This window comes from Tursiops truncatus, chromosome 11, assembly GCF_011762595.2.
Source record: "Tursiops truncatus isolate mTurTru1 chromosome 11, mTurTru1.mat.Y, whole genome shotgun sequence".
Classification (NCBI taxonomy): Eukaryota; Metazoa; Chordata; class Mammalia; order Artiodactyla; family Delphinidae; genus Tursiops; species Tursiops truncatus.
Window position 1 is genome coordinate 45,799,520 of NC_047044.1, and position 72,089 is coordinate 45,871,608.

At 38.4% G+C, this 72,089-nt stretch overlaps 2 long non-coding RNA genes and 1 other non-coding gene across 3 annotated transcripts in view; 2 read left to right on the forward strand and 1 right to left on the reverse strand.

Moving 5' to 3' along the window:
• The first annotated feature begins 215 nt into the window (after window positions 1-215).
• On the forward strand, window positions 216-37,923 carry LOC141275775 (uncharacterized). The gene is made up of 4 exons (XR_012324067.1): window positions 216-575; window positions 3,761-3,843; window positions 33,672-33,764; window positions 37,730-37,923. It is a non-coding gene; the product is annotated as an uncharacterized lncRNA (long non-coding RNA).
• Window positions 37,924-52,056: 14,133 nt separating this feature from the next.
• Window positions 52,057-52,260, reverse strand: LOC117314346 (small nucleolar RNA SNORA73 family). The gene has a single exon (XR_004529096.1). It is a non-coding gene; the product is annotated as a small nucleolar RNA SNORA73 family (small nucleolar RNA).
• Window positions 52,261-68,043: 15,783 nt separating this feature from the next.
• LOC141275776 (uncharacterized) overlaps window positions 68,044-72,089 on the forward strand; it is a 20,451-nt gene continuing 16,405 nt past the window's right edge. The window contains exons 1-2 of the long non-coding RNA XR_012324068.1: window positions 68,044-68,109; window positions 68,968-69,114. This is a non-coding gene — a long non-coding RNA (uncharacterized lncRNA). The remainder of the gene's footprint in view (window positions 68,110-68,967; window positions 69,115-72,089) is intronic.

A 72,089-nucleotide genomic window follows, 5' to 3' on the forward strand; every position in this document is an offset into this window, starting at 1 on the left:
TCTCAGTATTAGCTTGCTTTGTGAGTAAATATTAAACCTCAAAACTATGCTTTCTTGGCAATCAGTTTATACTGATTTAATATGATGTTAAATTGCTCATAGAAGTTAAATATATCTCGGGAGCCCGAAATTTGATGAAAGTTTCCCAGGACTTTTTACTGCGTGTTCATAAAATTTTACAAGCACTGTGATTTGTGGCTTCTGACAAAGTCTCTGCAAAGGACAATGAATTAATTAGAGAATGAGAAGTCTATTGCTCACAATCCTTTGTAATGCCGTGTTGTCATCCTCAGGAGCTGCAATCCCAGAAAAATCCGAAATTCAAGTGAGCCTAATACAAGCCGAAAATTCAGCTGTCAACCGCAGCACTAGTCGAAGCAAAGGCAAGTCCAGAGTGAGGAGGAAGAATTTTGGTCTGTATGGAAACAATCAGATTCCTTTCTTCCCTTGAGAGTGGATGCGTAATTAAAAATAGGACGTAATTACTGCCCTTCTGTATTTGAAAGAAAACTGAACGAGGAAAAGGCAGCTGGAAGAATTAAACCACAGGTGAAGGCAACTTTGCAACTTGGGAGGTAACTGCCCCATCATTTATACTGCGTTATGAATTAGGTTCCAGACGAGGAGCATATTGGTGCACATAACGTGTAGCAGCTCATTTGTATCATAAGCAGCAGGAGGATATTTTAATCTTTCAGGTCGTCACCATGTTAGTGGAAGGCAAGGATGATTTTAGCAAAAACTTCAACTAAATTGTGAACCCCGGACTGAAATGACGCTTACTCATTAGCTGACCCTCCCTCAATGGAAAACAATTTTTATTTTAGCATATATGTATTTTTTAAAATAATTTACAGTATGCGTGCTTCCACAAAGGACTTGATACAACCTAATTCCACTCTAAAGAGAAAGCAAACTAGGATACAAGGCAAACTAAAGTATGGTGTGTGTGTGTGTGTGTGTGTGTGTGTGTGTGTGTGTGGACAAACTAATAAAACTTTCCAGAAGAATTCTAGATATTTTATATTTTTGGATGAAAGAATAAGAGGGCTAAACAACAATATGGAGGGATTTCCCTGGTGGTCCAGGGGTTAAGACTTCACGCTCCCACTGCAGGAGACACGGGTTCAATCCCTGGTTGGGGAACTAAGATCCCATATGCCACGGGTGTGGCCAAAACTTTTTTTAAAAAAAACCCAGCAATGTGAAAATATTCTCTGAATATAATTCTACAAAAGCAATATTTTTTCCGTCTGTAATAGTTCAGTAATCCAATCACTTTTTGCCCCTAGGAGGGCCTTTCAGGTTTTATTTGATGTTTTTAGTTCAGTTATGCTTTGTGACACTAACTGTTAGTGCGCACAAAAATTGAGTTTTTCTCCTTTCCCAACGCATTGCTGGGGTACATTTCCCAGAGTTCCTATATCTAGATAGGTCTGGGTGACTAGTTTTTAACGACAGTAATGCTTGCCACCTCTTAGCGAAGGCAGTTAAGAGCAGGTGTGCCTTCTCTGAGCATTGTCTTCTTCCCCATCCACTAGCTGAACACTGAAGGCAGTTGCTGGAGGCTTATCCAGCAGTGGTTGTGAAAATGGGGTCCCAGGAGCAGTAGCACGTATGCCACCTGGAAACTTGTTCAAAATGCAGATTCTTGGAACCCACCCAAGACCTACCAAGATCAGCAACTCTGGAGTTGGGGCCCAGCAATCTAGGTATTAACAAGCCCTCTAGGTGATTCTGAATTTGAGAAACACCCTTCAGGACAATAGCAAGGCCAGAGGTTGGAAGAATCATAGGTCCCTGGATGACTGCACAAAACAGAGACTCTTCTCCTGTCACCCTTCTCACTTCACTGGACTGAGACAAAAGACACATATCGTATTACATTAAGCCCCTGAGACCTTCAGGTTACTTTCTACAGCAGTTAGCCCATCTTGACTAATACTGCTTCCTATTCCTTTTTCTATTATTGCTCTTGAGGAATGCAACAACTTCCCACTTTTGTCCTGGCTACCACAAGTTCTGTAGGGAATGATGAAATAGAAATAAACCAACCAGCTGATAAACATTGTTTTCCCTCCGGTTATGCTATTTTCTCCCTCTTTGAATTTTCATGTACTGTTCCCTCTGCCTAGATTGTTACCTACTGCTCACCGAGCGAACTCCAACTCATCCTGCAAGCATCTCCGTATCTATAAAATCTTTTAGGAGCACTTTATAGAGTATGGGGACCACCTTTCTACATAATCTTACAGAATTTCTTGCCCTTCAAAGATCTGAGCTCCCTTAATATGAGAGAAGCCTTCTCAAACACCCAAAGTTTGGCATAAAATTACATAAGATGCTGTTTATATAGTTGACATTTTTGAATTTAAAATTTTATGCCACATTTTTCTCTTTTCTCTCTTTAGGGGAAATTCTTTTCTCCCACCCTAAATATGTACTTCTACTGAATATGTGACTTAGTTCTATCCAATCAGAGTCCTTCCCTGAAATTTTTCTAAGTGGGCTTATCGGAAAATTTTAAATTGTTCTCAACATTGTAAGATTGTGCGACCCTGGAGCTATCTGCTGCCACGTTGACTGTCGTGGAAAAGTCTGTCTGTGAGAAAGAAAGAGGCAAACACTCAGATAACAGTGTCAGTTCTGACAATATCCTACCCCAGGGATCCAGTCATACCTGAAGTTGGATCCACATCTCTGTGGTTTGGATACTTAGGTAATAAATTGTATTCCTTTGCTTTAGATAGTTTGCATTTCTATCTCTGGCTTTCAAAAGCTGCAAGCTGCGATGAATATGGAAATCATTTTGTTCATTCCTGAAAAAGAGATTGCGATAGGCTTTGGGCTGCCAGAGAGAACAGTGACCTAGAATAGTAGGATGAAGTGAAAAAAAAAAAAAAAAGGGTATTTAAGCACAGCACTGAGAGATAATATAGAAAAATGTAAGAAAGTCATCCTGGTTAAGATAGAACAGTGCTTCTCAGATCTAATCCTTTATTTAATAGCTTCATGATTTTTGCCTTTTTGGTATACATCTGTTTAACTTTTTAAGCTTAAGAAAAATGTAGTCTCGTTCTAAGCAATAATGGCAACATAATGATGGGTTGATTTGCTAGTTTTAAATACATGGCTATTAGAATTTTTTAAGCTCATTGTGACCTCCTAAAGTGATTGTTTTTGTTACAAATGGCATGAATGCCACACTGGGAAATGCTGAGATAGAGGATCCAGTCTGCTGCGGGCTGGAGGGGGAGGCATAGGGAGAATAGAGGAGGGAGAAAATCAGCCTCCTCCTCCCATGTCTTGAATTTAGCCAGCTTAGGAGCAGCTTTGCTACCTTTGGTTGATAACCTGAGGGCTACAATGAATGCAGTAGACAGGAAAACCCCCATGATATATGCAGACAGTATGGCTGCCTTATGGCCATATCTGTTGTTAAAACATTGAAAGACTTCTGTGCAAGCTGAAAAACAGCTATTGCTCTGAGCCCACACAGAGCTCCAACACCCTGGTTACCTTGGCCTCACCTCAGGACTGTCTGGATCACCCCATGATCCAGCAAGGAAAGGGGAAATGCCAGTACAGCAGGGAGCCTCTGGGACTTTGCACCTGCCTTATGGCTAGCTTCTATTCTAATTGGTCGGTGCCTTTGCCAGCTGTTGTGAAATAACGTAAAACTCCTGGATATATTCCTTTATTACCGTATGGATCATGATAGGTTGTATTTATCGACTAACTTGTCTGTTCTTCTTCCCAGATTGTCCCTCGTCTAAAGATAAGAATTATATTTGTCATTTTATCCACTGTCTGATATGAATGGAGTCGTCAAGTTGGAAAGAGGTGAGGAGTTGGCTGGGATCTAGAGTTACTTTCTGGCTGTTTAACCACGTATTAACGGTATTATAGGAAGACATTAATAGTTGGGTAGGAGGCAATCAAGTGCTGGATTCTGCAGTTAGTCTGCCTGAGTTCAAATTCTTGTTCTGTCCCTTACAAACGGAGTGCTCTTGGATAAGTTATGTCATCTCTTAGTTTCCTCATCTGATAAGTAGGAATAATAACAGGACCTATCGCATGGTGATGATATGAGGATTATATGACAACACATAAAGCATTTAGACTGGTGCATACAGGCATACAGTAAGCATTCAATATGTAGTAGCTGTAATTATTATTGTTACTTTATGCAATGTGAGAACAACTGCAAATAAAAGTTACTCTATTACTCTAAAACAGTTTTAAATAAACAATTTTACTGTTTTTCCACATGTAAATAGGCCTTCCGCATAAAGACTTCTGTGGTCAGTTTTGGTTTGGAAATGCAGAATTAACCAAGATTAAATAAACTTTGCTGCTGGATACATCAATATGCTAATCTTTTCTGTAAAACTCTAAGAGGGTTTTTTAAAAAAATCAGCTTGAAAAACCCTGATTTTTATCATCAAACTTTTTGTTTTTGAGAATACTTTTATGGAAATGCCACTCTAAGGATTTTGACCTCAATCTTTATGTAAAATACCTGGCCCTCTTGACTGGATCGTAAGGAACCGCAATGTGCTTTTTGAAAGAGGGCTGAGTGGCCTAGACACAAAATAGGCATGTGGCCTCCTTGGCCTTTTTTCCCTAAACTCACCTTGTGCAGGTAAGATGACTTATCTTCTGGTGTGAGAAGAAGCAAGGAAACACCAACCTTAGTTCAAGAATCCAAGTGAAAGGACCTTTCTCCCTTAAGCTTAGAGTGGCTCACCAAGGCCTTCTGCCTCGTGCTTTGTGACTCTACTCTGGTCCTGCTAGTCCTTCCCAGGCCAAAGGTTTCCTCCTACATTGAAGTGAGTCCCAGTCCCATTTTACCTATCAATGGGTTTTGGTTTCAATAGACATTTCAAAGGAAGATTCAGTTTAAAAACACATAGACACAGGAAACATGACCATCTTGGCTCATCTCACCAAAAGCATCACCTAACTAATCTAGGAAGTAATGATGTGCTTGACCTTGACCCAACTCATGAGTACCCCTGCTTATGTCTGGAGTCAGGAGGAGAGAGAAAGGCTCAAGTGTGCCCTGAAACCTAGAGCACAGTCTGGCACAGCTAAATGTCAGTATATGCTTGTTGAATTAATGCAAGGATTAAAAATGAATATTTAGGTATAATATAAGAGATAAATGCCAGATTTTTAGTGGTGCTCATAATATTGCTGACATTCCATAAATTCTATCAATACTAAAATAATGAACTTAAATGTACTTAATCGAATCAAATAATTTTTTGCTTTAACTTATAGGGAATTTTAACCATATTTTTCTTCTCCCTTTCATTGCTCTTCAGCAGTTTCATATAAGGGTTTGGCATTCTCATTTCATATGGGTGTCCTAATTTGGTAATAAGATTTAATTTTGTTGACTTACTAGCATCATCTCTCTCCCTTAAGAAAATTCCTGTCCCCTTTCTCTCATTTGCTTATCCCTGAAGCTAATCTGATGATCATTTTGTCCTCTCATTCAGGGCCTGGGAGTTGTGGATAATACCCACAGTGATTCCTGAAGGCAGGGTACTCAAGTGTGCAGAACAGAGAGCATCTGTCTATTACATTCACATATGAATGAGTGGCAGCTTGGCCTATAAAGTGTTCCTGCAGAAACTCTTGTCAGGGCTGTAAAGTCATCACCCCATTATCTTGATTCTCTTCTGGCATTGGGTGTTATAGTAAGAAGTCTGAGAATTTCCTGATTTTGGCTTCTTTTAATGCAATTTTATTTTTATACTTGGAAGTTTGGGAAATTCTTTCATTTTTATTGAAATTTAAAGATTTTACCAGATTTTGGTTACTTTACTGCTATTGATGTTGATTAGAAAATAGTAAGCCTGTCAATATCCAATTTTAGTTTAGTTTTGCTTTTTTTTAATGCTGAAAATTTTTCTTCAGTTATATCCTTAATTATCTGTCCTGATGGGTTGATTCTACATTCAGAAATACATGTTAATTTTTAGTTAGATTGCTGTTCTACTTTCCACATCTGTCATCTTCTCTTACATTATTGTTTGTCGTTATGTATCCCACATATGTTCCTAGAAACTATCTGTTGTTTCTTGAATGTGATTCTCACAGGAAGGTCTATACTTTTTACTGCCACTGCTGTCAGCAGAATAGTTCTAGAATTCAATCTAGTCTGTCTTCGCCATTCTTCTTTTCATCTTGTTGATAATGGCTAATAGTCCTAACTCAAGCATTTCCTTTGAGACTTCTTCTGCACGTTTCTTTTTCTCTTGTCGTGGGGTATTTTCTTAGTGTGGTTGCGTTACTCATAATTTCCTGTATCCAGGATGCTGGACTTAGGCTGTGGTTCCAGGAGCAACGTAGAAGTGGGTCAAGATTGCCCCGTGGGTTAAAGGTTGGGGAGAAAAAAATCTGAAAAGCAACATTGAGTGACGAAGCCAGGGTCAAGATCCAAGGAGAAAGTCCAAACAAGGCAGCAGTGTGAAGAAAGAGAGGCAAAGACTTGGTGTAAAACCCTGGGATGGAAAGCGAAGTAAGTGGCTTTGGATTGGAGGGCTGAGGGTTGAGTCTTAAATCCCTAAGACTATAGGGAGCTAGTAAATGATGTACTGGGCAATTTAGACAGAAGGGGAAGTTGGGGCAGACAAAAAAAATCCTACCTCATACTTGTTGTGAAGCTCATGTTAGTGAAGACTAGGATGGGGCCATATGGCTTCTGATAGAAATCCTTCTTGAGACAATATTTGTAGGTCAGTTTGGGGGCCAGTATTGCCTCAATTGATCACAAATAGGAATGTGCTCAGTTCCATTTGCTTTGGCAATTGATGAGGTGGCTTCTCTCCTTTGGATGATTCTACAGGTATTTTAATGAAAAAAAGGGAAAGAGTTCTCAGGAGCTTTGATTCACTCGACTATTTTCTGTTAATTCCCAAATTTTATTTAAAGGCATATATCTTTTTTTTTAACATCTTTATTGGAGTATAATTGCTTTACAATGGTGTGTTAGTTTCTGCTTTATAACAAAGTGAATCAGTTATAAATATACATATGTTCCCATATCTCTCCCCTCTTGCATCTCCCTCCCTCCCACCCTCCCACCCACCCTCTAGGTGGTCACAAAGCACCGAGCCGATCTCCCTGTGCTATGCGGCTGCTTCCCACTAGCTATCTATTTTACATTTGATAGTGTATATATGTCCATGCCACTCTCTCACTTCGTCCCAGCTTACCCTTCCCCTCCCCATATCCTCAAGTCCATTCTATAGTAGGTCTGTGCCTTTATTCCCGTCTTACCCCTAGGTTCTTCATGACCTTTTTTTTTTTTTCTTAGATTCCATATATATGTGTTAGCATATGGTATTTGTTTTTCTCTTTCTGACTTACTTCACTCTGTATGACAGACTCTAGGTCCATCCACCTCACTACAAATAACTTAATTTCATTTCTTTTTATGGCCAAGTAATATTCCACTGTATATATGTGCCACATCTTCTTTATCCTTTCATCCGTTGATGGACACTTAGGTTGCTTCCATGTCCTGGCTATTGTAAAATAGAGCTGCAATGAACATTTTGGTACATGACTCTTTGAATTATAAGGAGGCAAGAATATACAGTGGAGAAAAGACAGCCTCTTCAATAAGTGGTGCTGGGAAAACTGGACAGGTACATGTAAAAGTATGAGATTAGAATACTCCCTAACACCATACACAAAAATAAGCTCAAAATGGATTAAAGACCTAAATGTAAGGCCAGAAACTATCAAACTCTTAGAGGAAAACATAGGCAGAACACTCAATGACATAAATCACAGCAAGATCCTTTTTGACCCACTTCCTAGAGAAATGGAAATAAAAAGAAAAATAAACAAATGGGACCTAATGAAACTTAAAAGCTTTTGCACAGCAAAGGAAACCATAAACAAGACCAAAAGACAACCCTCAGAATGGGAGAAAATATTTGCAGATGAATCAACTGATAAAGGATTAATCTCCAAAATTTACAAGCAGCTCATGCTGCTCAATAACAAAAAAACAAACAACCCAATCCAGAAGTGGGCAGAAGACCTAAATAGACATTTCTCCAAAGAAGATATACAGATTGCCAACAAACACATGAAAGAATGCTCAACATCGTTAATCATTAGAGAAATGCAAATCAAAACTACAATGAGATATCATCCCACACCAGTCAGAATGGCCATCATCAAAAAATCTGGAAACAATAAATGCTGGAGAGGGTGTGGAGAAAAGGGAACACTCATGCACTGCTGGTGGGAATGTAAATTGATACAGCCACTGTGGAGAACAGTATGGAGGTTCCTTAAAAAACTACAAATAGGGCTTCCCTGGTGGCGCAGTGGTTGAGAGTCCTCCTGCCGATGCAGGGGACACGGGTTCATGTCCCGGTCCGGGAAGATCCCACATGCCGTGGAGCGGCTGAGCCCGTGAGCCATGGCCACTGAGCGTGCGCATCTGGAGCCTGTGCTCTGCAACGGGAGAGGCCACAGCAGTGAGAGGCCCGCGTACCGCAAAAAAAAAAAAACTACAAATAGAACTACCGTGCGACCCAGCAATCCCACTACTGGGCATATACCCTAAAGGCATATATCTTTGTAAGATACTGAAAAAACATGAATATAAAACGTAAGTCCCAATTGCTGTGTATAATATTCTGCAAACATACTTCCCCCACACCCACTTTCAGAAGAGACTAGAATTAATTTTAGACATCTAGCATTATGGAGGTAGACTGTTTGCATAAGATGGTGAACAGGAGTGTCAGTTGCCCAAGCTTGAGTGATATGGAAATGTGCCCAGAAGAAAGTAGAATGAAATTATTAGATCACTTTGGACTTTCCAAAGCCTTAATGTGATAATCTCTTTGAGAGATGACTGGAAAGTTTTGGTATTAAATTTCTAGCATTGGTGCCACTTAAATGAAGCATATCTTTTCAGAGAATTTTAGGAAAGCTAATGTGTCAGGGTAGAAGTGTTAAGAGTCAAGGAAACTTGCAACAGAATGTGCTTCACTGGGCTAAGATATTGCTGTCTAGCTTCGTCCTGGATCAGTGAAGACAACCTCTGAGACTTGTAGGAAACATAAACAGAACATTGAGCCACAGCACCTCTTGGACTTGAGAAATAAGCCTTCCAGCATCACTGCATATTTTTATTCCACAATGCCTGACTTAAATTCTACTTTACACTGAACTTTAAAGATACATGAACAGAGTGGATATGCAGCATGTGATGGGTAGCGACGGAATACACACAATTACAAGTACCAGGCCAATGGAGATCAGATTAGGACTTCTGTAGCTAGTATACATCACCTGGGCTTTCGAACCGTGGAGGAATGCTTCCTTCATTTCATTCATAAATGTTGACTTCAAAATTTGCTCTTGCTTAGGGACTGTTTTCCTTAGCACTTATTTATTGATCTATTCATCCACCCATCCATCCATCCATTAATCCATCCAGTATCTTTTTTTTTTTTTTTTCGTGGTACGCGGGCCTCTTACTGTTGTGGCCTCTCCTGTTGTGGAGCACAGGCTCCGGACACGCAGGCTCAGCGGCCATGGCTCATGGGCCCAGCCGCTCCGCGGCATGTGGGATTTTCCCAGACCAGGGCACGAACTCGCTTCCCCTGCATCAGCAGGCGGACTCTCAACCACTGCACCACCAGGGAAGCCCCATCCAGTATCTTTTGAGTGCTTAGTATATGCCAGTCCTCAAGTGAGTGGCTGGTAGTACAATGAAGAATAAGAATAAGACAGACTCTGTTTTTGATCCTGTCTTGTGAAATCTAGCTGCCTTTACCTCCCCAGACTCTCAGCCCCTCCTCAACTGAGGAATTTCACTGGATTCTGCCTGGGTTTTCCTTCCCTGCACTGTGGAATGGAAACTTTCCCAAGGTAGGCTAGGAAATCCTAGGGCTCACTTGTTTCCTTTCTCTTGGGATCACTGTCCGTTATTGCTGGATGTCCAGTATCTTAAAAACCATTGTGTCATATATTTTGTCCATTCTGTTTTGGTTGTTTTAGCCAGGAAGGTAAGTCCAAGGCCTGTTTCTTGATCTTGTGTGGAAGCAGATGTGTACTACTGAGTTCTGAGAGTTCTTTAAATACTCTGCACACAATTTTTTTTATGTCAAATATGTGATTTGCAAATATTTTCGCCCAATCTATAGTTTGTCTTTTTTTTTAAACATCTTTATTGGAGTATAGTTGCTTTACAATGGTGTGTTAGTTTCTGCTTTAGAGCAAAGTAAATCAGCTATACATACACATATATCCCCATATCTCCTCCCTCTAGCGTCTGCCTCCCACCCTCCCTATCCCACCCCTCTAGGTGGTCACAAAGCACCAAGCTGATTTCCACGTGCTATGTGGCTGCTTCCCACTAGCTATCTGTTTTACATTTGATAGTGTATATATGTCCATGCCACTCTCTCACTTCGTCCCAGCTTACCCTTCCCCCTCCCCGTGTCCTCAAGTCCATTCTCTATGTCTGTGTCTTTATTCCTGTCCTACCCCTAGGTTCTTCAGAACCTTTTTTTTTTTTAGATTCCGTATATATGTGTTAGCATATGGTATTTATTTTTCTTTTTCTGCCTTACTTCACTCTGTATGACAGACTCTAGGTCCATCCACCTCACTACAAATAACTCAATTTCATTTCTTTTTATGGCTGAGTAATATCCCATTGCATATATGTGCCACATCTTCTTTATCCATTCATCTGTCGATGGACACTTAGGTTGATTCCACGTCCTGGCTATTGTAAATAGAGCTACAATGAACAGTGTGGTACATGACTCTTTTTGAATTATGGTTTTCTCAGGGTATATGCTCAGTAGTGGGATTGCTGTGTCATATGGTAGTTCTATTTTTAGTTTTTTAAGGAATCTCCATACTGTTCTCCATAGTGACTGTATCAATTTACATTGCCACCAACAGTGCAAGAGAGTTCCCTTTTCTTCACACCCTCTCCAGCATTTATTGTTTGTAGATTTTTTGATGATGGCCATTCTGACTGGTGTGAGGTGATACCTCATTCTAGTTTTGATTTGCATTTCTCTAATGATGAATGATGTTGAATATCCTTTCATGTGTTTGCTGGCAATCTGTATATCTTCTTTGGAGAATTGTGTATTTAGGTCTTCTGCCCATTTTTGGATTGGGTTTTTTGATTTTCTGGTATAGAGCTGCATGAGATGCTTGTATATTTTGGAGATTAATCCTTTATCAGTTGATTCATCTGCAAATATTTTCTCCCATTCTGAGGGTTGTCTTTTGGTCTTGTTTATGGTTTCCTTTGCTGTGCAAAAGCTTTTAAGTTTCATTAGGTCCCATTTGTTTATTTTTCTTTTTATTTCCATTTCTCTAGGAGGTAGATCAAAAAGGATCTTGCTGTGATTTATGTCATAGAGTATTCTGCCTATGTTTTCCTCTAAGAGTTTGATAGTGTCTGGCCTTACATTTAGGTCTTTAATCCATTTTGAGCTTATTTTTGTGCATGGTGTTAGGGAGTGTTCTAATTTCATTGTTTTACATGTAGCTGTCCAGCACGACTTATTGAAGAGGCTGTCTCTTCTCCATTGTATATTCTTGCCTCCTTTATCAAAGATAAGGTGATCACGTGTGTGGGGGTTTATCTCTGGGCTTTCTGTCCTGGTCCATTGATCTATATTTCTGTTTTTGTGCCAGTACCATACTGTCTTGATTACTGTAGCTTTGTAACATAGTCTGAAGTCCAGGAGCCTGATTCCTCCAGGTCAGTTTTTCTTTCTCAAGATTGCTTTGGCTATTTGGGGTCTTTTGTGTTTCCATACAAATTGTGAAATTTTTTGTTCTAGTTCTGTAAAAAATGCCATTGGTATTTTGATAGGGATTGCATTGAATCTGTAGATTGCTTTGGGTAGTATAGTCATTTTCCCAATGTTGATTCTTCCAATCCAAGAACATGGTAAATCTCTCCATCCGTTTATATCATCTTTAATTTCTTTCATCAGTGTCTTATAGTTTTCTGCCTACAGGTCTTTTGTCTCCTTAGGTAGGTTTATTCCTAGGTATTTTATTCTTTTTGTTGCAATGGTAAATGAGAGTGTTTCCTTAATTTCTCTTTCAGATTTTTCATCATTAGTGTATAGGAATGCAAGAGATTTCTGTGCATTACTTTTGTATCCTGCAACTTTACCAAATTCATTGATTAGCTCTAGTAGTTTTCTGGTGGCATCTTTAGGATTCTCTATGTATAGTATCATGTCATCTGCAGACAGTGACAGCTTTAGTTCTTCTTTTCCGATTTGGATTCCTTTTATTTCTTTTACTTCTCTGATTGCTATGGCTAAAACTTCCAAAACTATGTTGAATAATAATGGTGAGAGTGGACAACCTTGTCTTCTTCCTGATCTTATAGGAAATGGTTTCAGTTTTTCACCATTGAGAACAGTGTTGGCTGTGGGTTTGTCATATATTGCCTTTATTATGTTGAGGTAAGTTCCCTCTATGCCTACTTTCTGCAGGGTTTTTATCATAAATGGGTGTTGAATTTTGTTGAAAGCTTTCTCTTCATCTATTGAGATGATCATATGGTTTTTCTCCTTCAGTTTGTTAATATGGTGTATCACATTGATTGATTTGCGTATATTGAAGAATCCTTGCATTCCTGGAATAAACCCACTTGATCATGGTGTATGATCCTTTTAATGTGCTGTTGGATTCTGTTTGCTAGTATTTTGTTGAGGATTTTTGCATCTGTGTTCATCAGTGATATTGCCTGTAGTTTTCTTTCTTTGTGACATCTTTGTCTGATTTTGGTATCAGGGTGATGGTGGCCTCGTAGAATGAGTTTGGGAATGTTCCTCCCTCTGCTATATTTTGGAAGAGTTTGAGAAGGATAGGTGTTATCTCTTCTCTAAATGTTTGATAGAATTCACCTGTGAAGCCATCTGGTTCTGGGCTTCTGTTTGTTGGAAGATTTTTAATCACAGTTTCAATTTCAGTGCTTGTGATTGGTCTGTTTATATTTTCTGTTTCTTCCTGGTTCAGTCTTGGAAGGTTGTGCTTTTCTAAAAATTTTTCCATTTCTTCGTGGTTGCCCATTTTATTGGCAGATAGTTGCTTGTAGTAATCTCTCATGATCCTTTGTATTTCTGCAGTGTCAATTGTTACTTCTCCTTTTTCATTTCTAATTCTATTGATTTGAGTCTTGTCCCTTTTTTTCTTGATGAGTCTGACTAATGGTTTATCAATTTTGTTTATCTTCTCAAAGAACCAGCTTTTGGTTGTGTTGATCTTTGCTATTGTTTCTTTCAGTTCTTTTTCATTTATTTCTGTTCTGATCTTTATGATTTCTTTCCTTCTGCTAACTTTGTGGGGTTTTCTTTGTTCTTCTTTCTCTAATTGCTTTAGGTGTAAGGTTAGGTTGTTTATTTCAGATTTTTCTTGTTTCTTGAGGTAGGATTGTATTTCTATAAACTTCCCTCTTAGAACTGCTTTTGCTGCATCCCATAGGTTTTGGGTCATCGTGTTTTCATTGTCATTTCTTTCTAGGTATTTTTTGATTTCCTCTTTGATTTCTTCAGTGATCTCTTGGTTATTTGATAGTGTGTTGTTTAACCTCCATGTGTTTGTATTTTTTACAGATTTTTTTTCCTGTAATTGATATCTAGTTTCACAGCATTGTGGTTGGAAAAGATACTTGATAAGATTTCAATTTTCTTAAATTTACCAAGGCTTGATTTGTGACCCAGGATGTGATCTATCCTGGAGAATGTTCCATGAGCACTTGAGAATAAAGTGTATTCTGTTGTTTTTGGATGGAATGTCCTATAAATATCAGTTAAGTCCATCTTGTGTTTTCTTATTTATTTATTTTCATTCTGGATCATCTGTCCATTGTTGAAAGTGGGGTGTTTAAGTCCCGTACTATGATTGTGTTACTGTCGATTTCCCCTTTTATGGCTGTTAGCATTTGCCTTATGTATTGAGGTGCTCCTATGTTGGGTGCATAAATATTTACAATTGTTCTATCTTCTTCTTGGATTCGTCTCTTGATCATTATGTAGTGTCCTTCTTTGTCTCTTGTAACAGTCTTTATAAAGTCTATTTTGTCTGATATGAGAATTGCTACTCCAGCTGTCTTTTGATTTTCATTTGCATGGAATATCTTTTTCCATCCCCTCACTTTCAGTTTGTATGTGTCCCTAGGTCTGAAGTGAGTCTCTTGTAGACAGCATATATACAGGTCTTGTTTTTGTATCCATTCAGCCTGTCTATGTCTTTTGGTGGGAGCATTTAATCCATTTACATTTAAGGTAATAATCAATATGTATGTTCCTATTCCCATTTTCATAATTGTTTTGGGTTTGTTATTGTTGGTCTTTTCCTTCTCTTGTGTCTCCTGCCTAGAGAGGTTCCTTTAGCATTTGTTGTAAAGCTGGTTTGGTGGTGCTGAATTCTCTTGGCTCTTGCTTGTCTGTAAAGGTTTTAATTTCTCCGTCGAATCTGAATGAGATACTTGCTGGGTAGAGTAATCTAGGTCGTAGGTTTTTCCCTTTCATCACTTTAAATATGTCTTGCCACTCCCTTCTGGCTTGCAGAGTTTCTGCTGAAAGATCAGCTGTTAACCTTATAGGGATTCCCATGCATGTTAGTTGTCATTTTCCCCTTGCTGCTTTTAATATTTATTCTTTGTATTTAATTTTTGATAGCTTGATTGATATGTGTCTTGGCCTGTTTCTCCTTGGACTTATCCTGTATGGGACTATCTGCACTTCCTGGACTTGATTGACTCTTCCCTTTCCCATATTAGGGAAGTTTTCAACTACAATCTCTTCCAATATTTTCTGAGTCCCTTTCTCTTCTTCTTCTGTGATCCCTATAATTCCAATGTTGGTGCGTTTAATGTTGTCCCAGAGGTCTCTGAGACTGTCATTTCTTTTTCTTCTTTTTTCTTTATTCTGCTCTGCAGTAGTTATTTCCCCTATTTTATCTTCCAGGGCACTTTTCCATTCTTCTGGCTCAGTTATTCTGCTATTGATTCCTTCTAGAGAATTTTTAATTTCATTTATTGTGTTGTTCATCATTGTTTGTTTGCTCTTTAGTTCTAGGTCCTTGTTAAACGTTTCTTGTATTTTCTCCATTCTGTTTCCAAGATTTTGGATCACCTTTACCAGCATTACTCTGAATTCTTTTTCAGGTAGACTGTCTATTTCCTCTTCATTTCTTAGGTCTGGTGAGTTTTTGCCTTGCTCCTTCATCTGCTGTGTGTTTCTCTGTCTTCTCATTTTGCTTAACTTACTGTGTTTGGGTTCTCCTTCTCGCAGGCTGCATGTTTGTAGTTCCCGTTGTTTTTGGTGTCTGCCCCCAGTGGCTAAGGTTGGTTCAGTGGGTTGTGTAGGCTTCCTGGTGGAGGGGACTGGTGCCTGTGTTCTGGTGGATGAGGCTGGATCTTGTCTTTCTGGTGGGCAGGACTGCTTCCAGTGGTGTGTTTTGAGGTGTCTGTGACCTTATGATTTTAGACAGCCTCTCTGCTAATGGGTGGGGTTGTGTTCCTGTCTTGCTAGTTGTTTGGCATGGGGTGTCCAGCACTGTAACTTGCTGGTCATTGAGTGGAGCTGGGTCTTAGCATTGAGATGGAGATCTCTGGGAGAGCTCTCGCCGATTGATATTACATGGGACCAGGAGGTCTCTGGTGGTCCAACGTGCTGAACTCGGCTCTCCCACCTCAGAGGCACAGCCGTGACACCTGGCAGAAGCACCAGGACCCTGTCAGCCACACGGCTGATCCTCCAGAGCGGGGTGGACTCAACTTATAGTTTGTCTTTTTATTCTTTTAATGGTGTCTTTTGCATAGAGGAAGGTTTTAATTTTGATGTTCAATTTGTTCTCACAGCCAAGAACTCTTTTCCTAAGCGTCCAGGTCACAAAAGTTTTCTCCTCCACCTTTTCTACTTTTTAAGCTATTGTTCCTTTCATTCTACTTCAGTCGTGTGCATGGGGAAAATGAATTTTTGTTGCTGCATTGTGTGATTTCTATCTCAAACCATATATCTGTTTGAGACTATAGTCCTTGGGGATTTTGACACACCTGTAATTATTCTGTATCTCCACTGGATGTCAATACTGCTCAAGGAAAAGAAGTTCAGACAGCATATTGGGTGCACAAAAAGCAGTCTATGCTTTTAAGTGTTAGGTTGGAATTGTCAGAAAGGAGGCTAGAAGATGTGAAATACACAAAGAAGAATATCTCTCCTTCAGCCCTGTAATAAATGTCAGGCAGAGTGCTGGGATATAGTGCTGGAATTTGTAGCAGTGTTGAACTTCAAACTTGAAAGACTGAATTCTGTTTTCCACTCTGGCTCTTTGGTTGCTGACTCATGCAAAAATGAAACCACATTTTTGCTCGAATTATTTGGCTAATTCTTACAATGTATCTTATTGAACTAGAATTAGAGGTTCAATCTTTATTTCTTTTGTTCACTTCCCAAACATGTACAAATTTCAGCAGTGATAAGTTAGAAAGAAATGACTCTGGTAAGAAAATTACCTGGGCCACTTTGGTCTATATCCAAGGATACCACTAAGCTCAGGAATAAGAAACAAGACCGCAAGAGTCAAGTGACCTCTGATCATACTTCTGAGCAGGTTTTACTTCCAAGAAGGGCCCAGTTTGTTCAAGGACTGAAACAAGATAAGCAAAATTGGATGTATATTGCTTTCTCTCCTAATAATCTGCTACAAAATTGGGATATGAGGCTTAAAAGCTTTAAGAATTGAATTCTAGCTAGTTGTTTTTAGTTTCCTCATTCTGAAGTAGGGAACTATATATTCTATCATTATGGTTTTTTATATAAAATCTTACCTGTCTATAAGATGACCAGTTTTGAAAATTACAAAGAATAGAACCTACAGTATTTTGACTGTATATCCTATAGGTGGGACACAAGGATACAGGACTGACCAGGTTCTTCAGCAAGGAATTATTTCAGTACATATTTTATGAAATATCTCAAGTGCATTATATGATTATATTTAACAAAGCTGTCAGTTGACAGAACATAAAAGTCATCATTGACAAGCATTGTGCTAGTATGACTAGCAATAATAAAAATATTGAATGAACAACGATATCTAAGCAGATGGAATTTTTGAGTAAACAATTTAAAAAATGTTCTAACATTTGGAAAAAGATAACTGAAATACAGCTTGAGATATGAGGATAATCTGATTTAAGCAGAACTATCTCTTAAAAGTAAGCTGCTGGTTTTTTTTGTTGTTTTTTAAAATAAATTTATTTATTTTATTTAGTTTTACTTTTGGCTGTGTTGGATCTTTGTTGCTGTGCATGGGCTCTCTCTAGTTGCGGCGAGTAGGGGCTACTCTTCGTTGTGGTGCGCGGGCTCCTCATTGTGGTGGCTTCTCTTGTTGCGGAGCACGAGCTCTAGGCACGCAGGCTTCAATAGATGTGGCACGCTGGCTCAGTAGTCGTGGCTTGTGGGCTCTAGAGCGCAGGCTCAGTAGTTGTGGCACACGGGCTTAGTTGCTCCATGGCATGTGGGATCTTCCCGGACCAGGGCTCGAACCTCTGTCCCCTGCATTGGCAGGTGGATTCTTAACCACTGCGCTACCAGGGAAGCCCAGTAAGGTGCTGTTTTAATAAATATTGTATATTCAGTCGTTGGTGATAGAGCAACACTAAGGTTTTTAGCTCTTTCTAGGGACTGTGAATTTTCAATTATGACATGTTTCCTGTGGGAGCTTAACTTCCCTATATAGTTAAATATCCAATGAACCTGTTATATGAATTGTAGTAAGTATGCTGACCAACAAATGTGTGCGCCTGACATCCCAGGAGTCTTCTATCCAGCTATATATGGTTGGTAGAGTTTAATTGTATTCAATTTTAATATTTCACATGGTGACAAAATTCTGTCCTAGTGTGCATCATTTTTGACCTATTTCTCTACAACGTAAAGCATGTCAGATTGTTATAATCTTATACATGCTTTGGTGACTGGCTTAAAGCTTTGCACTAATATTCATTCCCTGGGTCAATAGGATTTGTAAGAAATGTAAAAATTAGCAACACTTTTATTCATAGAATTTGCTCATATCAAATGGAAGGCCTAGATTGTCTGCTTGTAACTCACGGGTTAGATTTTCCTATAGGTTGCTGGCATAAGACACAGAAAATTATGAAGGTGTAAATCATACTCCAACATGGCTAAAAGCTTTGTTCCAACAAAGCTAAAAGCTTTGTTCCAGGTATTGGCACGAAACTAAAAATATTGGATTGATTTTCCGTAAGTTCAGAGCCATGGTTTTCGTATCCTTTCTTCAGTGCCAAATTATATCACTAGTGTTATTTTTTCTGTTTTGACATGATCTTGTGTTATTGTCCCTCTTTCAAATTTCCTATTCAAATTATTCTCTGGCTTGTGTTTATCAAACCAGAAGAACTCCGAATCTGGAAGACTGCTAAAAATCCTTTGGATGACCACTTTAATACTTAAAGGTAAAATACAGCCACTCTACAAAGATGGAATATGGGAAGCATTGCATTGGAATAAAAAAAAACATTAAAACAGTTTCTTAAATAGCAATCATTGGTTCCAATGTGTCAAATTAAATCTGTGCCTCATAAAATAGTAATTTTTCAAATTAATTAAACTAAGTTTTAACTTACGTGGCATAATAAATCTTTTGCTATATTTTTCATTTGTTTGGATAATCAGTAAATATTGGATTATTTGGATTAGTGCTTCGTTGTTTTATAAAATGTTTTCCTAGAGAGGAAATGAGTGGCAAGGAGAGAGCCTATCTCTCAATCAAAATAATTAAATGAATTTTTTAAATCCCAGATAATTCAAGAACAGACATTTTAGTATTACTTGCTGCTCAAGATAAATTTCACATAAACTCGATCAGCAGCGGTGTTTTCTTAGATAATTCAAAAATAAAAATTTAAAAATAGATCTTACCATCAAAATCCTTAGAGTAGAAGGTATAAAGCCAAGTATTTCCTTTTTTTTTCAATAGCATTTGTAAACTGGGAAGTCTAGAATTTAAGACTATGTGACTTTTGGCTCCAGAGAATCACTTAATAGAATAGCTGAGGCACTATTCCTAGTGTGTTCCTAGTTTCAGGTGGGCCCATAGTAGGTGTTCAGTAAATCAGTCATCCATGCTAGTTGAATGAATAAATTTGTGCCCTTAGTGCGTTAATGTGTAGTACAACCAGTGGTTCTCTCAGAGTGGCAGTGTAGTTTTGGAAGCAAAGCATGGAAATGGAGTAGCAATAAAAGCACCAGCGGTAGAATCTGTAGCATATTTATCACCAAACTGGTAATTTATGTTGAAGGAAAGCATACAGGCCCACAATCTTTTATATCCATTTTTAAAACTCTAAAAGCTCAAAAAACTGAAGGCCTTTTCTGTAACTTATTTGAGGGTAAAACCAGACCTAACCTGACAGAGGCTATTTGGGGTTGTTTATTTATCCCACTTAGTGTAAATATTCACGTATTTTGCTGCAAAAATACTGGTGCATTTGATTTCTCAGTCCCACTTCAGACCTTGGTGGGAGGTTATGTAATATACACACTTTAGTACATTTCTGAAATACATACAATTCTGAATTCTAAAACATTTTGGCCCCAAGGTTTGGGAGAAGGGCTTGTGACCTTATATATAGTTTGTGAATAATTGGGATGCTTTCTGCATATTTTCCTGTTTGTCAATCATCCTCTCCTTTCTGATGCTCAGCTTGAAACAACTTCCTTGCACAGGAGTTTCTCTTCCAGAGGATGAATGCTACCCGCTCTGTTCCTTGATTCACAACGCGAATTGCTGCTCCATCATCAGCCATCAACCCTCACCGTGACTTGGTGCTCTGGAGGTGGTGCTCTCTGTGCTTGGTTAACATGGGAAAGACCCAGTGCCACACATGGCCTAGAGGAGTGCTCAACGTGTGAGCTGGCTCTCTGTGACATGTCTGGGACCATCAGAGATGTCACATTGTGTGTATGATCACACATGCTGAGTGATCAGTATATAGACTGTGCACAGTTTTCTCCATGGTGTATAACAGAATAGAACCTATCGTTTGGGCTTTACTAGTTTCAAGCATTACCCATGTGGAGATCCAAGCTAGAAAATCCAGCTACTACGTGTTTATCCTTGACCAAAGACTGATCCTCCTGTATCATTGGAGAAAGATTATCTGGATAAATTGAACTTTTCCATGAAAGCCAGGTCTGATATATCTGCCCCATGCGGGACAACTGCCAAGCTAGAATGCCTTTACATCTGGCTTTAAGTAACTCATCTAAATTGGCCCAGATCGAGTCTTAATCAGGAGGGAGTAGGAGTAAAACTAAAATTAGTTAATTCAGTTCCTCATTAATAGTTCTGGCTACGGAATTTGCGGGGAGGATTAGGGGTATTTAATGCTCTAAATTTATCCATGTAATCACCCTGCCTAACCCTACTAGAATTGCACTGAGACTTGGCAACCCAGAGAACTAGTAGCCTGCTCTCATAACCCAGACATAGGAGGGTGGGCGTTGGGTGGCTTGCACTTCCTGTTTCTCCTTGACCCTGGATTTTCCCTGGTGACATCTTTCTCCCTCCCTCTTGTATTCTTCCTCCTGGCCCTCCTCCCATACCCCTGGCTGTGTCTTTCTCTCTGTAATCATCTTTTGCTCACTGTCACTCTCTTTCTGCCTGACTGTGTCTGTCAGCTCGTCTGGTTGCTTTTTTTCCCCACACTGGGAAAGTATGAGAAAAGATGGGAAAGGAGAGAAGTGGGCATTTGCTATCCTCTATTGAGATTTAAAAATACTACCAAAATCATTTTTATACCACTTTTAGCCTTATAAAAATAAAGCCTCATGTAGTAGTCATGGCAATTCTTAAATTTCACTTTGAGAACCACTTAAACGAGAGATCATTTAGTTTAGATGGAAACTATAGGAAAGGAGAGCTAATCTGTAAACCATTTTGAATTCCTTGGGAGATTTCAATTGAATTGAAGGGTGCTAATCCTTTGTTATAAAGTGAACCTGCTTATCTGTTGACCCTGGAATACATTTTCCCAAATTACCCCGTGTAGAATTTATTTAGCTACCTTGTCAAGGAAGGATCTGAAAGTTTCATTTTAGAAGGGTGCCCATGGGAAATTTTCTCATCCAAATTCTTGTCTTGATATGCTGACTCATGTGACTATTTTACCTATTCAAAAAACAATTAAACATATAAATGAAACTCCAGAGTCTATAGAAAGTGACTAACACTTCTTTTCTAATGCTTCTGAATGCTGTGCTTGAAATTGTATTGTGAAATGTGTTAAGGAAATCTTTTTGCCTTTCTGAGCATATTGTCAACAAGAAGCTAGAAGGTGAGTTTAAAAACAGTTGCTGGCAGGACAACTGCAGGGGACTAGGCTTCGTAAGCGGCATCTCTAGGGGGAGGTAAATCCCAGCTTTTCACCTTGAAACAAGCAGGAATAATAAGAAGTGTGCTCTTTGGGAAGCGTTGAACCTTAATGTCCTGTGTTCTGGCTTAGGCTTTTTGTGGTGCCCTTCCCTGTCTTTCACCTGTGACCCGGGGGGTGCCCTACACTTCCTACCAAGGTTTTGATGTGCCTGATGGTTGCACTGATGCTAGAAGCAAGCATTACAAACACAAAAGCACACAAGTCCCATATTTTCCTCTAAGAGCTTTATAGTGTCTGGCCTTACATTTAGGTCTTTAATCCATTTTGAGTTTATTTTTGTGCATGGTGTTAGGGAGTGTTCTAATTTCATTCTTTTACATGTAGCTGTCCAGTTTTCCCAGCAACACTTATTGAAGAGGCTGTCTTTTCTCCATTGTATATTCTTGCCTCCTTTGTCATAAATTAGGTGACCATATGTGCATGGGGTTATCTCTGGGCTTTCTATCCTGTTCCATTGATCTATATTTCTCTTTTTGTGCCAGTACCATACTGTCTTGATTACTGTAGCTTTGTAGTATAGTCTGAAGTCAGGGAACCTGATTCCTCCAGCTTTGTTTTTCTTTCTCAAGATTGCTTTGACTATTCAGGGTCTTTTGTGTTTCCATACAAATTGTAAAATTTTTTGTTCTAATTCTGTGAAAAATACCATTGGTAATTTGATAGGGATTACATTGAATCTGTAGATTGCTTTGGGTAGTATAATCATTTTCACAATATTGAGTCTTCCAATCCAAGGGTATGGTATATCTCTCCATCTGTTTGTGTCATCTTTGGTTTCTTTCATCAGTATCTTACAGTTAGTTCTGAGTACAGGTCTTTTGCCTCCTTAGGTAGGTTTATTCCTAGGTATTTTATTCTTTTTGAGGCAATGGTAAATAGGACTGTTTCCTTGATTTCTCTTTCTGATCGTTCACTGTTAGTGTATGGCACAACACTATGGAGAACAGTATGTAGGTTTCTTTAAAAATAGAACTACCATATGACCCAGCAATCCCAGTCCTGGGCATATACCCAGAGAAAACCATAATTCAAAAAGATACATGCACCCCAATGTTCATTGCAGCACTATTTACAATAGCCAGGATGTGGAAGCAACTTAAATGTCTATCAACAGAGGAATGGCTAAAGAAGATGTGGTACATATATATATAATGGAATATTACTCAGCCATAAAAAGGAACAACATAGTGCCAGCTGCAGAGGCATGGTTGGACCTGAAGACTGTCATACAGCGTGAAGTAAGTGAGAAAGAGAAAAACAAATATCGTATAATATCACTTATATGTAGAATTTGGGAAAATGGTACAGATGAACTTATTTGCAAAGAAGAAATAGAGACACAGATGTAGAGAGCAAACTCATGGATACCAAGGGGGAGAGGGGGTGGGATGAATTGGGAGATTGGGATTGACATATATACACTACTATGTATAAAATAGATAATGAGAACCTACCGTAGATAATGAGAACCCACTGTATAGCACAGGGAACTCTACTCAGTGCTCTGTGGTGACCTAAATGGGAAGGAAATCTAAAAAAGAGGGGATATATGTATACATATAACTGATTCACTTTGCTGTACAGCAGAAACTAACACAACATTGTAAAGCAATTATACTCCAATAAAAATTAACTTAAAAAAATAAAAAAGCACAGAGATGGCAATCAGGAGCTATAAATGAGTGAAGTGGGCCTGCAGTGAATGGGCAGCACAGCCCAGACAGAAGGAGAGGTTTCTACTCAGCTCTCCACCAGGACACATACATGACCCACGTTATTAGAGATTCCATTCTTTATTTTCAAAAGAAACACAAAATCCAGACTATCTTTTAGATGCAATTTTGTAATTTAAAAATATTCTATTCTGATTATTCAAGGTTTTTTTGGGAAAAAACCCAACCATGGCAGCAGGCTGGATCTGGCCTGGGAGCTGCCTGCTGTGACTTCTGCCCCGGATGAAACAAACCCAGGAAAAGACATCTCAGCAGTTCACCTCTGTACTCAGTGGTTCATATAGCCCACATTTTAAGACTTAAGGGCTTGTTTTTAGTTCAAAAGGAATCACTTTTGAACTAGAGACTGTTTAATGCCACATGCACAGAATGTATGAAAGAGCTATAGCACCACGGTCTTGACCATTCTTGATCGTTAGACACGATCTGCACACCGAGTAAGAGGAAAGAGATGTTGGTCAATTAATGTGGTTTTGTGCTGTCCAGCTATGATCTTGCTGCAGATTCTATTAACATTGACCCTTCAACACATACCCTGCTTTAACGAGGAGGTGGTACCAACATGATGAGCTAACCATGAGGAACCCCCTCCAGAAGGGACCACCCAAAAAGAAGCTGAATTAAAGTCCCCATAATACAAACCATTGCTCCTGGAAAATGAAAAGGACTTAAGAGATGATTGAAATTTACAGTGATTTTCAGACCCACTTGGCCTCTGTCTCTTTCCCCCAAATAAAGCAGTCTCATTTCAAGTGATTTGCTAGAGTCTGTGATTGTAAGAGTCATCCCTTTAGGACCTGGAAACAATTATCTCAGAATACAACTATTATAAACCCATAGTAACCTGGATCACCTGAATTTTATGGTTGTGCCATCTGGCTTACCTGGATCTTAGACATAAACTGTGTCTACATGATGCAAAGTCAGAAAATGTTTTCTTTAATTTCAACAAATGATCACTGAGTTTTATGCCAAGTGTTAGAAATTGAAGGATTATTCTGACAATACCTGTCATCCAAACCCTGAAGTCTATAAGGAAAGCTAGATGTTAGACGTTGCTGTGACAATGGTATGTACTGCTCCACCAGCAACTCCTGCTGCTTCTACTCCAGCGTTTACGTGGAATCTATCTGCATCCCTCTGTTGGCATTATCCTAGTCTAAGACGCTGTTATCACTCCTGGACCACCCACAGCCTGCTGTCTGCTCCTCACATGTCCTTTCCTGCCACTGCCATCCCCATCCAATTCATAGCAACCAGAGCAATCAAAAACATTAATAAGGCCTTGCAGGGAAGGCCGTTGCCAATCTCTCCAGTCTTATCTCATAGCACTGCCCCTCCCAGTCTGGTCTCTGTCATTTCTCACAAGGAGCTAAATGCTTTTCTGGCTCAGAACTCTGCTGCTAGCTCTTTTCTCTACCGAGAAATAACGTCCCCTGGCTTAAATGTCACCTCCTTAGAAAGTTCTTGGTCGCTCAGAGTTCTCCACTTTAAACTCCATTTCTGTTTTGTTCTTCACCTTTATTGAATGTGCATTTATTTTTGTCTGTTTTCTGGATTTTTTTTTTCCTGACTCTTCCACTGGATTTCATGAAATCAGCATCTTGGTCTCTGCTGTACTCTCAACATCTAGCAGAGAGCTTGGTGTACACAGTGTCCCTCAATAAATATTTATGCTAAGAGTGAAGGAATCACAAGGCCCTATTCGACGAGTACAGGAAGCAGTTAATTTTGTTGAGATTAGAGGAAGGGTGAGGACAGTCATTGTATTAGTTTTCTAGGGTTGCCATAAAAAAAAAAAGTATCACGAACTGGATGGCTTAAAACAATAGAAATTTATTCTCTCACTGTTTTGGAGGTTGGAAGTCTGAAATCAAGGTGTCTGCTTTGTTCTTCCTTGGGGACGTAGAAGGAGACTGTCCCATGCCCCTCTCCTAGCTTCCGGCGGTTGCTGCTAGCTCTCGGTGCTCCTTGGTTTGTGGCAGCATAACTCCAGTTTGTGCCTGCATCGTCACATGGCATTCTCCCCGTGTGTCATGTCCAAATTTTCCTCTTCCTATAAGGCACCAGTCATTGCATCATGGTCCTCCCTAATCCAGTATGACCTTATTTTAACTTGATTAAGTCTGCAACGACTGTTTCTAAATAAGGTCATGTTCACAGGTACCAGAGAGTTAGGACTTGAACATATCTTTGGGGGCAACACAGTTCAACCCATGACAGCCGTCTGTCTCTCAGAGAGTGTAACAGTAGAATGGGATCTTAAAACATGAATAAAAGTTGGAGTGGGGAGAGAGTCAGGCAGTTAGAAAAATAAGCAGGACAGTACATTTTGCATAAGAAAGACTTCAAAGTTGGGCAGTAGTCGGCTGCCGGCAGCCTTGAATTCCATATGAAAGAGCCTCCATATCCTGTTTTATCCTACTGTCCTGGTCTGTTTGGGCTGCCATAACAAAATACCGTGGATTAGGTGGTTTAAACAACAGAAATTTATTTACTCACAGTTCTGGAGACTGGAAATATAAGATCAAGGTGCCAGCAGGGTTGGTGTGTCTCTGTGTCCTCACACGGTGGAGAGGGAGAGCGGTTGCTAGTGCCTCTTCCTCTTCTTACAAGGGCACCAGCCCTATTGGACTAGGTCCCTCCCCTTAGGACCTCATTTAATCTTTATCACCTCCTCACAGGCCCTGTCTCCAAATAGTCACATTGGGGGGTTATGGCTTCCACATATGAATTTAGGGTCGGGGGGAGGGCACAAACATTCATAACACTTCCAGACCAGGGGTCAACAAACCATGGCACACAGGACAGAGTTGAGACTGTGAAATGAAGCAAACCTGCCTCTCAGAGATTGTCAGTGTGCTGAGTCAACGGACCTTTGGGCAAGTGATATTCTAGACACTTCTTACTGTCTTAGATTGTCCAGTGGCATGGGGAGAGATGATCAGTTATATTCCTTCCTGTGCGTGAAGTCCATGAGCCCATGAACAAAACGTTTGGAGATCATATATATGCACACTTGTCTCACAGACTAGGGGAAAGATCTCTTAAGGAAGCTGGACTAGAGGAAGAGAGACCCTGAGGTCCCTGAGAGACAGTCACCACAAGGGAGAAAGTAAACACAACTCAGCCCTGGGAGGCATGTGACTTCTGCTGCCTCATGCTACTCCCCTCACACCTGGAGTTTCCCCATATTCTAGGACGGAGAGGCTGTGGTAAAAAGAATGAACTAGTCCTCTGGGGCTCAGCTGTTCTGCTGGGGGAAAGCCACTCTGAAAAAGCTAATCATGAAAAGTGGCAACCTTCCTACTGACGGGAAGAACCAGAGAAGGTTGTCAGCAGCCGGCACCGTTACCTGTGGGAAGAAGACTGACTGCAGTCAGGTGAACAGAAAGGTAGCAGCAGCAGCAGACACTGGAGCAGAACCTGGGGCTCTTGGAAGGGGCAGTGATTATACGTGAGACAGTCCCCATGCCCCATCCCCCAGAATTCTCAGAGGAAGTGACTCCCACGTGGGTTACAGGCAGCATCCTTAGGAATTCGGTGGAACATTCAGCGAGGGAGGTCCTGAGGACATACTGGACTCTATCTTAGAAAAGCAAGAGGGGATTCAAAACATGAAGATTTGGTGTATTGTGGTAAATGTGGTGTATTTTTACTACCCTAAAGTACCCTAATGTTCTGTGAAGAGGCAAAGTGTGAGGAAAAGATTTAGTGATGAAGTTCAAAATTCAAAGTTCAATTAGCTAAATTTAGTTGTTTTCTCCCTTATAAAATGGGAGCTATCACAGTCGTATCATTATACATTCATCACTGCTGGCCTCAACTGGGCCTTCAATATTCTCCAGCATCCTTGCTGACTTTCTCTGGTCAGTTTGCTCCCTCATTTCTCCACAATGACTGTTGCAGACCGTCTCTAATTTCCTCAAGCCCTTGAACACCTTTGCACTCTTTCCTTCTCAGTAGGTAACACTTCCTCATATATATGTTGCTAATCAAGGCCATTTTAGGGAACTCCTTCAAATTCCTGAGGTTGTATCTGCAAACCCAAGTGCCTCTGTACCCATCCTTTCTCCTCTCTTGTTACAGGTGTCAAAGAGAAATTGCACCAGACACTCATTAAAAACAGCAAGGAAGATTTTAGACAAGACTCTTGCACTGTGGGGGAGAGATTGAACCCAATTCTGCTGAAACAAAAAATGGGAGAGTTTTTAAATGCTGGGGTGAGCTAGTGGAAAAATACTGGAGGACATTAGGAAGAGGTTGGGCAATGCAGTTAGATCATCTGTGTTTGCTAATTGGCACTTATTGAAGTCAGGCACCTATCCTCCCACTGAGACTGGGAGATAACGACCCTATCCTTGTTGATGATTACAGTTCAAGGGGATGGCTCCCAGGTCCTTGAGAAGGACATTCCTGGGTGGTAGAAAATTTACATCTCAAAGAGTCACAGAAAGGATTCATAATTGCGCTAAAGTAAATACTCTAAGAAAAGGGAGATCAGGAGCCTATAAGTAGGAAGAAAACTGTCTAAAGTTTGCTCAGGCTGAGGGGAACTTAATGGCTCTCTCAGTCACAGCGAAAGAATTCTCCCTTCTTAAGTGCCCTGACTCCCAGCTCCTTTTGCCTCCTTGAGTGGTGTCGATTCTTCGGTAAAATCTTTTCCTATCTCTCCACCTTCGATGTTATTCTGGATCCTTCCTGACAGTATTCAGACATTTTAAACACACCCAATAGCACCCACCTTAAACAAACCAAAACAAACAAACAAAAATCCCACAAACCTCCTCTCCACCTCCTCATCTCCCTCAGGTTGTGGCTCCATCCTTCTGCTACCATCATAGCCAGACTTTCAGATAGGTTGCTTGCACACACTTCCTCCGCATTCTTACTGCTCTCCTCATTTTTCTCCCCTCTCTCTTTTATTCCTTCTGTGAGACATATACACATAGACTCAGGAGAAAGGAAGAGGAAACTGCTCAGCTAGTGAAGGGCTGTGCCCCAAACTGGCCTGGCACTACTCCCACATATTCTGTTGATCAAAGCAGGGACAGGGCCCACCCAGGCTCAAGGGCGTGGAGAAATGGGGTCCACCCCTGGATGTGGGATCATTTAACTGTTGCATCCATCTTTGGAAAGTACTGTTGCCACGTGTCTTATACTCAAGAATTTTTAAATTTCTTTTTGTGTTTTGTAATTTTTTAATCATATGTTTGAGGCCATGGAGTTAGTTGCATGCACACTTAAAATTATTTTATCTCCCTGGTGAATTGTACCACTTATTATGATGAAGAGATCCTCTCTATCTTGTGATGCTTTTTACTTTTATCTTTTCCTTGATAAATAGCAACTTAAAAAAATTTGCCTGGTACATTTCACTGTTCCTTTCTTTTGTTCTTCTGTGTTTTAGATGTTCTCTTTTTTCTGACAATCTTAACTATATCATTTAGTCAGTTGCACTGACTGTATGTCTAGTTTAATGATATATCTGGGTTTACATCTACTGTCTTATATATTCTATTTGCTTATTTTTTCTAGGTTCTTTTCTCTCTCCGTTCTTGCCTTCTTTACAACTAATTTTTTTCTCATTACATTTCTCCCTCAATTAGTTTAGAAGCTGCATACTGTTTCTATTACTTACTGATTACCTTTGAAACTAAAGAAAACTAAAATCTAAATTTAATCAATAACTTTAACTTTCTCTGGGATAATAATAATTTTAAAAGGCTTTGAACAGTTTAACTTTATCCCCCTCACCCCACGTTCTTATACGTTACTGTTTTTGTGTAATTTAATTCTGGTGTTTAACTTTACAAGACAGTATTAGTATTGTTTTAAACAGTTGATATTCATTTAGATTTACTCAAAAAATTATAATCTTATGTGCTTTTCATTCCTTCTTGCATCTCAAACTTTCTGTCTGGGGTCACTTTCTTCCTAAAATGCTTACTTTAGAATTTCCCTTAGTAAGTGGCCTTAAAGTGGCACGCTATCTCTCTTTGTTTGTGTAGAAGTACCTTAGTCTCTGAGTACAAAAGCACATTTTGGCAGTTGTGTTTTTTGAGTATATTGATGATATTATTACACAATTTTCTGGCTTTAATTACTGTTGTGGAAAATTTGGTTTCACTTCATGTCTGTCTTCTGAAGGTAATCCGGTGGCTTTTAGGATCTTCTGTATATCTTTAATATTCTAAATGTTAATTATTCCATTTCTAGATATAGATCATTAAAAATTTATTCTGCTTGAACTTCTTAAATCTGGGAACTATTACCTTTTGTTAGTTTTGGAAAATAATCAAGTATTATCTCTTCAAATACTGCATTTTTTTTATTATCCCTCTACTCTCCTTCTAGAATTACTATTGTACGTATGTTAAACTTCTCAAATTTTTAATTTTTAACCTCTTTTTCATAATTTCTTTGCTTTTCTTTCTTGTATTCTGAACTTTGTTCCCGCTCACCAAATCTCTCTTCCCCTGGATCTGATCTACTGTTAATCCCTTCAATAATTTTTAAAAATTTATTTCAAGTATTATGTTTTCCATTCCTATAAATTCTTTTTTGTTTATTTCAGGTATAATACAAGGTCATATTATTTATTTTATCTGCCCCTTGAAACTACTTTTAGTCCTGAGTTGTCCAATGAAAAAACATACAAAAACCTGAAGTCATAGTTTCACTTTAAAATTCTAGCTGCCCAAGGCCCTAGGGGTAAAGCAAGTGCGATTCTTTCTGGAGGAATTTACCTTTATAGTAGGTTTCAAAGAGTCCTTATAAATGATCTTCATAACCAAGTATATAAGGAAATTTTGCCTTTTCTGGGGAGGGCAGTGTATTTCCACACTGTCCCATGAATAACTGTTTTTTCCCTGCTGCTTCTCAGCCCCAAGGATTTTCCTTGCAGTCCCCTGGGAGTGGGGGATCAGCTGAGTTTGCTTCTGGTTTACCTTTAACTTGACAGTATAGTTTTGAGTCACAGTTTTATGGAGGAGAGAGATCATCAGTTCAATGGATACATTACAGTTCTTGCCCCATTTGACCAGTCATCACTTTTGATACCGTAAACTACTCCCTATGTCTTGAATCACTGACTTCCCTTGGCTTCCATAGTGTGTTATCTTCCGGTTCTTTAGTTTTTCAGTCCTACATGGGAACTAATCCTTCTGTCTTCATCTTTTAATGTTAGAATTTCTATGACTGTTATTGACCCTCTTCTCCTTTTGTGTTCATTTCCTAGGTAAATTAAGATGACTTTAAACACCGTCTTGTTTCTAATGAAACCTAACGATCTATGTACAGTGGAATTTTGTGTCTCTTCTGAGTTCCATTCCCATTTGACATCTCCACTTGAATATCTCAGTTTCCTGAAACTCAGTATGTCCTAAACTAAACCCAGGTACTGATGTCTTTCCGTCCTCCAACAGCCTCCAAACCTGATCCTTTTCTAGTCTTACTTATTTCAGTCATAAGACACCATAATTCAACCACTCACTCCAGAAATCTTCCTGCCTCTCTATCTTACATTTTAAGACATTTTCTCTCTTACTCACTAGGCTGCAATCACGCTTGTCTAAATTCTAAACTTCTTGGGAACTCTTACCCAAGTTCTTTCATCTGCCAGGACTAACTCCTACACCTGCTTCAAACCTCTGTTAAAATATCATCTCATCAAGTGAGTTTCCCCCAACCGCTTTTGCTGAGTTAGAGGAGGAGTCCTTTTTACGCAGTGTCCTCACATGCTATCCTTCTCCTTCATAGTACTTTTAACAACTATAATATAAATAATTATATTAAAAATAAGTCTTCATTTGTTCAACATTTCCTATGTGTCTCCTCCACCATAAGCTCCTCGAGTGTGAGGTTTGCCTGCCTGGTGTACCACTGCATCACCAGAGGAGTGCTTGGCACACAGTAGGCATTCATAATCATTTGTTGGATGAATACATGAATGGATTGTTAATGGCCCCATTTATTACTCAAACACTTGTAAAATGCTCTTGTGAATGCTTGGGAGTTCCCAAACCTACCCAAACTAAAGTATGCTATGAAATTTGTTTCACTTCCCTGAGAAATATTTTCAGATTTTTCAAATTTGGGCTCTATTCCTGGAATTGTGGGTTTCAATTTTATCTATCCTGTCAGTTGGGTGGAAAATAATGTTGAAAATTACCAGTGGGGAATTGCTGAAGGCTTTTGATCAAGGGAATGGAGCACGGTCAGATATATGGTTCAGAAAAGGAACTCTAGGATCAGTGTGCAAATTGGATTGAATGGGGAAAGATCTAAGGCTAATGAAAAATTATGAGAGACAAGTAGAGGAGTAATAGTGAGGCATGGGAAATAGGAGATTTATTTGAGAGGCATTTTAGAGGTAGAATTTGTAGGGCTTGGCAATATCATAAGGTGTGTGATAGAGAGGGAGAGATTCAGGATAGATGGGAGAATCTGATGAGATTTGGGATTAATCTTGTTTTTAATTCACCTGTACTGCTTGTGGTGTGGTTAATTAGGCATGTATGCACATCAGAATTTCTCAATTTTCCATATTATAAAACTGATAGGGCCCTGATTTTCCTGACTCCTGTTTTTATTTCCTGACTCTGATTTTATCTGTTATGAAAGTTTTTTTCCAAAACCCCAGCTGTGTGTCTCCTCCACCATAAATAAGCTCCTCGAGTGTGAGGTCTGCCTGCCTGGTGTACCACTGCATCACCAGAGGAGTGCTTGGCACACAGTGGGCATTCAGAATCATTTGTTGAATGAATACATGAATGGATTATTAACGACGCCATGTACCCTGGCTCCTTGGCTGGCTCCTGATACCCCAACTGAGAAGGCTCAGTAACCTCTCCTAGAAGGTTAGGTTCTGTCTCTCAACTGCCAGGCCCAGTTCAGAACCTACTGTGATTTGATTACCCCATGCCAAATTTTCTTTCAGAATTGTTGCTGTATGGACCCCCACTGCTTACATTAATTAGTATTTCTTGGTCCTAGGATTTGCTTGTATTACCTCTGGCCTTGCTAAACCATTTGGATATTCAATTATCTGACCGCTCTCATAAGAGCAAGCTTACTGCCAAGTTAATTTCCTCCAACATGCTTCCTGCCCATTCTCAGCTTTTTCTCAACTGGCCTTTGTTTCTGACATCTTGCTCTGTCTTTTCTCCCAAATGTTTGTTAGTGGTGGAATTTTCTAACTCAGGCAACTGGGTAAATGAAGAATCAGTTTAGACAACCAACCTCCCTCTCCCCTTTTGCTCTGTTGAGTTTGTTGCCTCAACATTGTTTTTTCAATGCTTTTGTATCATAATAAATATTTGTTCTTTCAAAAGCAATGTAATTTTTTCTAGCCTTCAAATTCATATTGTCTTATTGATATATAACAGCTTCTTCTAAATATGCAAAGCCTCCACTCAGTGTTTGGCTCTACAAGGTTCTCTACCTGATTGATCCTGATGGGCCAGTCATTGCAAAGCTGAACCTATTTAGCGTAGGGCTGCCATCTTCCCGCTGCCCCAGAGAGCATTTCTGTTCTTCAAGAACACAGTGTGTGTGGGGGGGGGCATCATCTCCCTCCACACTGCTTATGATCAGCTCCCTTTATCCCTCACCGCGTGCTCAGGGTCTTTTCTGAATGTACTTTTGTTTCACAGTCTCATTTCAAAGCTTTAGAGAAGTAAGAATTTCTTCCATAGAAAGTTTATGGAACCTTCCATTAGAGTTTTGGTTGGTTGTTCTCCCATGAGAGAGCCTAAAGATGATATGAAAAATTGTAATTTGTAAAATGATGACTTCACATACGAAAATATGTAAACATAGTTAACTTATTAGACTTCATCCAAATTGTTTTAGTTTGGGAAGTTTCATCAAAATGTATAGTTAATTAGTGCGTATGTATAGATTATAGATTGTATCCTATAAACAGTTTAATGTGTACTTAATGTGGAACATGATTTTTATTTTAGCACATATATTAAACTATTTGAATATGAATTTTGTGTATTTATCTTAAGGTGTAGAAAGCAAAAGTCTATTTTGGAAGAATAAGGTTCTGGAGGGGAGAAAAACAGTATTTTACAGAAAGATTGAATTACATGCCAAAAGTACTCAGAACAAATTCAGTTGTTTAAAATGTATCCAATATCAAAATGTAATTTTCAAATTTTAAAAAGTGCTATTAACATTAGCTTCTCAGTTTTTTTGTAGCTTGTTAATATTAGTGAGTAGTGCCAAGTGGCTCCTAAAACCAAGTTATTCTTTTCCATTTAAATTGTGTTTTCCAAAATCTGTAAGGTTATTCCACTCCAATATTCTTAGATATATTTATATATAAAGTCAACATCTTTGGATGAGATATCGAGTATCAGATTGACTGTAATATTTTGTTATAATCCATAGATATTTTACAGTATAAAATATTTAATTTACAGGTATGATTGGGAAAGATTCTTTAGATTTTTATCTTACAAAAATAATGGAAAATCATCATGTCAGTTGGATATCGTGACTGGAGACTGCCTAAAGTAAGTAGGCTTCTGATAAGTTGGCAATTCCCAAGATGGTTATTTCACGTTTTCTAGTCATAAAATATACTGGAGCCCGTTAAGACACTTGTACAGGGTTGTACAGGGGTTGCACACTGCTTGTACAGGGGTTGACAAGCAGACTTCTCCTCTTAGACTCTGCTACATCCAGTTTTGTACTACCTGTCATTATTAGGTTTTAGAAGCTTAATCTGATGTATAGGCCTTGAGATATAAAAATAGTCTTTGTATTACAAAGTGATGTACCATAGAGTTCCTTTTAAACGGCAAGCTTTTTACACGGCTTTCCTCCAGCTGGGCCGGGACCTGGTCTGCCTTTGAGAGGACTATATTTGTGACTGCTCCTTTGTCATTCATCTCTCAGAGGCTATTGTCACAAATCAGAACAGAGAAGCCCCAGCCTTCCTCTGATGTTCCCTCCCTACACAACGAAGCTTTGTTCAAAGAACCAGGAGTCCTCATAGACTTTGTCTTTACACAGTAGGCTGGCCCACACAAGTCCCTAGAATTTGGAACTAAGATACTTCTGTCCTTATTCACAGAAAAAGTACTGGAACCTCAGTCCCTTGCCCAACTCCAAATCTAAGAGCTCCTTCAATCTTGAATCCAGTCATTGAATAAGTCCTCTGTATTCTACCTGTAAATCTCAGAATCCATCCACTTTTCTCCGTGCCCACTACCACTATCCTAGCTCTGGTCACTATCATCGCTTGTCTGTATCACTGCCAAAGTTCCCTACTGTCACCTTGGCCTTCGGTCTCACCTCCCAGAAGTTGGCTGTCTATATTTCAGTGTTACTGAAATGCAAATACTTCAGATGCTTCCTTTTGTCACCAGGATAAAGTCCAAACTCAACATGGTATTTCTACCCCGCTCTACCTTCAGTTCTCATTTCATGTTTCTGGCTTCTTTGTTTCTCGTATTCTTTGTTGATCCTAAGCCTTTGCATATGCTGCCCTTGGCCTGGAACGATGCTCTCCTTCTGTTCTCCCTCTGCCTCTTCCATTGCCTTTTCCCCCTCCTCCCTGACAAACCATCTTGCCTGCCCAGTTGAACTCATCATTTAGATATAAACCTTGATGTTGTACACTCTGGAAATCTTCTCTGACTCCCCAGACTGAATTAGATAATGCCATGCTTGTGTGCTCCCATAAGACATACTACTCTGTATGTAATGGCCTATTTATTTGTTACCTTTGCAACTAGACCACGAGTTCCTCGAGGACAAGCACCATGTATTGCTCAGTGCTGAGTCCTCAGCACCTGTGATGTTATGTGCCTGGCACATAACAGGTAGTTGCCTTATACTTGCTAGATGAATATTACCTTGTGCCCACTTGCCCCTTACTCCTGATTTCGTTCCTATATTTCATTGGCTTCTGGACATCCGGGCTTCTCTCCTGCATGCTATTTTGTGATTGCTGCCGTTGAATCTGACGTTCGGTTCAGCTTTTCTTCTTTTGATCTTGGCACTTGCTCTCTCTTGGATGTATTTTATACCAGCCCTTTGGACCTCTCTGTTTTAACTGCTTTGGAAAACGACCCTCACCGTGACATTGCCTGTCCAGCTGATGTCCCTTCTTACCCTGTGTCTGTATGAAAGGGCGGGGGAGAACGGGGGATAAGATATTTTGTTCCTAATGATTTGTTATTATAGTATCACTGTGCGAAGGTAAACAAATTTGACTTTCTTTTGGACAGCTAGAGAACTACTGTGGAGCCTTACCCTATCATCTGAATTCATCACAATGCGGTCACATTTTCCTTACTGATCAATTATGTGGTGCCTCTGCTAGAAGTCTTGAGCCTGTTCCTTTCAGTGCATTCACTGTGAGCATCGTCTCTAACTAGCTGCTTTCTCTAAAACCTCAGCTATCCCTTTTCTTTATCTGAGACTGCTTTCAAGTCATAACAACAAGCAGGGAGGAATACCTTAATTATTGCTTTTTCAACAGCCTCTACTTTTCTCCCATTTCCAAGTTCTAATTCAAAGGATAGTGACAAAAATGTTCCCCCAAATCTTTTCCAAGCCTCCAAGATTTTCCTGCAAAGAAAAGAGAGTGACTAAATTATTCTCTCTTGGTTCTGTTTTCTCCTCTCCTCTGCTTTCTGATCTGTCAGGATGTTTTGCCCTCCTGAGGAATGACTTTGTTCATCTTTCCATATACCTGTTGTTCATTTGTATGTTTTCTTTGGAGAAATGTCTTTTCAGGCCCTTTGCCTATTTCTTAATTGTTTTTTTTTTGGTTGGTTTGTTTGTTTTTGCTATTGAGTTGAAGGAATTCCTTATATGTTTTGGATATAACCCCTTATCAGACACATGGTTTGTAATTATTTTCTCCCCTTTTATAGGCTGCCTTTTCATTCTGTTAATTGTTTTCTTTGGCTGTGCAGATACATTTCAATTTGATGTAGTCCCACTTATCTGTTTTTTGCTTTTGTTATCTGTGCTTTTAGGGTCATATCCAGGAAATCGTTGCAAAGTCTAATGTCATTATTCTTTCCCCCCTATGTTTTCTTCTAGGAGTTTTTGGTTTCAGATCTTACGTTTAAGTCTCTAATCAATGTTGAGTTGGTTTTTGTGAATCCTTAAAAAATTAAAAATAGAAATAACATGTGATACAGCAATCCCACTTCTGAGTATTTATCCAAAATAATTGAAATTAGGTTCTTGAAGAAATACTTGTACTCTCATGTTTATTGCATCATTATTTACAGTAGCCAAGATGTGGAAACAACCTAAAAGCCCACTGATAGATGAATGGATAAAGAAAACATGGTATATACATACAATGAATATTATTCAGCCTTACAAAAGGAAATCTTTCCATATTCAACTTGAGAGCATTATGCTAATAAGTGAAATAAATCAGTCACAGAAGGGCAAATCCTGCCTGCTTCCACTTATATGAAGAATATAAAATAGTCAAAGAAACAGAGAGGAGAATGGTGTTTGCCAGGGTCTGGGAGAAGGAGGAAATGGGGAGTTGTTATTCAATGGGTATAAATTTTACTTGTGCAAGATGAATAAGTTCTAGAGATCAGCTGTGCAGCATTATACAGCATTGTACATCATTATTAACCAATAAAAATTGCCTAAGTGGGTAGATCTCATTTTAAGTGTTCTTAAATAATAGTAATAATAATGATGATAATAATAATAATTAGTGACTTTGTTAACCACAGTTTCGGTTTCTTTTTGAGTCAGGTGTGCCAGCAATTTAAAGCATTTTATAAACTTCTACAGAGCCCTGCTTGAGGGACTTTGAGTAATTTTTCCCTTTGAAAATTAAATAGTTCAAATAGCAACTAATCTTGTAATAGTGTCACATTTGTACACCTCTCAGAGAGATCCCCAGACATTTTTTTTTTAATTTATGGGAAGTCCTTATTCATTTGTGACACAAATTGATGTTTTCCTGATGGTCAGGAACAGAGCATGGATTTTCATTTTTAAGTAACAAAGTATGAGTTCATGAGTGTCTGTCAGAACCCTGTAGAAAAACACTTTATAGATGACCCTCGAATGAAAATTATTTTAATTTTTAGAGAAAATGAAATAGGCTTATGTAAGACTTTGTATCTGAGAATATCTAAGCAATACTGTGTGAACTGAGTCAGAGTAAACTCAGTTAAATTTCTCATAGCAGTAGGTCCACTGGTCTGCAAAGTAACAGTGGAAATGACTTTGCTTAACCAAAGCAGCACTGAACAATAGAAATAATGCAGTCTTCATATGCAATCTTAAAATTCTTAGTAGCCTTATTTAAAAAGTGAAAATAAACAAGAGAAATTAATTTTAATTATTTAGCCGAATATATCCAAAATGTTATCATTTCAACATACAGTCAATTGCATATTATAAACGAGGGGCTTTTTTGGATACTAAGTCTTTGAAATTCTGTGTATATTTCATACTTATAACCCATTTCAATTCTGACCAGCCAATTTCATGTGGTCAGTACCACATTGGATAACAAAGATCTAGAGCCTGAAGAAAGTACCTGTCTTAGGTAATATCAGAGTGGCTGTAAGATGAAAACTGAGGATTAGATGCTGCCCAAATATGTCCCTCTTACCATGACACTCATAAAGTCTTCCCGACTTAGATGCCAGCTCTGGGAAGAATTAAGGTCAGTATCCTTAACGCGGATGAGACTGTGTTGCTTTCACTTCACAGAATGGGGGCCTAAAGTACAAATTAGGTTTAGCTATGAATGAATTAGAAATTTGTGTTTCTTGTACTCTCCAGTTTATAGTCTGACTTCCCTATCTGTTGTGCTTACCTCACAAAGTGGTTTAGATTATTAAATAGGAAAATTAAAAGAAAGAATGTGATATAGTGTCTGACCTGTTGAAGGAACACAATACCTTCCCCTTTCCTCAGTTACTTCAAGTCCAGAGAGGCCAAGGCCATAGGTTTTATCTCTTTTAGGATCAATAAACTTTTGAAGATGGATGTCTGAAGATTTCAGGATGTGGTCCCTGCAGTCATTAGGTAAGAAAGTATAAATGAATGAGTGCCACTTATTTTCACTAAAGGATGATAATTAAATTATATCACATTCTGATACTGTAATATCCGCATCGTCTATGAAGACCAGTGCTTGGAATTGGAAACATATGTATACTAAGAAGTGTGTTAAGTACAGGTATATACATTGGCCTATTCATTCATAAATAGACTAAACAAAGTGCTGAAAAAATTATATTTAGAGAAAAGTGTTTAAATTGTTTTAAAAGTGAGAAAAGCATCCTAACCACAGGAAGCATCCAGGATTATGGTTTTATTTTTTTTACTGTTTTTTGAGACACATATTGATTTTGTCACTGTTGTTTAGATCAAGCTTGAATGGAATCCTGTCATTTTGTCAACAATGTTCAGGCCTAACCAGTAAGAAAACGACATTAGAGGCAGAGGCTAAAAAGAAAATTCATGTAGTTGATGTTAACCATACATGTAAGCAGCTGGATGGAAGAATACAGTTATCCACAATCATGGCAGAAACATACCAGGATGAAGATTTAGGAGAAAAGATTCAGATCCTTCTTTGTGTAGTATTGTATGGCAGTGAAATCTCAGTAAATATTGCCTAAAGACATTATAGTTAGGATATAGGTATAGCTATTATAACAAAGACCCAGAACACCAGTGGTATAAACAATATAAAATTTATTTCTCTCTCATGGAATGCTTTAAGAGCAAGCAGCCCAGAGCAGACATAATGGCTCCTTGGTATGGTCTGTATCCTTCTAGGTTATGGCCAGTGTGGCCCTTTGACCAGGTCAAGAATGGCCCAGCCCTTGGCCCTGTCTTTAAGAGTTCTGCACCCAAACTCAATAAAAATCATGGAGGAAGGACAGGATATCCACAGTAGAAATGCTCAGTCAAAGCAGGGAAGAATGGGAAACCCTAGGGCAGTCACTGGCTTTTAGCAATCATGAAATCTTGCTGAGGAGGACACTGCAGAACCTCCATGTCTGGCAGCTTGGTTAGTCCTTGGTTGGTTCATTTGGAAACCTCTTATTCTGCTCTCTGAGGAAATTCTTCCTCCTCTGTGCTCCGTGGTCCCTGGATTTGCCCTCTGGGACACTCTTCCATGTCTGTGATCCTCCGTAGTAACTTGAGGTAAGCAGGAGACCGTATGTTGCTCTTGGGAAATATTCTCAGGGGTTGCTTTATAGGTTGAGCTAACACAGGCTTTTTCGCATTATATGTATGGCTTCTTTAGCAATATATTTTCCTCAAAATCTTAGTAGGCTTATCGTCTGTTGGCTTCGGGCAGATTTCACAAACAAGTAGCCAAAGATATTCTCTAGTCAGACTTACATCTGAAGACCTTTTATTAACTGGACTTGTTCCTTTGCCCATTCTCCCCATGTTATTAATGGCTGCTTGAGGGTATCCAGAACAACAGGGTTAATTGGGAAGCCTCTAACATTAACAAGATCATTGCTTGTGAACTGGACTCACTGACCTATGGGGAGATGCTTGAGAGGGCCTGGAGGCACAGTCTTAGGTCATGCTGAGACTTCATCTTTAGAACCACTTCTTAGCTCTGTTTCAGTTTTGGATGTAGAAGTAATGAACTTTTTCAGTGATCCACGTTTCTAAATTACTGGACTCTTTGTCCATTTAGATTGAAGTTTACATGCAGAGAAAAACCTCCTTAAATGTGTTCCGTTCCATCTACGCTCGCAAGTGTTCTAGAAACGTTCTAGGTGTTTTTTCTAGGTCTTTCCTGAAAGTCTCAAAATGCAGCCAATATGCACCAGCATTCTGAGTTTTTGCAACAAGTTTCTAGACTCGCAGGCCATGCTCGAATGTGTTCTGCCTTCCAAGGCATCGGAGGTAACAGTTTTCTTAAATGTATTCCCAAGAAATAGTAAGAGTCACCGATTTTCCAGCTTCTAATGTCTCTGTCCCATCTGCCCGCTGCCTACCTCTTAAGGTCAAGGTCCCATGTATTAGATTCTGTTGTGGCAACTCCAATTCTAGTATCAAATTCTAAATTAATTAGGCTATAGACACAGTTGCTATTACGGAATGCCAAAATAACAGTAGTTTAAACAAGATAAGCCTATTTCTGTCTTCCATGGTAGGCCAGAGGAAAGCGGTCCAGAGCAGGGAAGGCAGCTTTGAGACAGCTTCCACTTTGTGGTTGAAGATGACTTCTTGAGCGTTAGTCATCACACTTATGTGATAGCTGCTGCAAAGCAGGAACTAAGAGAGGGAAAGTACCTTCTTTCTCTTAAACACATGACTTGAGAGTTTTGTATCACTTATGCTCCTATTACATTAGCCAGAACTTAATCACATGACCACACCTCACTGTAAGGAAGGCTAGAAAATGAATGAGGTCTTTAACTGAGCAGCCATGATCCCAACTAAGAATGTTTGTACGATGTTGGCGTCGCTGTTCATCTGCTTTACAGACATTGGGTGACTTTCACTTTATCACTCAATAACCGTTCTCTCCTTTCCCTTCTTAGAAGGAAATAACCAAGTATGAACTTAATTGGTGCTCATGGATTCCAAAGTGGCAGAGCATTTTTGAAGAACTTCTATTTTGTTTGGCAAAGTAATTAACCTCCTGGAAAGATCAACATACATTTCTTGGTCTTGAAGGTTTTATAACATTTCCATAGACCACAAAACTAATAGGACATCTGTGAACAAGAGTGTTGGAAACTACAGAAACCAAAGGAGTGTCTCCCAAATAAGCATTTATTTTTTTAATCTTCCTTTCTAGACTTGCTTTCTAGAAACAGCCCTCTTCTTGTCTTTGCTTTCTACAATGGTCTTTCACTGAATCCACACAGATAAAAAGGACAGAGCATCTAAATCTAGATTCACATCTCCTTGACTGCAATGGTAATTTCCCCCTAGACCTAACAAGGGCAGACATTAGGTGTCCCAACTATTCTTTAGACTGTTTCAGATTTTTCACAGCATGGATTAAATGGTGGTGTTCAAACACTGGAGCTTATTAATTCCAGTATGAATAAAACCAGACCTGACTTCTGATTCAATTTTAATACAAAGTATTGGAAAGTGTACAATCCTGGGGTCAGAGAGACTGTGGTTCAAACCGTGCTCTGGTATATATGTCTTAGTAAATCCCTTATATGTGGCGGAGCAGATGTCAGTTTTCTTAACTCTTCAAGTTTCATATTCATGATCTTAATTTTAACTATTAGTTCTCAATATATATCTCTAACTCTGTTCTTTTTCCTGAGCTTTTTTCCCCTGTATCTCTAATTGGACAGTTAGGGATAATAATTGAACTTACTAGGGCTGTAGATGGTTAAATGGGATGACATTAAAATTGCATAGGATGGTGCCTAACAGTCAAATCATAATTATTATTATTGTGGTCAAGAGGAATGAACAAATCAATAAATCTATCATCTGTAACACACTTCATAAGAAATGGTACAGCTGTGTGTGTGTGTGTGTGTGTGTGTGTGTGTGTGGTGTTAAAATAAAAATTGTTCAAATTAACAGAGGTACACCCGAACATTTTTCTTTAAAAAGGAGCTATGATTGAGAAATACTACTCTAACCTAGAATTTCCCCTTTCTCTTGCTCTAAACTTTGCAAATAATAGATAGATAGTTAATAAATGGTACTTACTAACATGAGTTTACTAATATGAAAATTTTAAAATTAGTCTAAGACTCTCCACTATTAATATATTTATATATTAATACATTAATATTAATAACATTAATAGCCCTATGCCAGTCATCATTAAATGCATGTCATACATGATCTCACTTGAACTTCACAATTACAATTGATGGTATATCTCGTCTCTGTTTCACAGATAAATACTCTGGTGTTCAGAGCAGTTAGCTGACTTACACAGAAGTGTATGGCAAGGAACTGAGAGATGCAGGAGTAGAACTCAGGTCAGTTGTGTCTAAAGTTTCTTCCTGTCATCAAAACATTGTACAGAATTTTAAAATGTATATGTGAAAGTATCAGAATGGCTGCATTCTAGCAGTATGTACACTAATGACACAATCTTAGAACATTTTTCTCTAGACCAGCCTGAGAGCAGGTATTCATGGCCTTGCTCTCCTAGAAGAGCAGGCATGTAGAGATACCGAATTCACCTGCAGTGGGAAATGTCAGTTAGAACTGTCAAGTGTATCTTACGGATGCTTTTTGGCTTTGCGTTGTATTTTCAGCTTCATTTGGATCTAAGAGTGAGGGAACAAAAGAGGAAAAGGAGATTCAAAGAAAGAGTTCTGATACCCATCATTCTTTTAGTCCTAGTGCCAACCTTCAAAAAAAATGCTTTCCAGTTCATCTGTCTTTGACTAACATATGCAGAGATGTGATCAGTCATCAGAATGATCAAATGCACTGGAGAGAGCCTGTGAACAATAAAAAGGCAGCTGCAGTATCTTGGCAGACCGATGCCATCGTCAGTGGAATTTGCAGTTAACATTTTTAGCTGCAGTTGAGGAAGGCTACCATAACAATGGTATTAGACCCTTCGGTGGAAAACTTCTCATTAGAACCTAATGGAACAGTTTAAAATATTCAGAAATGGTAGCCTGACTAGAGTCCCTGTTGTGGCAGTGCACTAGTTTTCTATAGCTGCATAACAAACTACCAGAAACTTAGCAGCCTGAAACAATACACATTTATTATCTCGGAACTTCTGTAGGTCAGACATCTGAGCACAGCAGCACTGGGTTCTCTCCTCAGTGTCTCACAGGCTATAATGAAGGTGTTGCCCAGGGTTACAATCCCATCTGAGGCTTGGGTCCTCTTCCAAGCTCCTGCAACTTTTGGTAGAATTTAGTTCCTTGCCTTTGTGGGACTGAGGCCCTCAGCGTCTAGAGACCATTCATGTAAATGTCTTAAAAAAATGTAAACTATTACTTATAGGGACATAAAGCAGATCAATGATTACTGAGGGAAGGAGGCAGGGTAGAAAGAGGTGGATTACCAAGGGGCAAGAGATAATTTTGGAGATAATGAATTTTTCATAATCTTGACTGTGGAGATGGTTTCACAGGTATATACATATGTTAAAATTAGATGAATTTTATACTTTAAATATGTGCAGTTTATTGTACATCAGTTGTATCTCAATAGCTTTTAAAAACTGAATATAAGGAAAGAGTGACCAGTGTGCAAAATATACTGAAGTCTTCCTGTGATGAAGAACTAAGACGCCCTTAGCTTGTCACAGAGGAAACAGACATCATGAGACAGACCTTTGCCTGGCCAACTCGGCTAAGACTTAATTAGTCAGCATCTATTTATTGAGCACCTGCTACACACCATGCACTGTGTTAAGCACTTCGTATATATTATCTTACGAGATCGTCACAATAACTCTGCAATACAGTAACTTTGTGTGGCTTACTCCTTCCATAAAAATAAGTGCTTTGGGACACTCCACACAAAATCATTAACAACCTTTCATCTCAAATAGAGATCGGCAGTGTTCTGAGAGATGCACAGCAGGGGCCTCTGAGTTACAGAATACTGCAAATAAAAACTGGCTGGCTTGGTGATTTGAATTTTTCTTCACAGGCTATATCTAGGAGTTTTTCTGGTTCAAAAAGCACAAAATTTAGGAAAGAGAAAGGGATAAATGTCTCTGTACACTGATCTTTAAGTCCATGAACAGCAAAATCTCTAGCTAGTTGAAGGCATTTCATGAAATGTATAAAATTAGCCCAACATTGTATCACCACTGTTTATTCCAATGGACAGCAAGGTCAGTATTCTCCACAGGAAAGGGAACTGTCTTGAGATGGAGGTGTGGAAGAAGGTCGAGATCTGACATAATATTGACCCAGATCAGTGAATTCTTTACATGAGTAAATGAGATATTAGAATGGGGAACTACATTAGAATCAGAGCAGCCCTTTCAAGGCGCTCCTGTAATGTGAGAATGGGATGGTTGGGAGGAGACAGTAGTGTCACAGTTAGGTCCTAAACAGCCCTGGAAACTTGATGAAATAGAATCAGACTAGTGAGATGAGCCATGACTTTGAAAATCCTGGTTATGTAGCTATGGGCTGTGGGGCATTTCTGAGCGCTATGCTGGGGTTGCTCATTTCAGATCTACATGCAAATATATATAAAGTCACGTGGTTTATGGAATTTCTCTGATCGATTATGCAGACGAGCAGCAGACACGCAGTTGGGAAGGTTCGGGAAACTGGCCTGTTGATCATGCAGATAGTCTTATCCACCCGTGGAGTAGGCATCACATGAGTGAGGATTTCCAGGGCTTTAAGAAGGCTGATTTTTTAAAAAGTTGGTTCATGCCTCAGATTCCATATTTATTAACTTCATTTTGAAGTTCTGATCACTATTAAAAGAAAATAATCTCTGAAACGGTTAATAATTTTAGTAATTTTCATTATAATATTGATGTATTTAGATGCATAATTTATAATTTAATAATATAATTATACTATTTAATTATAACTTCTTTGATTATAATTATAGTATATAATTTTATAATTATATAATTACAGTGTTTTGAGGATGATAAATCAAAATCTAACATAAGGTGCTCACATTGCTTTTTGGTCTTCGTTTCCAATGAAGTCAAATATTTTTATGCAATAGGAAAGTTGTTAATATAGAAATATATGTGATATTAGAGTTTTTCACTGGGCTCTTAGGAATATATCTACTATAAGCGAAGAAGGGGCTTAGAAATAAAGCAGAGGAACTTTAACATTTTTCAACTGCTGTTTCATTAGGCAAAATCATGCTATCGTAAATGACTTGAATCTAGAAAGTAGTCATTGGAATCGAATGCAAAACTATCACTGATGATAACATTGCTATAGCATCAGGATTGTAAAACAAGCAGCACCTTTTGGAGTGAATGGTGGAAATTTACCTTGCTGTAGGAGGCCCGTTTGTCTGCAGAGGCTTGGTCCAGTAATGCAGTTTGGGGCTCTGCAAGTATGTTACAAAACACTTGTAACACATTTGAACAGACTGAATCCCTCCCTCTTGACCTCTCCTGTTTCAGATTCCTTTATTTTCTGCAACAAAAATTCGCATCCAATCAACAAATAAAAAGTGAAAATATGAAAAGGTAAAGAATTAGCTTTCAAGTTGGGCACCAGTCCAGTTTTAAAAATTTAATGAAATTAAAATTAAGATAAAGTGACGTACCAAAAGAAGATTCTAATGGTTAAAACCTGGTTCGATCGAGCAAAATTTGTACTAGGAAAGCTTCTTTTCTTTGTCTCTTGCTTTTCTGAAAGTGAGTGGTCTTTTTGCCTGTGTGATACTGCTCATTCTAAACTTAGAAAACCTTGCAGGACTTCCCTGGCAGTGTTTTTACTGCCAGCGCCCCGGTTCAAGCCCTGGTCAGGAAACTAAGATCCTGCAAGCCGTGCAGTGCGGCCAAAAGAAAGAAAGAAGAAGAAAAGAAAACCTTGCTTAGAAAATCTTTTGCTTGGCTCTCCTCTCAGGATTTTATCGTTTTTACATATTTATGAACTTCTCCCAGAGCAGTAACAGTAAAAAATTGCCAGAAGGCCCTGTCCATACCCTGTGAGGTAATGATGTCAACCTGTACTGGACCAGGCAGTATACAGTCATCTCTTTGTCTTTGCGTATCTTATTCTCTCTGCTTAGGGCACTCTCCTTTGTAAACCTGGACGTGGATTTGTTAGAAAAATATAAAGTAATGGACTCTTTTCTCCTAAATGCACATACACAGAATTTTGCATACCCTGCCTGGCTTAGACAGAGTCCCCTACAAAGTAATCCTTGCACTGCCAGACGCTGATGGTGTGCCCACATCTGTCACTGTATTTGGAATATTTGTTTATGTATTTGACCATCTCCAGGATGCTAAACTCCTAGAAGATGAGGTCTATCCCTTATCCAGGTTTTATCTCCTGGACGCTCAATATATATTTGTTGAATGAATAGATGCCTTGAGTTTCAGCTACTTGAGGCTCAATTTGTCACCAGTTATAGATATTTAAGGGCAAATTCAAAGACGACACAGGAGTTTCTCAACAAAGGTTGAGTGAATGCTGCACATTTTAATGCCTGAATGTATGGTACTTTGTAATGGAAAAGATGTTTATCATGTATTAATTTTGTGAATAAGCCAAGCCCCACTCCCGCTCTGTCTTTCACACACACACACACACACACACACACACACACACGTTCTAGTTAGAACTGGACAGTATAAGAAAGCTACTAAAATATCCAGTCGTTCATATATAACAAGACATTTGTATATATTTAATATGTTGATGCTCTGGGATTGTAAGGATCCTACCTAAGGATAAAGAAGTATCAATAATCCCACATTTCTCCATTCTGAAGAGAGTCATCAAGAAATTAAGCCAGATATTTCTAGGCTTGCTCTGAGATTGTTAACTGGCCCTGCTACCTCCTAGATATCATGCCAGCACTGACGCCCACCTTAAGATGAAATAAGAGGAACAGACAGGGAAGAGAGAGGGTATACTAGTTTTCTATTACTGCATAACAAATGGCTTAATGGCCACAAACGTAATGGCTTCAAACAACATGAATTTATTATGCAACAGTTTCCCTGGGTACAGGTTAGTTGAGTCCTCTGCTCAAAGTCTCAAGAGATTAAAATCAAGGCATCAGCCAGACTGTGTCCTCATCTAGAGGTTCAACTAGGGAAAGGTTTGCTTTCAAGCTTCCTCGGAAAGTCCGCACAATTCATTTCTGTATGCTTGTAGGATTGAGGTCCCCACTGGCTTACCTGTTCTCATCCTAGAACTACTTTCAGCTTCTAAAGCCCATTCTCAGGCCCATACCATGTGGTCCCTGCCCTTGGCCCTCTCACACCTCCGATCTCTCTGCCTTCGGGGAGGGAAGGCCCAGTGTCTTTTAAGTGCTGATCTGATTAGATCAGGTCCACCCAGATACCTCTCTTTTGATGAACTTGAAGTCAACTCATTAATAACCCATTCAAGGAGTAATATCCCATCGTATTCACAGGTTCTGCCCACTCAAGAGGAGAGCATTACACAAAACATGTACACAAGGGGTAAGAATATTGGGGGTGCCCTGAGAATTCTGTCTACCACGAAGACATTATGGGAGGGGTTTATGGAGCTCTGTAAGTGCAGTGAGAGGTGATCTAAGATGGGAGAGAAGAATCTTGTTTCTTACTGCAGTCCTACCCTGTTGGTGCTATTGGACCAGCACAGAGCATGGTAGGGGAGTTCCTGGTAGAATGTGAGGTACATTCCCTGAAGTTTGTGGTTATACATAAAAATTGTTCCTTTTTATGGCCAGTGTATTTTCTGAAAAGGAGAGGACTTGGCAGAATACTTGGCAGCAGAGAGGCGGTAACAGATGGTGATGTGGTGTGCCTTAGAAGAGGAGAGGGTCACCCATTCCAGTTCCCAAGACTCCCAGGGAGGAGGTCAGGAGATGCACCACTCTGCGGTGGGGGGTAGGGTTGGGGAACACTGGTACATGGACTAATTGAGGGAGACTAAAGGGAGACCAGGCGGCCCCTCTTTGAGGGCCCCAGGGGCTGAGGAAGCTGAGAGAAAGTTGAAATCTTTCCCAAGAGAGCCATGCACAGAATCTCAATGGAGACTGTTATATCAGCAGAGTAGAGATTCCGGACCTGAGCCTGACTAAGACCTTGGTTGCCTCTCCACCACGAGCAGGTGACCAGTTACTCCAGAAGATCTTTGCCTCTCCTGTTTCTCCTTTCGACCTCCCAAATCGGAGGAACTGATTGTTGAAATACAGAAGGGAAGGAGTAACCAGAATCAGACCATTGTTTCACCCCACTGCAGATCTTTCACCCACAAGCCTGATCTACTGGGGAGAGGGAAGAGGAGTGGGTGGGAAGATTAGCAAATGTCATTTAAGCCCGTATGCGACGAGAGGCTTAAACAGACCTGGACTTCTAGTGGGAGGTATGGCACGTTTCCAAGATGTGTCCATAACGAGTAAGGAGCTGACACTAGACAGAGCATGACTGAAAAAAGTGACTAGAGAAAACTAAAAACATTTCATGTTATAAACCCATGTTGAGACTATTCAATAAAAATTATAAATACATTTAAAATTTCCCCCAAGCTTCCAAATTTTTTTTTTTTTTTTTGGTGCGCGGCCCTCTCACTGTTGCGGCCTCTTCCATTGCGGAGCACAGGCTCTGGATGCACAGGCTCAGCGGCCATGGCTCACGGGCCCAGCCGCTCTGCGGCATGTGGGATCTTCCCGGACCGGGGCACGAACCCGTGTCCCCTGCATCGGCAGGCGGACTCTCAACCACTGCGCCACCAGAAAAGCCCCCTAAATTTTTTATGTTCAAAAAAGAATTTTTCCCCCCATGGCTCCCAATTTTCCAAGAAACAAATGATATCACTAAGTTACATAGAGGAGTGAATTAGATCCAGATACATTTCCCAAGAGCAAGTTTTGATATGGAAGGCTAGGATGAAATCAGTGCACAGCATATATTAGTGGGGTGGTGAAAAAAGGATGCCCCTAAAATTGCTAAGTAGGGAACTGGCCAAAAAGCATATCTGGATGGAAAAATGATACATAGTTTGAAACATTGGCCTGTAATAGGCAGGACATTAAAATGAGGCCCTAATATTTGTTTCTGAATGCAGCTATTATTTCATGTATGCTTGGCATTTAAAAATAACGTGAAGATACATCTGAAAATACAAAAGTATTTCACAAGAACTCAAAGAAGCAAAGAAACCATGGAAACATAGCTGATTTTGAACATCCCCCTTTGAAATACGTTGACTCATTATAAGGTGAACAAAGTAGTTCCTGTGATGCTCAGTCAGCTGAATATAATTGTGCTGAATGTAAATAGTTTCTATAAAACTTAATGACAAAAGATAAACCACTAGTTGTTATCCTTGCATTGCTAGTGGTACCCGTTCCATTCTGAATTCCCATGGTACATATAAAACAGTATGCATGAGTGTGTGTGTGTGTGTGTGTTTATAAGTCATCACAGCATATTCATCATAGTATAAACCTTTAGAAAAATTTATCTTTAGGCAAGCAGTAGTAAGATCAATTTAGCGTCAGAAGAAAGCAGTCTCTTCCAATTTAACAATAAGAAGTATTAAGTGTTATAGTAAATGTTGCATTCATATGTTGGAGAAAACCACATGTCTTAACAGAAGGAATAGTAAGCTACAAAGAACTAATTTAATTTTTCTGGTTCAGCACATGGATAGCCGGCACAACTAACAGACCATTTGAATGTTAGAATAACTTTTCAGACATAGCACCATTAAAATCCAATTTTGTTAAACTTCTTGGTTTTAAGACAATTTTATGTAAAATTTCAGTCTTTGACAATAAATATTTGAAATGATTACCTCAAATATAAGAACAATTTTGGTAGGAAGTCCAGTGTGCTACGTATTTCGTGTATGTGCAACAAAATACGAAGGCACGGATGGAAGATGAGTATAGTGGCTGGCAAGCCACTAGTGAATGGTGAGCCCTCGAACACTCCTTGGCCACACAATTGAGACTACATGGCATGCATTTCGCCTGATTTTAAATGTGATTAACAGTATTATAAGATTTATTCTCTTTCAAGTTCAGATGTACCTTTTTATAAAAGAGACATTGCTATCTTAGACTGTTGTGTAGGGTATGGATTTTTTTCTCTCTATTTTGGATAATTGAAAATTGTTAAAAGCGTATGCTCTCTCTCTCTCTCTCTCTCTCTCTCTATATATATAAATGTACACACATACATAATACTTAAATGCTTGACTGTGCAAAGGATACTTTTGAATGGTAAGGAACTGGTATAAGTGGCTGCCTCTAGGATTAGAATAGTGTGGTCAGGGACAAGGGTGGGAGGGTGTCTAAGTTTGGTTTTCTTCCAAAGCAGAAGCTGAGTTAAGAACTCGGGTGCAAGTAATCCCTGAGAGGTGAGGGCAGGAAGCACAAGTATAGGAGTGGGGAAAGTGAGACCAGAAAAGTAGAAAATCCAAAGAGTATGATAATGAGCATATGACCACTTTGGACAAGCAGGGCTCAGTCCCACAGGGGACTCCTTCAGAAACAATGTGAAACACACTTCAAAATTTTCTCTCGGGATGAGCCACCCACCCTCACTCTTAACCTTCCCCCATGGTCAAGAGCACCCCAGGAGCATTTTCTCCACACTTGCTGTGCAGAGAAGAGAGACTCAGATGCTTGAGATGGAAGCTGCCGTCATCTTGCCAGAGATTCTTCGGGGTGCTGGAAGGCTGGGGAGAAAGTATTTACGTTTCATCCAGTCCCCCTGGCTCTGAGTTCCTGCTTCCACTGTTTTGCACTGCGTTGCTCCCTGTTAGACCCTGCTTCCCATCCCTGTATTAAAAGTTTGGGATAACAGAGCCTGGAAAACCTTAAACAACTTAGAATTAATTATTAGCATCTCTATTCTTAAAAGGCTCCTGGTAATCTCCCTTGCACCACTGCAGGGATTTTCTCACTGGACCCTCTTCCTTGTAGTTTCCCACCATGCAGTTCAGCCTTCTCTGCCTCTGCTCTAAAAGGCTTTCCTTTACCCACTCACTGTTTGCAGGATCATAAATTCCTAAACTTCTCGGGCAGAGCAGTTTGACTCTGCTTTGCTGCTTGCTTCCAAGTGTTTGCAAAGCTTCACCTTCTACACCCACGATGAGTTACCATGTTATTTTCTTACCAAAGGCAGTTCCCTCACTAAGAGTAACTTTACTTCACTCTTAAGATAACAATTAATTATTTTTTTGCCCTACTATATACGTAAAGTTGGAGCACAATAAACCATCCTAACAATACAGGGGTTTCTGATAGTATCATGTATTGTCTTGATTCAGTCTGGGCCCACTTCTTAGGTTCCCCGATTCACTCGTTTCTTCTTATATAGTCTTTGTTGGAATGTCCACCTCTTGCTTCAAAGTCCTGATCACTGATATTTCTTAGGTTTTTTTTGTTTACCCCAGGAATCACTGTGTAATGCTCTGTGCTACCATATAACTGGTTGTTAACTCTTCTCGTTTGTGAAGGATTAATGTTCTTATAGCAGGGAGAGAGTTTTCTGGATTGTAGTTAAAATGGAAAGCAGCTTCCCTCCCCCACTCAGCAATTTAATCTTCCTTCTCCCATTTGGGTCAGACTATGGCACTTGCTGGGTAATGCCATTCAAACCTGTCCAGGCCACAGTAGCTCTGAACATTACTGTTTGGTTATGCACGTTTGAATGGCGCCCGTTGATTTCCTTTTATAATTATCAGAGGATACAAGAGAGATTCTCAAATTGAGTTTGAAAAAGACTTGTATTTCAAGCTGCAAGTCCTCTATCCTGAGCTGAGCTGAGCAGGTAGTTTTAGGAAAACTTTAGGGAAATAAATACATTATTTATTTGCTCTGGAGCTTTTAATGTTGACATTATCCCTCTTTTACCGTGAGGGAGTTTGACTAATGGCTTAGCCATGGCTATAATAGCTAGAAATTAGAGGAGAAAAAAAAAGGAAAGCAAGATTCTCTCCAATCCCCACCTCCAACCCCAATCCCCAGGCCAAGATGCACTGTTTAACAATCATTCTTTTAGGAGGGAGATGAGTTCTGATGAAAATACGACTTCAAGCAAATGCTAAGCCCAGCTTTCCTTCTTTTTTTTTTTTTTTTTCAAAACAAGGCAGGTAAGAGCTTTAATCCAGTAGTACACCCAAACTGACTAAAACAAATTTTTCATTCACTTCGGATCAACCTAGATTCAGATATGCTGCTCTAGAGAGCTGTTTCCTGCATGGTTTGTCTCCTCAGTCGTTGTCCACAGGACTCTGAGAAGCTGTAGGAATATGCAGGCACAGACTCAAGGCCCGGCTTCATCTCCAACGTTGTGGAAAGGGACTGTACATCATGGGGCAGAGCCCTATGCTCCCCTACGCCGCCAGGACAGAGCCCGGGGAGAGTGACCTCCCGGGGTATCCATGTTGGTCCCAGCTTTCCTTCTTAATGATCTCATTCGTAATTGGTCACAATGATTTCCCAAAAGGTTCTTGCAAATTAACATTCAGTTTAAACAAGCAACTTCCAATAAGCCCTTGAGCCAGGTCATGAAGACACAGATTTATCTGCTGAGGATTTTTAGGTGCCTAGGCAGCTAGGTTTGTCCATCTTCAGGCATCTTCCAAACTACAATTCTATTACTCCTTCCCAGAGGTTTGGCATTCTGCAGACGGCCTGGGAGGTCTAGTTCTTGCTCTACCTCTATCAATCCCCTCAGTTTCTCTCATGGCCAAATGCAAATAACACTGTCAAGCTGTCTATCATTGCAGTGACTCATAACTAGCAATTCTTATTTTAAAGCACTTTCCAGTTATTCAAATGATAGCTTATTTTAGAAAAGAAATAAGCTAGTATATGGAAAATACTGGATACAATGGTAAAATACATACCCTACCACCTGCTTTGTGTAAAAATGTCTCAAATCAAGAAATGAGAAATTAAAGTAACTATATCTTTAGCCTAAACACACAAAAAGACCTGACTGTCTGTTTGTCTATTTATGTATTAGGAAGTAACTACCTTTTAATGTTTGGGGAAAAAATGCTTGTATTATATCACAGACATACATGCTCAGGGAACAAGGGGAAACTAGAACACAAGAAAAGCAAATCCTCTTCCTCTTTCCTCTTCCTTCCTCCCCTCCATGCCCATCCTGGATGCCTGGTGCAGCTGAAATGGGCTCAAGTAAAGAAGATGATGATGTCAATAATACTTTACATTCGCATAGCATCTTATGGCTTCCAAAATGCTTTCACCTAGATTGTTTCATTTAGAGAGAAGCATTGTACAGATGTTTTGTAGATTTGCAACCATTAAAATTGGTAATTCTGATTAAACTAGTCTAATATTTCAGGTTCTGTTTCACTCACTTATTTTATCCTGCCTTCTGGTTCACAAAGAGATTTTATTATGCTGATGTAAAGTGTCGGTCATTTTCCAATTACTAAAGCACTTCCTTTTTTTTTTTTTTTTTTTTTTTTTTTGCGGTACGTGGACCTCTCATTGCTGTGGCCTCTCCTGCCGCGGAGCACAGGCTCCAGACGCACAGGCTCAGCGGCCATGGCTCACGGGCCCAGCTGCTCCGCGGCATGTGGGATCCTCCCAGACCGGGGCACGAACCCGTGTCCCCTGCATTGGCAGGCGGACTCTCAACCACTGTGCCACCAGGGAAGCCCTAAAGCTCTTCCTTAAATGAAATCGTAAGAAAGTTTAGGTTGGAAAGAACTTTGGAGAAATTTTTATTCTAACCCTTTTATTTTGTAGATGAAACGCTGTGTTTCAGAGGACTTTGCGAATTGCCCAGGGCTTGGCTCCATTTTCTACTCTGAAATCTGTAAGGTTTGCTGATGTAAAGTGTAGGTTATTTATTTATATTTTAAAATCCTTTCTGTGTTTTAGAAAAGACTTTTCAGAAGGAAATTTATTTTATATTTAAAGTGAATGCTCCCTTTTTTTCTCTTGTCCAATATTACCAGATATCTTCTATTTTTTAATTAAATCAAAGGGATGTAGGTTCCTAATTAGATGTCGTTTTTCACTCTTTTATCTATTTTTTATTATTTATTTATTTAATTTATTTTTGGCTGCATCGGGTCTTAGTTACAGCATGTGGGATCTTCGTGGAGGCATGCGGAATTTTTCGTTGCAGTGCGCAGGCTCTTTGTTGCAGCGCGCTGCCTTCTCTCTAGTTGCGGCATGTGGGTTTTTTCCTCTTCTCTAGTTATGGCGCACAGGCTCCAGGGTGGGTGGGCTCTGTAGCTGTGGCACGCAGGCTCTCTAGTTGAGGCACACGAGCTCATTAGTTGTGGCGCATGGGCTTAGTTGCCCCACAGCATGTGGGATCTTAGTTCCCTGACCAGAGATCGAACCCGCGTCCTCTGCATTGTAAGGTGGATTCTGTACCACTGGACCACCAGAGAAGTCCTCTCTTTTCTCTTTAGATCCTTATAAGAATCTTGTAAAAGAGGCAAGGCAGATATTGTTAGCCCCATTTTAGAGTTAAGAAATCTGATACTCAGAGAAGACACATGAACTGTACAAAGTCACGTAACTAGTTAGTGGAATTCATAATATTAGGAACCACCTTGTCTGATTTTTAGTCCAGTCTTCTTTTTTTTTTTTTTTTTTTACTGCATATCACTGGTGACCTTAGAATAGTTGAGGATCATCAGATTTTCCTCAAGATAGTTTTGTGCCTTTTTCCTAAATAGCTTGAAGAAAGGAAATGGTAATCAATATATGCCATTGAATTGGATACAAGTTGAAGTTTGTCATATGTGCATGTATTTATAAAAATGCCTGACTGTAACATTGTTTCTTTTTAATATTATTTTCTATTTCTAGTATTTCCAAAATTAGTTGGGTGAAATATTTTTATATGATGCAAATATACTAAATTTTAAATAGAAAAATTTCCATTTAAATTAGATACACAGTCAAAGGGTTGGAAAAGATCCTAACTGGAAAGTGGGTAACTGATGTTTATTGTGTGTTTATCATATGTCATAAATTACTTTTTCATTGTAAATGCCCACAAGAAACCTGAAAAGTCCCTAATATTATCCCCCTTTTTATAGATAAGGAAATTAAGGCTCAGAAAAATGGGTAACTTGCCCAGAACCACAGTTCTACATGATTCCAAAGTTTGTGTTTTTTCCTGCCATACTTCTCATCTTTCCCCAAAAGCACAAATGAACTACAAAATCTCAAAGCATGTAGATCACTAATCATTTAAGTCAATTCTGAGAAAAAAAAGTAAAGATGTCTCTATGTACATTCCTAATCATCTATGCCAACAAAACAAAGTATTCTAGAATGCATGGCCAATATTACATAGTGGCCTCTCAGACTAATAGGATTAATCTGTCCCATTTTTAAAAATTGAGTCATAGAAAACACTCTTTCCCTAATGGATAATTTATCCTTATTAACTTATACTTATGAAATAATAATAATGTGTATTTTTATCATAATAGATGAACTAAATCAATTGTAATTGAGACTTGAAAAGATATCACAAACTGTTATTCATATATTTGGAGTTTCACCAACTCTGTTGGCTTTAACTTTTAAGATGTGCAGGTCAAAAAAGAAATTTTGTTTTAAATTTACTATCACTTAAGTCATGAGGAGGCAGTGTACTGTTCTAAAAAGCATTGAATATTATTACAAATAGCAAAAGACCTAAATTCTTAGACACAATATATTTGTTATGAATCTTGAAGTTTTTATTTATTGTGTCAAGTTTAATAATGTTATTGTCAGTATGTGCTTTTATAAAGACATGTATAATATGAATTCCTTTCATTTAAAACTGTTTATAAACATAAAAATGTAAAATATTGCATATATAAAGAAAAATACTTTTAAATGTATAGTATAATGAGTAATTATTAAGTGGACATTCATAGAATAATCAAACAAGTTGGGATATAAACACTAACAGCACCCCTGAAGTCCCACTTCTATATATCCATTGCCCATTGTTTTGAGAATTTCTACTTTCATTTAACATTATATTGGCTAATTCCATCCCCATTATTGTGTGTTGCTCTAGTTTATTTTTTTGATTTATATTATTAATTTGATTGAAATTTTACCACAAGTTTATTTATCCATTCTACTGTTAATGGATATTTGTGTTTCCAGTTTGTTGCTGTTACCAGTCAATGCTGACATACATATTCTTGTGCCTATCTTCTGGGACATATATAATCATATTTCCTTAGGGTATATACCAGGATTAGAATTTCTGAGTTGTGAGGCATGTGTATGTTTAAATTTAATGGAAGATATTGCCAATATTTCAAAATATTTGCACCGATTTACACACTCACCAACAGTGAATAAATCCTGTTGTTCCATATTTTTAAAAATACTTGGAATAGGGCTTCCCTGGTGGCGCAGTGGTTAAGAGTCCGCCTGCCGATGCAGGGGACACGGGTTCGTGCCCTGGTCCGGGAAGATGCGGCGGAGCGGCTGGGCCCGTGAGCCATGGCCGCTGAGCCTGCGCGTCTGGAGCCTGTGCTCCGCAATGGGAGAGGCCACAACAGTGAGAGGCCCGCGTACCGCAAAAAAAAAAAAAAAAAACTTGGTATATTCAGAGTTTTTAATTTTTTCCAGCATAGGGTATATGCACAGAAATTGGTATCTCATTTTAGTTTCAACTTAATGTTTTCTAGAAAGTTAAGGAGATTTAACATTCTATCATGTGTTTATTGGTCATATGGATTTTCTATTTTTTTTCATGAGTGCTCACAATTTTTCTTCCTATTATCCTATTTAATTTTATTTTTCTTATTTGCAGAAGTTCTCTATTCAGATTTTAAGTCTTTTATCAGTTATATATATTGAAAATGTTATCTCCCATTCTGTAGCTTTTCTTTTCATTTTCTTTTTGATGTCTTTCAAATAAATGCAATTTTTTTGCACTTTTCCTTAAAATTAATTTTATTATTTCTTTTTAAAAAAATTTTTATTGGAGTATAGTTGATTTACAATGTTGTGTTAGTGTCTACTGTACAGCAAAGTGAATCTGTTATACATATACATATATCCACTCTTCGGTAGATTCTTCTCCCATATAGGCCATTATAGAGTACTGAGTAGAGTTCCCTGTGCTATACAATAGGTCCTTATTAGTTATCTATTTTATATATAGTAGTTTGTATATGTCATTCCCAATCTCAAGGACCCAGGGAATCTAGCCCAGAGAAAATAACAAAGGGAATTCCAAGACGGAGATCAGAAGAAAGCCCTAGGATGATGGTTGTGCAGAACACCTAGAGAGCAACAAAAGAAACAAGAAAAAGAGATTTACAGAGGAAACATTTCCCAAAAGATTGAAACTAGTACATTTCAAAGCAGTTAACATATCCAAGAAAAAAAACTAAGAAAGGAAACCAAGTAAGGACTTAATGTAGCTGAACTCTTTTGAGAGCAGCATAGCCTAAATATAAAAACTTGATAAGAACATTACAAACAACAAAATTATGAACAAATATTTCTCAGGAACATAAATGCAAAAAATATTCTAAAAAAAAATTGTAGCACAAAATCCTGTGAGAGATATATGTGTATATACATACACACACACACACACACACACATACAGTCACCTGATGATGACAAAAGTGGCAATGCACTGCAAAGGGAAAAAAAATACCTTTTCAAAAATAGTACTGAGTCAATTGGATTTAGCTATGGGGGGAAAAGTTTCCTGATCTCTGTCTCACACTCATAACTGAATAGCTTACAAATTATATGGGAAAATATAAAGCTCACTCTTTTTTGCAGATTATGTAATTAGCTATGTTATAAAAAAATCCTTAGGAATCTAAAAAAGTAGCTGATGGAACTAATAAGGGAGGTCAGCAAGGTCACAGACACAAGTTTAATACATAAAAATTAAAAGCTCTACAGACTACAAAATTGATTTTTCTAAAATACCATTTACTATAGCAAAAAAAAAAGAGAGAGAGAAGTAATTTGGGGAAAATTTAACCAAAAATGTGCAATGCTTGTACACTGAAAACTACAAAATATTGCTGAGAGAAACTGAACAACTAAACACATGGAGATACACAATATTCATGGATCAGAAGACTCAATATTGTTAGGATCTCAGTTCTCCCCTATATATTCAATATAGTCCCATAGAAAATCTCAGCAGGCTTGCCTGTCAAATTGAAAAGCTAACTCTAAAATGTATATGGGAATTCAAAGGACTTATAAGAGTGAAAAAAATCCAAAAGGTGAGCAAAATTGGAGGACTTATACCTGATATCGAGACTCACTTGGGTGATAGTTATCAGAATAGCATAGTATGGGGTTAAAGATAGGCATGTATGTCCGTGGAACAGAAGAGAGTCTGGAAACAGACTCTAAAATATATGATCAGTTGATCTTCTACAGAGGTGCCTGCATTCAGTGTGGGCTGTGATAGTCTTTTAAAAATGAATCTTAATGAATCTTAACGTAATTATGCTGTTGAAAGGAACCAGACATATTAGACAACATACCGATTGATTTAATTTGTACAAAATTCTAGAAAAGCAAAACTATAATGATGAAAAGTAGGCTGCTAGAGGCTGAGAGTAGTTTTACTGCAGAGAGGCACAAGAGAACCTTTCGGGGGTGATGGAAATGTTATATATATCTTGACTGTGATGGTTGTTAAAAGACTGTATACATTTGTCAAAACACAGGTTTGTGCAGCTAAAATTGGTGAATTTTGATTTTATCTCAATAGAACAGATTAAAAATAGTTTTTAAAAACTGTGAAAACAAATGTTTCCTCTATGGAGATGGAAAATAACATAACTAAGCAACATATTGAGGCTACATAGGGAGTCGCTGGTAGAGTAGCACCAGAATTGGCAAGTTTCTGGATCTCCAACACAGTGCTATTTTCACTGTCTCCCATTTCTGTTAGTTGTTAAAGAAATGCTTGTTAACGTTACTTTTGGTTATTCTAGATAAGCAATACACACATAAAATTAATTGGAGAATAAGATGATTCTGCACATTTGTTACTTAATTATAGTTTACCAAGATGAAGACTATTATGTATTTTATTTTATTTTTTTAAATAAGTTTATTTATTTGTTTGTGTATTTTGGGCTGCATTGGGTCTTCGTTGCTGCGCACAGGCTTTCTCTAGTTGTGGCGAGCAGGGGCTACTCTTTGTTGTGCACAGGCTTCTCATTGTGGTGGCTTCTCGTTGCGGAGCATGGGCTCTAGGCACATGGGCTTCAGTAGTTGTGGCATGCGGGCTCAGTAGTTGTGGCTCGCGGGCTCTAGAGCACAGGCTCAGTAGTTGTGGTGCACGGGCTCAGTTGCTCCGTGGCATGTGGGATCTTCCCGGACCAAGAATTGAACCTGTGTCCCCTGCGTTGGCAGGTGGATTCTTAACCACTGTGCCACCAGGGAAGCCCCTATTATGTATTTTAAATAGCCCACATACTATTTCATTGGTAACAGAAATGAGGAAATCATCTTTAGATTTCATACTGTGTTTGAATTCAGGCCAAAGGAAGAGGTGCCATTACATTAGTAATGGTACAATTACTGGGTCTCACAGTGTGGAGGCGAGTCTCAGTCTATGCTGAGTATCTATACATATCCCATGGAACGATTTTTCGTGAGTCAACTTTTGTTGCAACACCTCAATCTGTTTTTCTTTTTTTCTAGAATTTATACTCATTGTCAGTAGCAGTTTATACTAAGGAGGGAGGGAGGGAGGGAGGGAGAAGGTAAGAAAACCTAAGATACCTAGCACTGAATCATCAAGACTTCAGGATGTCAGGAATCGTGTCTGTAGTTTGAATAAATTAGCACCTGATGACACTTTTACACATCTGGTAGTGCAGAATGTGCCGTAAATTTCCAGCCAGTCCTATGAATTGCGAGTCAAGTTTTCTTAAGTAAGCTTGTTATTGACAGAATACAATTATGTAAGTCAGTAACTTGCTTTCTTTTTTTGAAAAACAATGTAATCAATTAGACATAACTTATTTTATTTTATTTTTTAACATCTTTATTGGAGTATAATTGCTTTACAATGTTGTGTTAGTTTCTGCTGAGTAACAAAGTGAATCAGCTATACGTATACATATATCCCCATACCCCCTCCCTCTTGCGTCTCCCTCCCACCTTCCCTATCCTACCCCTCTAGGTCGTTGCACCTGTGCTATGCAGCTGCTTCCCACTAGGTATCTGTTTTGCATTTGGTAGTGTATATATGTCAATGCCACTCTTTCACTTCATCCCAGTTTACCCTTCCCCCTCCCGGTGTCCTCAAGTCCATTCTCTACGTCTGCGTCTTTATTCCTGTCCTGTCCCTAGGTTCTTCAGAACCTTTTTTTTTTTTTTTTAAGATTCCATATATATGTGTTAGCATACAGTCTTTGTTTTTCTTTTTCTGACTTATTTCACTCTGTACGACAGACTCTAGGTCCATCCACCTCACTACAAATAACTCAATTTCATTTCTTTTTATGGCTGAGTAATATTCCATTGTATATATGTGCCACATCTTCTTTATCCATTCATCTGTCGATGGACACTTAGGTTGCTTCCATGTCCTGGCTATTGTAAATAGAGCTGCAATGAACATTGTGGTACATGACTCTTTTTGAATTATGGTAACTTGGTCTTCTGTACCAGAAATAATATATTATTTGAACATGCAAGTTCATGCTTGAAACCAAGCGTTTTACTCAATTTTTAATTTCTTTTACACCTGCCCCAACTATATTCAAGATGTTGCCTTCCTACAGGCAGCAGGAAGATGAACAAAGCTTATTTGTGGGTCTCTGAGAGTGATCAAGCTATAGATAAATGCCAATATTAAAAACACTACAATTATAGTGGTACAAATAAAGTACCATAAAGTCTATAGAAGATATTAATTCTTGCTGGGAGGATCAAGAAAGTTTTATTGGTGTTGACGAAATGTAAAATCCCCTGATTTTCTTTGTGTTGAATTTAAATTGTGCATACACTACCAAAATCTCTTCCAGTTAGAAACCTTCCATTTCTTCTCTTGAAATAGATGATGAATGTTCAGCAGCTGTCTCAGTGCCTGACACAACATAAGTGCTTAAGAGATGTCCATCTCCTTTTCCCTGACCAATACACCCAAAGTTGCTTCTGGCTGTACTAGGGAGAGTTTCAGCCTACTGAAAACTTCCATGAAGGAATCAAAACTCATCTGTTCTTTTTTTTTTTTATTGAAGTACAGTTGATTTATAATGTGTTAGTTTCAGGTGTACAGCTGAGTAATTCAGTAAACATACATACATTCAGGTTCTTTTCCATTATAGGATTTTTTAAAATTATATTTTTATTTGCATCATCAGGAGAAAGATTCACTTGTGGTCCAAGTCAAACGTTCAAACTCATAATGGGCCAGAAAGATTTGATCCCAAGCAAAAGTCCACAAAGGAGGGGACCAAAACAGACCAAGAAAAGACAACCACCCCATATAGAAAGATGAATGGACAGCTTCACACAGACATGGATGAAATGTTTGGACAGAGGCAAATTTCACACAGTCATTTCCATTTCTTTTTAAATACAGGTTTGTGGGGTGGTATTTTTTTTTCCATCTATTAAAAACAAGGCCCCAAAGTGCATGTATGAGGGGAAAAAGGCAGAAATTAAGCAATAAGGTAGTTTTCCCTGGAGGGCCATGAGGAAGAAAACAGGAAGCAATGTTGAGAGAATTCACTTTTCGCACCATTGGGCTTCTTGCATTTTATTATTGGTCCACTGTTATATTCACATTCTAGCTTTGCTGCATCTTCTTTCCTGGGTTTAGATTGGTTAAAAAGCTTCTGTGAACTGTAAGAAGAGACCAGGGACTTGGCCCAGCGCTCAGGTTCTGTGCTTTTCTAGGGATGGATGGTTCTGGAAAGGATTAAGGACTCCAGCAGCCCCTGGGTCCCTCAGCACCAGTGTGACAGTCCCTCCTCTCTCTGGGGGTGTGTAAGAAGAGGTTCCCTATTTTTAGGAAGGCCTGAGCAGAGGGCTGGCAGCAAGATTCCAGTGGAATCCTTTATATAATAGGTTATTACAGAGTATTGAGTAGAGTTTCCTGTGCTAGACAGTAGGTCCTTGTTGATTATCTATTTTATATATAGTAGTGTGTATATGTTAATCCCAACCTCCTAATTTATCCCTCCCCTCTTCCCCCTTTGGTAACCATAAGTTTGTTTTCTACGTCTGTGAGTCTATTTCTGTTTTATAAATAAGTTCACTTGTATCATTTTTTTAGATTCCACATATAAGTGATAACATATGATATTTTTCTTTGCCTGTCTGGTTTACTTCACTTCATATGATAATCTCTGTGTCTATCCATGTTGCTGTAAATGGCATTATGTCATTCTTTCTTATGGATGAAAACTCATCTATTCTTGAAACCAATTTAATACTACTCTCCTTTACCTGGAATGTCCCTTCTTCTTCATGCCTTTTCCCCTCACTCTCCATCCATACATGTTATAGCAAGAATCCCCATCTTCCAGCTAGGAAATAACTAATATTTATTGAAAGCCTGTATGTACCAGGACCAATTATAAATGTTTTATGTCATCTTAGGATTTATTAAGTGTGATAAAATTAAATTCTCATACACACTCACACAAGAATGTGCTGTATTAGAGAGAGATAGCATGGCATAGATTAGAGGTCAAAAATTTAGACTGCCTGGAATCAGACTGCCTGATTTAAATCTTAGCTCTCATACATACTATCTATGTGTCTGTGAGCAAGTTAACTTACTTTTTTGTGCCTCCGTTTTCTCATTTGTAAATGGACATGATAATAGCATTGTTGTGAACTGTGGCAAATTGTATTGGCTTGGCCAAAAAGTTCGTTTAGGTTTTTCTGTAAGATCTTATGGAAAAAAAAAAACGAACGAAAATTTTGGCCAACCCAATATTTTTCCAAGATGGCTGGAATAATATCTCTCATCTCACCTGTTCTTATAGTGTGATTTTGCTACTTCCTCTTCAAGAGTTGGAATCTGTATCTCTTCCCCCTGACACTGGGAAGAACTCTGTGACTGACTCAGCCAATAAAGTATGACAGAAATGAAGTTATGTGACTTTCAAGGCTGGGACATAAACAGCTATACAGCTTCTGTCTGGCTTTCTTTGGGGATGCTCACTCTTAGAACCCAGAAACCATGAGGAAGCCTAAACATTTAGGTGCTCCAGCAGACAGCCCTAGATGAGGTCTCAGCCAATAGCTACTGTAAGTGAGGAAGCCTCTGAGATGACTTTAGCCCAGGCATTTTCTGACTGCAAATGCATGAGAGATCCTGGGTAAGAACTACCAGCTGAGCCAAGTCACTCCCTCAGATCATGAGAGATAATAATAAAATGATTATTGTTGTAAGCCACTAAATTTGGGGGTGATTTATCATGAAGCAATAGATACTTGATACAGATCAGCTGGGATTTTACCTGGAACTGCTAGATGTGGCCTCTTCATGTAACCTGGGCTTCCTTACAGCATGGTAGCTGGATTTCAAGAGCACATATCCCAAGAATCTTGGAAGCTACATTGTGTCACTTCCACTGTAGTCATAGACCCACTCAGATTCACAGGAAGGGAACATAGATCCCACCTCTCAATGGGATGGATGTAAGTGTCATATTGTATGAAGGGGATGTGGAATGAGAAATCTTATTGTAGCCATCTTGAAAAGCACAATGTCTATATGGAACATACGTAAATTAATCTGGCATTTTTAGAATAATGCCTGGCACAGTTTTATGAATGGTATTTATTGTTATCATTGCTCCAAAAATACAGACTGGTGGTGTGAATGGAAAGCAATTTGAGTAGAGGTAAGTTAACCAGTGATTAAAATAAGAATATATATGAACTGTCCCAGACATCCCAGGATATAGTCTCTGTCCATATTTGGCCCTTTTCTGTCCTGGTCCCTTCCTCCTTCAAAGGAGTAACATTGTTATGAAGTTCATGGGCGTATATCTAGAACTTTTTCTTGTATTTACATTTGTAAAATTACACAGTTTTGATTTTCATTGTATTTTTTCCAAAATATCGTACTGTAATATAGTAATTTGCAATCTTCTTTTTTTGTTTATTTTGATCTTTTGTTCTCTTTGTTTACTTAAGCATGACTTAAGACATTTGTCATGCTAGTATATAAAAATCTACTTTATTCCATAGTTCCCCTCTGCTTAGTAATGGCCATTCAACTTGTTTCCAACTTTTTGTTCTGTAAACAAAGCTAAGGTTTGCACATTTTCACTTTTAACAGAGCCTCCCAAGTTGTCCACCCAAATGGCTGTGCTGATTCACACTCCCATCTGCTCTGCAAAGAGCACATGTTGCCTTACACCCTTGTTGACAGTGGATATTATTAAAATTTTACATTTTGCCTCCCTGTGAGATCAAAAACTGATAAATCATTTTATTTTAATTTCTATTTTTCTGACTGTCAGGAAAACAACATATTTTCATGTTTATTGGTCAGTTAAGTTTCCTCTTGTTGTCTGTTTATATCCCTTGCCCATTTTTCTGCTGGGTTGTTTGTCTCTAGCTTATTGATTTTGAAGGGTGTATACATATAAATTATGTAATACACTCACATTTTCCTGGGTATTAAGCGATTATCTGTTACACATATTGCAAATATGAGCTCCCAAGGTAATGATTACTCTTTCACTTTACTTTTAGTTTCGATTTAGACAAACTTGTCAATCTTTTCCTCTATGGCATTTGATTTTTGTGTTTTGCTAATTAAGGCCTTCTTTCCTCCCAGACCATAAACACTCCACCATATTCATTACTAATAATATTTTCATTTAGGTTTCTAGATGAGCTGAAATTTATTTTATTTAATGATTTGAGATAAGACTCTACTCCTATACCTTTTCATTTACCCAAAACATTGAGTTCATTATCATTTCCCACTGGTTTGTAATGCTGGCCTTTATCATACATTAAATTACCACACGTACCTTAGTAAAATTCCGGATTTTCCGTATTTCCAGAATGAAAAGTTCAGAACTTCACTCTGGTATATATGATTAATCCATTTTGTGCTATATCGTGCATGCTGCTTTGTCACTATTTTAATTTTAGCTCCATACTTTGTTCTGATAGCTAGTTGAATGCATCACACAATTGCTTTCTTCCTTTTTAAGATTGTCCTGGTTATTCTTAAGCATTTGCTCCTCCATATGAATTTTAAAATCACTTTATCAAGTTCCAAGAAATTCTCACGAGGATTTTGGTTGCGATTTTATTTAACTTGTAGACCAATTTGGGTTATTAAAATATTTACAATATTGAGCATTCCTATCCATAAATATAGTTTACTTTCTACTTAAGTTTTTCTTTAGATCCTTCAGTAATGTTTTATAGATTATCATAACTTGTTGCACAATTTTTACTTATAATTCAATAAAGTTTTTATTGCTTTTTTAAAATGAAATCTAAAAATATCTAATCCTTGTGTGTGTTTGTGTGGGATGGAAAGCTACTAATTTTTCTTTGCTCATTTTCTATGTGGTTACCTTACTGAACTCTAGTTCACAAAGTTCTAGGTAAATGACTTTGTTTCTCTTTAATCTATATATTTACAAACTTATTTTTATTCCAATTTATATAGAATTTATTTATTGCCTTGGTATTTCCACCTACAGAGGGTTGAATTGAGATTTTATTTCTTTTTATTTATCTAAATTTTCTGCAAAGAGATAGTTGTTCCTTTCATAGTCAGAAAAAAATCAATAAGCATTGTTTCTCAGGATTTGGAAAATGAATGTTCAAGAAGATAATTAAATATTTAACTTAAAATTTTAATTCACTGTCTTTTACTACTTTGTTGAAAAAAAGTGTTACGTTTTATTTCTTCTATTAACTAATTCTTTTAGAAAAACATTAATCCTTAATATTTGTTCTAAGGATCTACTTAAATCTACTGTTTCATGTTCACCATATTTACTCTTGGTTTTTGAACAGAAAAATAGAGCTTGTAGCTCCATCTGGATTCTGAAGATGGTCATAATACTTCTCCTTCCTGAGATTTAACTAGTCAAGCTAACTTTTCTTGAAACTTATCAGCAACACTGAAATGCATTATATTTACATGAAATTTGGTCTTATTTATTTGCCTTTGCATCACTCTACCTAATTGCTCCCTTGTGTGTTTCATGTCAACCATTAAGTTCAGTGATTTACTTTAGCAAATTGTTTATGGAGAGTTATCAATTTCTTTCCCCAAATTTCCACATTTACTCTGGTTTATTTTCTTGTCATCGTGTATGAGTGTGTGTGTGTGTCTGTCTGTATATGATATACATGAATGTATGTATACACATAGATTTAGCTCACACACACACATACATCACTCTATATCAGTATTTCTCAAATGGGCTTTCATGACTTCTCAGAGAACATCTGGAATCACTTTCCTATAACATTGTTTCCAAATATGCTGTGATGCATATTTTAAGAGGAGAGCCAATCTTTCACTTTTAATTAAAAAGAATATTCTCAGAATATTACAATAATCCAATACTACCCTTGGATGTTTCAGTAGGCGTAAGCAATTGCTGACAGTCCATGCTTCCTTCATTTCTGGTGATATGTTATTCTATAACATGAGGTCATTTGTTGTTTCTGTGAGAATGGTGTCCATGGATAAATTTTACTTGTACTGAGTATGTATCTGTTGTATGATTTTGGGCATTGATAAGAGAAAAGGAAATAAAATGTGACTGGACAGTTGACCTGTCAGAATTCTCTGTCTTTCTGTTTCTGTGTCTTGCACATGTCGTTCTTAGTTTATAAATCCATGCAGTGGTGAGATATTTGCAGTACCTGAAGTGGTTAGATATACAAAGTCCAGTCCCAAGAGAATAATGATTTCCTACTGGTAATTTTGACTGTGATTTTTGAGAGCTGCCTTCAGAGAGAACTGGTATTTTGGCTTACAGAGTTTAGGCTGGGCAAAATGACATTTCTCCAGATGTTACCCTTGAAAATCAAAATCTATGTGAAACCTCTAATAAAGCAAACTGTTCAATAAATGTTAGTAGCAATTAAGAGCCATTGCAGTTTGTTTTCCCTGAATAACAGTTATTTAACTTCTATATATTTTCCAGTTAACCTTATTTCAAATATTTGAGATCATTTCAAATTACTTTCTATCATTTTATGTGTTATTTAGCTACTTTTATATCCCTAATGATCACCCCTGAGAGCACATTTCTATAGTGTGTCTTTAAAAAGGTTGACTCTCTAAAGTAGAAAAAAATTTTTTTAGTAAAAAAACCCCCCAAACTTGAATTGGTTTCTATCTGTCTCATCCAGCATAGAGAAATTAATAAATTTTGCTCAGTGGAGTGTGCTGGATGTTGTGATTATCAATACAAACTATCAACCTGTGTTGTTCCAGGTTGAGTAGAAGATTACAAGTACAGTTTCTGGCAAAGTTCACGTGCTACTTTTACACACAGTATTTCAGGCATTGATTTTTATTCACATGACTAACACATAAATTAAGAAGTAAAGTCAGGGCTTCCCTGGTGGTGCAGTGGTTGAGAATCTGCCTGCCAATGCAGGGGACACGGGTTTGAGCCCCAGTCCGGGAAGATCCCACATGCTGCGGAGCAACTAGGCCCGTGAGCCACAACTACTGAGCCTGCACGTCTGGAGCCCATGCTCCGCAGCAAGAGAGGCCGTGATAGTGACAGGCCCGCGCACCGCGATGAAGAGTGGCCCCCGCTTGCCACAACTAGAGAAAGCCCTCGCACAGAAACGAAGACCCAACACAGCAAAAATAAATAAATTAATTAATAAACTCCTACCCCCAACATCTAAAAAAAACAAAAGAAGTAAAATCAGTGTTCGTATGACGTCCTTTTCAAATAATGAAAGGGCAGTGACTTTTTCTGAAGTCCTCTAGTCTAGATTCAAATTGCCCATAATGTACACATAGACCCCTCCAATGGTGAACCACCCTTGGAACGTGATGAGCTCCTAAAGGGCTAAAAGGGGCTTGAACAGAGGGGCAGCTTCTCCCCTTGAACTTTCTTCTAGTTTTCTCCTTTCTCTTTGTCCACATTCTTATGTTCTGCAGTCTCTTCTAAAACTCTCTTCAGCATCTGTATTTTATTCCAGCTTGGTCCTGATGTGCTGCTGGCATGGCCAAGGAGAAGAGGCTGAAGTTAGGAAGTTGCTTCTGGCACCATGCCTCTTCCCTAAGTTGACCAAAATATGATGATAGTAGGATAAGATAGGAATTGTTACATGGTTCATATATGTGCCAGTTTTTTAAATATCATTCTGTTTTGTACTTTTTATTTTTTTCAAAGAAATCCTGCATATTTCAAAATCAAGGATATTCTTCTATATTAAGGTTTATATTTGTCCCATTTAGATCATTAATCAAAGTGGAATTTTTTTTTGTCTACAGTACGAGGTAGGAATCCCACTACTTTATTCCCCCATATGGATAACCAGTTGCTCCAGTACCATATATTTACTGGTCATCTTTACTGATCTGCACCTCTGTCATATATCATGTCCATTTAGAAATAACAGACTCTGTTCTGTTATACTGGTTTATTTGTCTCTCTATGCTCCGTACTGCACTGCTTTAATTATTATAGCTTTGTAATTATTCTAAGTACCTGAAGAGTAAGTAGTCACATCTTCTCTCTTTCAGTGTCATCTTAGGTATTATACATTGCTTTCATATAAATTTTAGAATCATATCACTTTTACCAAAGAGTATCTGATGAGATTTCGATTAAAATTGCATAAAACATCGATTTGGAAATAATGGAAATATTTATTTTATTTATTGAGTCTCCCAACCCATCAATGTGGGATATCTATCTATTTGTTTAGGCCTTTTTTAAAGTCTTTCAAAGTTTAAAAATTTCCTTCAGAAGATTTTGTGTATCTGTATTAAATTTGTAGCTATTTTATGTTTTTGTGACTAAGTGATACATTTAAAAAATTTCAGTATCTAATTCTTCCATTGTTGCTGATATGTAGAAATACAATAATTTTCTACATTTATTTTTCATTTCCCGAACTTGGTAACTATCCTATTAATTCTAATAATTTATTGTTTAGATTTTCTATCTACACAACCTTATTGAACGGTAGACACTGGTGCCCCTGCTCTTTGGGCTTTTGGACTTGGAGTAATTACACCACCAGTTTTGCTGGACCTCCAGCTTACAGATGGACGATTGTGGACTTCTCGGCCTCCATAGCCATGTGAGTTAAATTCTGTAGTAAATCTCCTCTTGTATGTATCTCTGTATTTCTATCCAGTTGGTTCTGTTTCTCTGGAGGATCCTGACTAATACAGAAGCAGGTTCTTCCCCAGAGCCTCCAGATCAGAGTCCAGCCCAGCCCACATGTAGATGACAGTCTTGGGAGATCCTGAGCAGAAAACCATTTAACCCTCCTCAGATTTCTGCCATACAGAACTATGAGATAATACATGGGTGCTGTTGTGAGCAGCTAAGTCTGTGGTAATTTGTTACACACCAATGGAAAACTAACACACTTACTTTTTTCCCCTGATTTCTAATTAAATCACATCTTGGTTAGATGCTATGACCGTAATAAACTTTTTTGACATTTGTTAAGACATGTCTTATGGCCCAGTGTGCGGTCACCTTTTGTAAATGCATGGTGTGTTCTGGATGAAAATATGCATTCTGCCCATGTTGAATACTGTTAGACACCCGCACATTTATTAGATAAAACTTGTTATTTGTGTTGTTCCCATCTTCTCTTCTATATTTTTAAGGTTTGTTTCTGCCTGCTTAATCTATCAACTTCTTAAAAATGTGCATTAAAACCTCCCATTATGCAAGATAACTATAAAGACTAATGATTCACATATTGTGTAGCACATAGTAGGCATTTTACTAATTATTTTTACTGAGTATTTACACTTTCGTACTATAAATAATAATGACAGTTTATGGTGCTTTATCATTCTATAACACATTTTTTATGTCCACTGACTATTTAATTTTTATCCAAACTTGTGAAGCAGATTTCTTTTTTTCACTTCCATTTTAAGAAACCAAAGTTCAGGCAGATTAATGACCTTCCCAAGGTCAAGCAGCTAGGAAGCAATAAGCCTGGTAATAACCGCAAATATTTTGATTCCATGTTCAAATTTCTTTTCATTAGACCAGACAAAATTTCTTTGAAATAAATAAATACTTATTATTATATTATTTTTGACCAAATACAGCTAATATTTAGAGTCTGCCACATATATAAATTGTACATCAAGGCAATGTTATAGGTGAAATATGATTCCTATCTAATAATTTGTTTGGTAAATAAGAAGATATTGCTTTTGATCACTATAAGTGCCAATGTAAAACATTATGGTTTATTCTTCAAAGTACAGTTTTATAATTACAACAGGATATGATTGATATACTCACCATTTTTCATGTGTATGTGTGTATATTCATCTTTGAATAACAAAGGAGTAAGATTTGTTCTTTCTACCCTAGCAATGTTTAAATTAATCTGGACCTAATTTGTTTGGATACCATATTTACCACCATCTTTACATTGGTTTCATTTGCATGATTTCTCAGTGACAGCTCAAAGCAAAAATGCTTTTCAGAAATTAATATGCACTTAAGTGGACTCAGAGCCTTTGTATTATATATTCTTAGATCTCCAGGAAAGTTGTTAATAGTGATCAAATGCCACATGAATGTTATTGAATGAATATGCCCATGTTAAGACTGTGACCAATTAAATACACTGAAATAGCAAACTGAAAGTATAAAATTGAGTCAATCAAAAGATTTGAGTTCACTCCCCACTTAATTGACTAGTTGTTGTGGTGTCACATAAACACAGTCTTAGTTTATTCCTTTTTGTTGATGGGGTTGACATGAGTAAAACTTAATTTAAAAACTTAAGAAAGACTAGAATTTTCTTTGACAGTTATTGGAAGTTTTTCAACTCCGCCTCTCTTTCTGAGCTGTTGCGTTAGTGACTGTGGTTTTGACTCACTGACAATTGAAAGAAACTTGAGAAGAAATTTTGCAGGCTGTCATTTCTTCTCCATTAGAGCTAATCTTCATTGGGCTGTTGGCAATATCATTTGGCTTAAGACTATGGTGAGGCTTAAAATCAGTATTATTTATTCCCAGACTAGCTAACACTACTGCTTTGATACAGTTGTTGGGGAAAATATGCAGGTTCTATTGGAGTTAGAGATGTACCTCTTGAGCAAAAATGTTTGCTGATTTTTTTCAGCGATAAGAAACATGAAAAGCTTCATAGGGATTTGAATTTTAATCAAAGATTCTGATTCCAAAATTTTTGCTATTGTAAAAGACGGAATTTTTTTCCTGCCATTGAAAAATATATTTTCGCATGTGTACTATAGCCTGCTTTATTGCTAAGAATCTTTCAAAGTTTGATCTTTAAAAACGTAGACCATAAATGCATCTCCCACACTGGCCCAAACAATGTCTTGGATGCAGTAGCTTTTCTTTCTTGACTGCAGAAATAAGTTATAAAGGGTGACGATTACTTAGCCATAGTTATCAGGAGGACCCAGGTAGACTGATGGGTTCTCGAGAACAATATCCTATGATAAGTTTCTGGAAGGAGCCTTTGTGGAACAGCACCTGGTTGATGAGTTCTTAGGAGGTTGACTGAATGCACCTTTAATCCTAGTGCTGAGCTGACCCAGCTGAGGCTGGGTCTTCTACTTAATACCAGTCCAACTCATGTAGTGTGACTGCTTCACAAATGCACAATGAAAAATAAAATGGTTTAATTATTTCTGAATTGATGGATCCTTTCAGTTTTGCATTAGCTCTAGACTTTTTACGCTGAAAGGGTTATGAAAATCTACTTTGCTCACGCAGTGTTGAAGAAACAGACAAGGAGGTTGTGACTTGCTGAAGGTCAAAACAACTAGAGGCAGAGCCAGGACTTAAATCCAAATCTGCACAGGCGCTCTTTTTTCCAGGCAAGAAAGCCAAGATCAAGTGTTTTTCATCATCAGAGTGTGAGGGAAAAAAGTAAGGTCTCTTTCCAAAATGAACCTTTTCTTTTCCTGACAGTGGTCTGAGATATCAGAAATAGAATATGTTTGATTATTGATCCTGAATTATCCATATGCATTTGTTTTAAAAATGGTAACCCTTGTTATTTTAGAGTGTGCACGCCTACATGGTCACACCACAATTCAT